Raw genomic sequence first — 53201 nt, 5'->3', positions numbered from 1 at the left:
AGGGCACATGTTAAGAATCTAAAAATGGAATTAAATAATAAATTTTGTCTTAAAAATATAAGATTTCAAATTTCTAGAATATTGAATGCACAATTTCCAACAAAATATTTCTATCTTTGGCTTCTTAACTTGTGCCTTGAGAGCACAAGATAACATTCCCCTTAGATAATTTATCCCTTAAAACAATAGATAAATTTAAATCAGTCTCAATAAAAAATTGACTAAATCAATCTCAATAAATTTAAGAAATAATACACACAGTGCATTTTTGAATTTAAGTTCTCTAATTACAACAATATTACTTTGTTATTTACTCCAAAAAAAAAAATTAACACGGCAACATTCATAAAAACGTATGTATTCCCTAAAAAAAAACGTACGTATGTTAAATATTTTTTTTAGAAATGTATGTTAAAATATTATTAACACGGCAGCACTCTAACAAAATTTATTAAGTTCCTAAAAAAAACAAAAAATTATTAACGCTGCAGCTTTAAATGAAATGATTCGGTGCCACCAAGGACAAATGAATATTGAAGGATGAGCAACTTGCTATAAAGGTTGATTGGAAGTAATCTAAACCGTTAGACTTTTTTTCTAACAAATTTGTGGTTTAGATTCAACGGGTCCAAGTTGGACCCAAAGAGTTGGTGGTCCAAATTAAAAAGAACCTTTCTATGATGCATTTAACAATTGGACATCTATTGGCATATTTTGTCTTTAAATTAATTGCAAATATTTGTTTTTGAAAAGAAAAAAATCTACTATCATGTAAAAAGTATAATAATTAAATATAATTCATTAAACGCGTTGGTAAAATATATTTTTTTATATATTTTTACTACTCAAAATAATGAGTATTTAATATTTTTAATATAGAATGTAAAAGATTGGTACGATAGTCTTTTTTTATACTAACAAGTTAAGTTGTTCATTATTCAAAGTAGCGATAATACGGGCAGCATTTTGGTGCCATTAATGGCATCGTGTCATTAAATCTGGGTCATTAATGACACCAAGATAGATGTATTGTGTGGCTCAGATACAATGGCAATGTGTTTATGTGGCCCAGATTTAATGGCATGATGCCATTAATGGCATAAAAGTGCTACCCGTCATAATACAAGATGAAATATAATTGAAAGTTTGGCGACAATAGCATAAAACAATGTTGCTCTAGATAACAAGTACGCAACATTGTAGATTGCCTTCGAGTCAAACTCATCACAAGGTTTAGAAAAGAGAGAAGTAAATGTTTACAAGCCTTGAGAATTGCACCAAACTTTGACGTGTGTATGAGTTTACTTGAAATGTCTTCCACCACTAATTTGTTATCTAGTTCAATACTCCCTCCGGTCACTATTATAACAAAAAGTCAACTTTTTAAATTCAGTTAATAAATGATGTATTTGGTCAATAATATAAATTAAATACATCATTTAATGAATGAATCTAAAAAGTTGATTTTTGTTTATAATAGTGACGGAGGGAGTAGATGCAAGAGTGAGACCCAAATTCATAAGGCGCGGTAGTGTTTGTCTTAGGCCCCATAGTTCTTCTTTTTGAGGGTTTGATTTGCCTAATTTTCATATTGTGTTGCGCACATATGAAAGCCCCCTTTGTCATACCTTACACATATGTCGGTGCTAAAACAATTTTTATCTCTAAAAATCGTCGCCTCCACATTGCATTTTCCTTCACCCATCACTGAATATATCGTCAAAGTCAATGGGAAAATATTGACACAAGTTCGAGAGATTTATTAGTAGAGAATGTTCCTATTAAAGTTACTAGTATAGATTTTCTTAAGGCTGAATTTGCAAGATACTTGTCTTCATCATTTTGCAAGACATTTTTCTTCATCATTTTACATTCATAAAACAATTGACAAGCATTTTCAAGAAACAATTAATAGAGAAAGAGAACATTGGAGAAACTCTTGGAAAAATTAACTTAGCATTTCGTTGAATAAATGAAAAAAAATTACCAAGAAAACAATGAAATTTTTTACGTGTAATTGAAATGATTGCATAATTTGATCCTCTAATGTAAGAACACGTTCTTTAAATAAAATAATGAAATTCATAATCATTATCTTGGGAATAAAATACAAAACGAGTTAATAGATTTGCTAGCATAGATAAATCTAACAAAAGTTGTGATCTTATAATATTTTTCTATCATAATTGATTGTCCTGATGTAGGTCATCAAGATCAGGTGCTTATTATATTGTGATGTGTAAAAATTTATTCAACCCTGGTAAAAGTAGTGGAATATTTTTTAGAATTTTTAACGGTAGATGAAACAAATAGAAAATTTCTTTTTGATGCTATTACAAATGGATTGAATACTCTTAGTCTTTATATTAGTAACTTAAGAGAACAAGGTTATCATGATGGGTCTGATATAATAGGAAAACATCAAGGTGTTCAAAAAAAGATTTTTAGACATCAATCTTGGATCATTTTATATCATGTTGCCATAGTCTAAATTTGTTACTTTGTGATATAGCTAATTATTGTTCTAAAGCTACGCCATTTTTTTAACAGTGCAACATATTTATACAATATTTTCTTCTCCTCCTCCCCCTCCTCTAGACCATGGAAAATTTTACAAGATCGTATCCCTAGCCTAACATTGAAATCATTGTCACAAACTTGTCGGGGCTAGGGAAGTTAGATGAAGTTAATTGTGAACCTAAAATAAAAAGTGAAGTTGGATATTTGACAATTATGAGCTTGAAAATTTTGAATCGTTGTTAGACATGACTATTGGGTATGAATTATTGTTCGTAGTAATCTCACTTAGCAAACACTTTCAATCAAAGGATATGTGTATCGATGTTTCTATACAACAATTGAAAAGACTTGTTTATTTTTGGGTTAATTAAGTAAATGATCTATATAAATATTCAGAATTTTGTTTTCAATCCCCACAAAATAAAATCACTTTTTTTAGTTCCCGTGACATTTTCGTTTATCATTTTAGGGGCAAAAAGTGTTGACGAAGATTTTTGGCAGAGACTAAAAGTGCTGGTGAAAAATTTTACAAGGACTAAAAAGTGCAATTTTATTTTATAGTGACTAAAAATTAAATTCTGAATATTTATATGAACCATTTACTTAATTAACCATTTATTTTTTTTAACAAAATATAGGGAAGATGGATTTGAAAATGTTATAATTTCTGATATGTTTGTTGTGTGGGCGGGGAGAAGGACCACATTGTATGTTTTACGTGGATTATTGTTATATGAGCTAAGCTAACAACTCAGTTTGGGAGAAATCGAGCAAGACATGGTTGAAGTGCAATGTGGATGCCACGTTTCATGATCGTAACCATCTTACATCTTTTCCGTGTTGTGTTAGAGACTCCTGGGGGCAATTTATTCGGGCTCAAACGAAATGGCAACGAGCAAATATGACAGTTCTGGAGGGGGAGGCAGTAGCCTTACTCGTTGCTATTCACTTTGCTGATGTGAACAGATGAGATCGGGTTGTCTTCGAGTCTGATTCTGCTACTCTAGTGCAAAGCTCTATCGTCTCTGGGACATGGTGATTCAGAATTCTATGCGATTGTTTCTAGTATTATTTATTAGTTATCTTTACATTTCAACTTCGAGGTGAAGTTTATTAGGAGACAAGCGAACATGGTTGCTCATACTTTAGCTAGGGCGGCCTGTTCTTGGGCTAGTCACCGTATTTTTAATTCTTATCCTTCTTGTATTGAACATTGGTTGATTAATGATAATAGTTAACTTTGTTTTGGTAAAAAAAAATGAGTTTTAACATTGTAAACCCTAATTAATGTAGTATGTCCTATTTAAATAAGAGTTGTAACATTGTAAACTCTAATCCTTTTATACCGATGATAAAATGGAACTACATTTACTTTGTAGCCGGAGACATATGCATAATTGGCCAAACTTTGTTACCAAAATTTACGCTTCTTTGCTTGCATTATAGTGTTTCTTTTATGTTTTGTTACTATTTTGAAAATAAAAAGACATACTATAGATGAAGATAATAATATTTACAATTACATATAATTATTAAAATAAATAAAGTAAAAAATGTTAAATAATTTTCAAAGATCAGTAAATATAATATTGAAAACATTTGCTTTGTTACGAAAAAAAACGTTTTTTATTATCCTTTCGTTTCTCCCCTTTCATTTATTTGTCCTTAATTACATAAACCTAGAACAAGAAGCCCGTCTAGCTCAGTTGGTAGAGCGCAAGGCTCTTAACCTTGTGGTCGTGGGTTCGAGCCCCACGGTGGGCGCTTTTTAATTTATTTTTCACATTTTATTTTTCACATTTTATCTTTCTCATGGATCTAAATAAAAGTCATGGATCTAAATAAAAGGCCCTAGATCAATTTTTTTGTCAAAAGCCCAATATATCTTATACAAACATCATTTCGCAGGGATTATTCAAACCCCCCCATATATTTTTTATATTAAAGTTTTTATTATATTCTTATGTTGGTTGCCTGACTTGAAATCAAGAGTAATTGTGTTTCTATATGTCCTTATTTAAAATGAAACTCAACTCTTTTTAGAAGAAGAAAAAAAAAAAAGAGATTTCATTTTACACATCATTCAATCTCTTGTGGTTTATGCATAACATTGTTTAATTTTCTTAAAAAAATTAGACTAGAATAGACACATATGAAGGGTAAGAACGAATCATTAACTTCACTAGCATCTCACATATGAAAAAGTAACACATGTTGGTAGAGGTCAATGATACGAATTTGATGGATTCCACTTGTGTACCATTAAAGTATCAATTGTATATACCATTAACCAATTAAAGTGTGTCACGTACCAATGTTACTTTATAAACGTTTTATTTGATGTATTTTTTTAAGGGTGTGCCACGTGGCACATTCTAATTATACAATGGTAAGTGTCCCGAATTTGAGTGTGAAATGCTGAGTTATTTGCAGAATTTTGCTCTCCACCCAGCACATTTTGCTCGCACCCTGCAGCCCTTCCAAATTTACCCTTGCGCAAGTTAACTAACGCAAGTGTAATACTATGCGTTGGTTAAGTAACGTGGCGTGAATTAAGATGCGCAAATGTAAAACTATGCGTTAGTTAACTAACGCATAGTCATGTATAGTATAAAACACTACGTGAGTTAACTCACGCAATGTATTACACTTGCGCGAGTTAACTCACGCACTACTGATATATCAGTACAGCATTAAATGATGTACTGATGTGCATTGAATGCAGTTTGGGTCCAAACCTTAATATGCTCGTAATTGAACCTACTTACGCCAGTTTAACAATATTATGGGATAATACGACACAATCGATCAAAATTACACTAAAACATCGTTTTTTTCACAATCACATAATCAAACATAACGATCCAAACGGTCCTAATTACACAAATTCGCCGGTAATGACCCGTAATCATTTAAACACACTTAATGACACGTAAACGATCCAAATTACACAAATTTGTCCATAAATTTATAAAATTACATAATCTCACATAAACGGTCAAACATTACACTATTAAACTTAAATAATGATTACACTTCAACAGATCGGACAAAAAGATATAAAGTATTATTCTCAACCATTACCCTAAACATGAAATCAACGTCGCTATCATCTTTGAGAAGTTGTGGATAATACACGGTCTTCCTGAAGTCCTCTTCCTTATCCTCCCCCAAGTCCAGGCCTGACACATTTACTATCACATCACGTGTTCTATGATTTGAACCAATATGGATAAAGAAGTACGGCCTTTTTATAACGGATTTATCTATAGAAACACCAAATCCGGCCTTTACCCCTTGTCCGCGAACCCAAGTAAGTAACTCTTCTCGCTCTCTCCATCTTGCATTTGTTGTAAAAAATGAGGCGGTGTCACGAGCTTCACAAATAACACCGGTAGGTACCGTTTTAGGTTCTTCAATTTTACCAATTCGAGCTTGAATTGGAATTTGGACTTTAAATGGTTTCAAATTAAAGTTTGGTTTGACATCGTCGGAACCTACGCCGGAACCTTCATCGGAACCTTCTTTTTTGGCCGGTTTCGGTTCAACGAACCATCTCCATATATATCTATTGAATAAAAAAATTTACAAAGGAAGAATAAATAAATTATTTGCGGAACAAGCTAACCAAGAACAAAAGTGGCGCCAAAAATTCAAAAAACATTACTGCACAGTGGCGTGACTTAAGTCACGCATGGCTTTAACACTTGCGACAGTTAAGTCGCGCAGCCAAGTTAACTTGCGTACCTAGCCCTAGTGCCTACGAAAACCAGACGAACCAAGCTCAAAAACCAGCAAAATGAGATGAGTTTAGATGGTACAATACCTGATATTTGATGCTTGATGAGCGTAGAAACTTGCTTCCTGACGATTTGCAATGATTTGGGATGATGATTTTGACCTAAAAAATCGCACTTTTTGGGTTTTTGAAGGTGGAGGGAAAGAAAATGGTGGTTGGAGTTCGGACTGATGGGTTTTGTTCAAAAACAGGAACATTGCGTGAGTTAACTTGCGCAGCATGAGTTAACTTGTGTTGCATGAGTTAACTTGCGTGGCGTGATTTAACTTGCGCAAGGGTAAATTTGGCATGGCTGCAGGGGGCGAGCAAAATGTGTTGGGTGGAGAGCAAAATTCTTATTTGCACACCATAAAACGGACCAGGTGAGCCTAATGAATCATGGCTGGATTGCCCAAATGAATAATTTTTTTTATTGATGGTTGCTCTCTTCACCCCTCAAATGTGCAAATTGTTCAGGAGATAACCTTCAAACGTAAAAGCCAAATTCTCACTGGTCATCAATAGTATAAACCTGTAAGATCTGCATGAAGGTGCCCACCAATACATAATCTGTTCAATTCAATCGTGTGAATAATAATATATTAATTCTTGTGTCGTATTGAGCTATATACAAAAATATTTGGTTAGATATGTTGTTACCTTTGGCTCCAACAAGCTTCATTTGGTGGCCAAAAGATTTTTCTGTCTTTCATTCCCTCTAAATAAGTATTATTTTGATTTGTGTCACTATTTGCTTTAGTGCTAACTGAGTAAATAATTAGAAGTGGCCAAACGCATTAAGCTAGAACTCTTTCCGCTTTCATTGCTTACAGACATACATAAAACCTTTTTAGGCAGTTATTTTTGGTGAGCAACTTTTTAAATTAGGCATTTTAAACACTTGTATTTAAAAAATTGTTACATGCAAAAAAGCAAAATGAGACCGAGAAGAAAAGTTCCTCTTTTTTGCCAAATTAAAAACTATATAGTTCCCATCTCGAATATTTCTTTCAATACTTTGAATATCTGTATTTTCCTATTTATAATGGCTGCCTTAATATTTTACAATTAAAGACCTAAAAAAGGCAAAATGGTCATGTTTCATGTGATTACATTACACAACATGCACCTTCGATGAACTCTACTTTCGTTTTTTTAACAAAATAAAAGTTTAAGTAAGTTAAATCTCGAACTCAACAAGGTTAGGATATGTCTTGAGATTTAGAGAGAGCTGACATAAGTCCTTACAAGCAACCGACTCATCATCAACTCATCATCTATTGGTCCCTACTTTCGTTTTATGTATTATTACTTGCCAATTTTATTTTTCTTTGATTATTTACATTATTACTTGCCAATTTGATTTTTCTTTGATCATTTACATGAAAGTTGAGAGTAAAAAAAGAACATAAAATTTGCATGGAAACCGGATGTCACACATCAACTGGTTTGAAGTCAGCAAGTTTTTGTAATTTTGCTTTGGTGCGGCATGCATATATAGAAACCATCTATAAATTAAGTTCCACTAAACATAAATAATTATAGAAATTAAACAAATTAGAGGGATGAATGAGGAAAACTACAAAAGGAGAACTGATCTATCATGAGTTAAATAATTGAGCACGTTTGCTATGTCTTCTAACAACTCTATTTTGTTTGTTGTCATTTTCAGGGATAGTCAAACTAAATTATTTGTTGAGCTCTAATCATGATTATGGAATTGTCATTCATGAGTTTATTCCATAATTTTGTTTAAAATTTCATTTAGTTTTCTTTTTCATAAAGAAATGTTTTAGTTTTAATATTTTTATTACTTACAAATATTATTGTTGAACTAAATATTTTATTATTGTTTTAATTAAATGTTCTTCTTAATATTACACAAGATTTAAAATTTAACCTTCTCATGAGTCTAGTGTGCACCTCAGTAGAAACACACAGGTAACTTTATCTTTGATTTACGGCCCTAAATATTACTACAACAACGTAAACTTTTTACGAAAATCCACGATTCACATAGTAAGTAGTAAGGAACCATTGTTTCAAATCCAAAAATTAAATTAAAATTAGACAAATAGAAAATGAACTATTAATTAGTGCCATACATAGTGATTTGGTGGGTCTTTTTGAGGGGTGTTGTATGTTTCCTAGGAGAGAGAATATGAGGAGTGGTTTCATGTTGATCTGGCATTCGGTGGTGTGGTCCATCTAGTCTGCTCATAATGATCCGATGTTCTCTGGAAGGACACTGAATGTAGAGCAATTGGTTGATAAAATCCAATTTACCTCTTGGCACTGGTTTTTTGGGAGTCACTCTGGTCATCCTTGTTCCCATTATGAGTGGGTGGTAGAACCATCGATCTGTTGGGACCGATAGGTTTTTGGGAGGTTTTTGATTGGGTGCCTTTGAGCAGGGGTTCTGGTTTTGTTTGTTCCTTGTACTTGCTCTTGGGGTAGTTGGCTTGGTTCATCTCCTCAGGGAGTGGGCTCTGGTATTTGGACGGGGGTTTCTTGCTTGCCTTTTAGCGGGGTGGAGTGCTTCTCCTATGTCATTGTTGGTGTTGGTGTTTTTTTTTCCTTTGGTGTTGTTTCAATGTTGTTTTTTCTTTTCGATTTCGATCTGCGATTTTCTACGAATCCTAATCGTTTGTATCTGTGACTTGTTTTATTTTATATATTATATATTTTGTCATTAAAAAAAATAGTGCCATACATATCCATAATGCAAACCTATAATAATCTATGGCCACATGAAATGATATGTTTCTACATGAAATAAACTTGAACAGTGACGCTGCCAGGACCCTAAGGCAGGGGTTCAAAGTTCAAATTTGTTGAACTTTAATTTATAATTATAATATGTATATCAAAATAATTATAAGAACTCAATATACATTTATTGATAAGCAATACTGTTTTACAATAATCTTAATATCTAGTGTAGATTGTTGGAAAATATAACTTAATTAAGGGTATGATAGTAAAAAAAATAATCAATGTAGTAGATAATATGTACTAATGTATTATAACTATTAATTTTGATATGAATTTAAATTTATTTGATAAACATACCTTACAATTTTTCTCTATTATAAAATCTTCTTTTTTTTAGGGAAAAATCTTTTATCAATTATAATTTGTAAATACTATATAGAAAATGATACATCATAACTCATTGGTTGGTCCGGTGATGTTGGTATGAGACTTTAAAGTATGTTCATCATCAAAGTCTCATGTTCAATTCTCTCCCGTGCATCATCAAAGTCTCATGTTCGATTCTCCCTGGTGCAATTTAGGTAGGTTACGTTTGGTTCTTCAAAAAAATTAGACCCCTATTCTTAATTATATTCACATACTAGGAAAAAAAATCACAAAATATAGACTATCATTTAATTTCTTAGAGGAATTTATATATTTTTTCGAACATAAATCTAATTAAAACAACCTATAACCTATAAGAGAATATTTTGATTTTAAAACAGCATATATATAATACTATTAAACTACTCATAGGTGGTTTGACTTTATAACTAGTGTACACAACTCACTATTTGTCATTTGGGCGTGCGTGTTGCAAATTTAAATAGGATAATAGTGAGAGAAATTTAGGTTTGTGTGGTAAGGTGAAATGCAAGACAAATCTTTTAGAGTTTTAGAGTAGTGATATATGTACATCCATTTGGTACAACTTTGATTACAACTTTCATTTGCTCTCTTCTCATTAGTCCAAAACAATAGAGAGAGAAAAAGAAAGAGGGAGAATAAGAATATATATATATATATATATATATATATATATATATATATATAATGTGAGTATATGAGAAATAAAGTTGTCAAAAAGTTATAATAAAGTAGTTGTATAAATATCATTTCTCAATCTTTTATGAAGAGAGCAGGTGCAGGACCGAAATTTAAGGGGATTCAATAAATAAAGGATATAGAAAATTGGTGGGAATTAAAAAAATCGAGGGGATTCACTTGAATCCCCTGCCTCCGCCACTGAACTTGAAAACAAAAAAAATTAAACTACACCCCAAAATATTAGAAAACCCTAAATTCAATTTGCACTATTTCTGCAACTTGATAGACAAAAACATGCCATCAGATCAGTGACATCTCATCATTTCTTAAAAAATTCATTTTATTTTATTTACATTATTGTATATTGGAATGTCGAAATATTAGTTTCAATCATTTAGATTAATTTTCTGTTTGCATTATAAACATGGCATTGAACTTTATCATAATTATTTTCAAACTATATTTATTTTGATAATTACATTACACGATTTGATAAAAAAGGAGTATTACAAAATGTACAAAATACAGCCGCATTTTTTTTAAGATTTTTAAACTAGAAATACATCTTCAATAGTTATAAAAACTTTGAGTAATTTAGTTTAGAACCATGAAAAACACTTAAAAGAAATGCATGCACCTAAAATTTTTCCTTACAAATATACGTCTATGATTTTTTAAAGTCACGTGACATTTCCATTTAGACTCCACAATTTCACGTGAGATTCAACTACAGCCTCTTAACTCTTAAGGCAACACCCACCCACACCCAGCACTAAATGATAAAACCACGTTTTTCTTTTTCCCCTCTTTCCCATATATATAGACCCATTACCCTTCCTCTTCAATTCATCCCTTTCTGTGTTTCAATATATATCTCTCTCTCTCTCTCTCTCAAAAAAAAAATATCTCTCTAGCTATACTTCTTTCTCTCCTTCAAATAAAAACCAAACCACATTAAATTAAAATATCACTATACAAAATGGAAAACAACGTACCAATAATAACCAAGAGAGTATGGAGTATGATACGTGTTGCTTTGTTCATGTTAAGAAAAGGCATATCAAAGGGAAAACTAATGATGGACCTCAACATGATGGTCAAACGCCGTAGCAAGCTCGCCGGAAAAGCCATCACCAACCTCATGTTTCATCACCACCACGGTGGCTGCACCTCAAGCCGCCGTAACGACACACGCCTCTCTACCACAAGGGAGTATGAGTTCAGCTGCAGCAACACACCCAACTACAAATTTGCCCTAAACAACAAGCGTCATCACTTCTTCACGTGTACTCATGCGCCTCTCACACAAGACGACGACATTGTAACCGTCAATGCGGTTAAAGCTGTGTTGGAGAGCATGGTAAACAATAATGAAGTGATTGTGGAGGCTTCCCCGGCGCTCCCCGGGTTCGGACGGACTCCTAAGGCGCGGCAGTTGAGGGTGACTGACTCACCCTACCCGCTACACGACACTGACACTGACGCCGAGGTGGATAAGGCTGCTGATGCATTCATAAGGAGGTTCTACTCTCAACTGAGGAAGCAGGATTGAGTCTTGTTTCTTAACATTTCTTTAATGTTAATTATGATTTTGAACGTAAAGTTTGTAACCAATTTTGGATAATCTTATGTCTTTGTGGATGTAAGTGAGGATGCTTGTTATTTATGTTGAGGACTTGATTTTTGTATGTTGGCTTCTATTGCTTATATATGAAAAATAAAAATAAAATATTATTGCAAGTGTGATTAATTTGATCCCGGTCTTTTTCTGCACTTAATTTCCATTTAATTTTTTGTAACAAAGATATAATGACGAAGCTAATATAAATTTTCATCTATATAGCCATTTCATGTAAAAAAGCAAACAATATAGCCATTTCTATTTCTTATTATCGCAATTTTACAGAATATTAATACTACAAACTTAAGTGTATATGTTGGATAATAGTTCTCAGTAAAAAAAAATGTTGGATAATAGTACTCTAGAAAGCATGAAAATAAAATAGATGGGGGTTTGTGTTATCTTCCATTATATAATTGAGATGAGATAATTTCCAAGCATGAAGTTATAGCGACGGATCTATAATATTCTTTAGTAGTTTGAAAATAGATAATATTATGGGGAAATAAAATTAGAGTGAAGATTCAAATCATTCTAAAAGTTAAACCAACGTTGCATTGAGCCTAGTGAAATCAATCGGACTCGAATTTTTGAGTAATGGCTTGCGATTTTGTTGTTGTTGAAATAGTGGATAAGAGGGCTGGGGAGATCTGACCTAAATGTTAGAGAAGGCAAAATGAGCCAACTGGATCAATTTTCGCCTTTGGTGCCATGAACCACACTAAAAAGAAACAGGCATGCTAACTTCGTAGGTGAGTTGAAACTACCACATAGAGCCATCTAATAACGCGGTTGTTCAATAAGTCACTCAAATTGCTCAACTGATTGGGTTGTAATTCTTGATGAATACTTGTTGAGTAAAACTCCATCGGGTTGTAACCTCTCAATGATTATTTTTCACAAAATGTGCGCAATTTGAGGGTTTTTTACCATCCAATTATGCAAACACACTCACAAGGAAAACTTGAGAGTGTTTTTCACAACAACAAAACAAAAACTCAAGTATTGAGAACAACAAAATTGAATCAGCTTTAAACAAGGTCCACAAAAAAGAGGCATAAAGCATATGGACTACATTAAGGTTAGGCTTTTATGGAGTAATGAGGGAGCATGGTTTTTTGTTTTGAATTCTTTTAGCATTCAACTGATGAAACTTCAACTCCATGCATGCTTTTTCAGCAATTCTAGACTAGGCTATTCAGATTTTGAAAAATTAAGTGCATTTTAGGGTTCACTTTTGTGAAAGACAAAAAATACTTTGTTGAAGTATACGAGTGATAAAGGTGAATTGGTGAGGGACATATAAAAGTTTTACTTCTTCCACTAAGGAGATTATAAGTTTATTTACTTCTTCCACTAATAAATAACAATAACTAATATTAGTCATAAAAATATTCTATACACTTAATTTTTAGCATGTTTGAATAATATTTTCGATTGAAATTAATTTGGAGAGAATACATGATTCGTAATTTTTTTTTTTTAACATTATATGATGCTCAGAATGAGTTCCCTTTAGATATGTTTTTAGCTGACCTTATAAGAAAAAAGAAACTGAATAACACATAAAAACTCATCATCTTTTTCTCTTTTTTTGTGTGTTTTCATATAATTAAAAAATAAATAGAAAATTAGGTGTGTGAATACTGAATACTATAGTATAGTGTATATATTAGTTATTGATTGGCACACTTCACCTAAGCCTCACGCTTTTTGAGTTGTTGTTGCCAGCTTTCATATAGTGAATAAACTAACTTCTTCTAGTAAGCTAGTTAAAATGGTAAGCTTGCTGGCTAGCTAGTTTTGAATTAAATAATGTTACATATTCGGGCTATAGAAATAACAGCTCTGAGACCCAGCTCACTTTCACAATTTTTATTAATTGAATTTGTTTTTTACAGAACAATGTTTTAATTTATATACTTTTTGTAAGAGCAAAAGGAAATAATTAGATTAATTAAGAATACAAGCACTCAACTCAAATTAACTATACTATATTACTCCCTAAATATATACAAAGGTTTAGGGTCTTGCTAACTTGTGTGCCCTAAGGGCACAAAGATAAAAAACTAAATGTCGAAATTTAATCTTGAAAATTGTGTATTCATAACTTTAAAAGCTTAAAAATTTATATTTTCAATGCAATATATATTTTTTTATTTTATTTTAAGATCCTTATCTTGTGTTCCTAGGACACAAGTTAACATTTCTCAAAAAGTTATTGCCCCTATTTAATAGGATCTTATTCAAAAAAAAAAAAATTAACTATACTTCCTTCGGTGTAAATTATAAGAAAAATAAAAAATATCAAAACCAAGTAGATTTTTATTTATTTTTGAAATTTTCGAATATTTTTCAAATGAAACTAGCACCTTCATGCATGTGAAATGATAAATAGAGAGAAATTAAAAACACTCATTAAATAAGAAATCACTCACTTGGTATGGACAATGCGTAATATTTGCAAGGTTCCGGGGTTCAAACCCCGGCGACCACCCAAAAAAAAATAAGAATAAAAAAATGTTAAGCAATAACCTAACACACCTTAAAATTTTTAATTTTCTTTTTGTAAATGAAACAAACAAATTAAAGTCTCCTAATTAGACTATATTTTGTTAGGGGAAGATTTAGACTAATTTGTTTATAAAATCTTACAGTCTTAAACTTAATAATTGAATAAAAAATAAAAATGGCTGGCGCCCTATGGAATGTGTGAATTTCAATGGAAGAAATAGTATAGTAGTAGGAATATATATATATATATATATATATATATATATATATATATATATATATATAGGGATAGGATCAAATGACACCAAGGTGTCAAACTAAATTTGACACCAAATCCTAACCATCAATCCATTTTAATCCGACGTCTCCCATCAAGTCATTAAATGCTCACATGCTTTATCAAATGATCCAAATTTTAATTTTAGAAATAATTTATTCTTTATTTTCTTGGTTAATTACTTACCATTTTCGTTATATTTTACACCAATAGGTAGATGATTGCCATTTGATTTCTCTCTACTATTGTTTTTAGAGATTCTATTTACTAATATTTGTTCGATCATCTTTGTATCCTATTTTATTTACTAATATTTGTTCGATCATCTTTGTATCCTATTTTTATTGGCTACTCTTTCATTTGTTGGATGGTATTATTCTTGAGTTCATGCTGCTGATATTCTTGTATCGAGTGTTCTAGCATTTGTGTTTTGCCTTCATTTAGTAGAATATGTTCTTTTTAATTTTTTGGTGACATTGTTCATTCATTATCCCTGCAGCTCTTTATAAATCAATTTTCTTTGGGTTCTTCTAAGAAAAATAAAAATAAAAACGATGATATTGATAAGCCTAAAAAAAACAAGGATGACAGTGAATAGTGTAAAGAAACCATTAATAATATACCATTAGAGAATTTTTGGTAAAAATTAATCAAGAGAAGAAAGAATAAATTGTTTCTAAAATTAAAATTTGGATCATTTGATCAAGCGTGTGAGCATTTAATGAATTGATGAGAGACGTTGGATTAAAGTTGGATTAATGGTTATGATTTGGTGTCAAATTTAATTTGACACCTTGGTGTCATTTGATCCTATCCCATATATATATATATATATATATATATATATATATATATATATATATATATATCAACAAAAAATAGATACTATAGAAGGAAAGAAAGCGAAAGAAGTAAAAATTGTAATAGGTAATTTAATGATGAAGGAAAAGCAGACATATAAATAGAAAAAGTAAAACATAAAGAAGAGCAATTAAGGAGACAAAATGTGTAATCCAATATTACTCCTAATCAAAGTAAAAACAAATATTATGCTTGTATAGGGTAACTATGCCAATTTTGTTACTTTCCCATTAATTTGTGTCATCCCGTGTAGGCGTGGAAATTTTCTTCCTTGGCAACCAACTTAATTATGCAGGAGAAAAGTGGTATCTTTATAAAACTTAAAAAAGTCATTGAATGGCAAAAACAAAAGCAAAAGCAAAAAAGAGAGAAAGGAAGCCAAAGTTAAGAAAGGTAGCAATATTTTTTGGAGAGGGGCCAGCTATGGTTTCACTTTGACAAGTTAGTGGAAATTATTATATGAAGACAATGTAGTGGTGGGTCTTCTCCTTAAAGCTCATTTAACTTTAAACCAAATCCGGGTCACCAATCACACACAATCAAAAGCCTTAGGTTCAATTCTGTATGTATTTTGGCACAAATACATGCATATATACTACAATAATTTGTCACCAATTGTTGTCACTATACATTTGAAGAGCGTCATTCATTCATTTTTATATAGACACGGCAAGCAAGATAATTTGATCATAGTTAATTCGATCATGAGGTGAAGTCTAATTAAGTATTATTTCAATCTTTAATTCTTGCGAGAGTCTTAACTAATATGTTATCGGTCGAAGTTCATTGTTTGATTAGAAAAACAAAAATTAAAGGTGCGCAAAACAAATGCAAGAGAAAGTAGGAAAAAATGCAAAAATTAAGATTGTATTTAGTTAAAGGGGACCATATAGGAGGACACGAGATAAATAATTTTAAATTAGAATTGTTTAGTTCGGTTGTTTAAGGAGATGAGAGAAAAAGAGGCAAGCAAAATTCCTCCTAGTTTTTTTTTTTTTTTTTGATAAAGAGGGGAGATAATTGTATTTTATATTTGAACTTTTTTTAGGGGATATTTGAACTTAAATAATTTTCTATTTAATATGATATTAAATACTAATGGTAACAAAATATAATTATATTTTCCATCCATTAATTAAAATTATTCTTATCCATTCAACAAACCTAATACAACTAATTTTAAAATTTATCCTATCATCTTCTCTCATTTCTCCTCCATTAAGTAGTTGAATCAAGCAGGCAATAAGAGAATGCTAAATAAATTATATAATCAAAGATTCAATCAAGAAGAATGAATGATAATATATTTTTATGTGCAAGGGAAAAGAAAGAAAGCTTTATTATGAGGATTTATGAACAAAACATATCTGCAAAGTATATTGGAATATACTATTAATCCCTAATTAGAAGATTCAATCATTTTTTTAGTACATTTGTCGAAGGAAAAACAAAAATCCCTTTTAGTACCAAAGTGTGTACGTTAAGGTTCGTCCCTCTCTGGAAGATTCGATCAACCGTACTCTACAATTTGTTAGGTATACACTAATTAAATACTTTATTTTTATAATCTCATATCATCTCAATTAATAATGGAAGATAACACAAACCATCCATTTCATTTCTATTCCTTTATGTTTTCCAGAGTACTATAACCCCTCATAGTTTTAAATCAGAAATGGCTTCATGAAAATTATTATACGCAGATCAAAGTATTTTTATTTTTAATCAGCATAATATATATTTTTAGCGTGTGTGTGCTTTGCTATTGATCTCTTATTAGAACAAAAAACAAGTATTCTGTAGAATTACTAGGGTGACAAAGATCAAATACGCTGATTTCTTATGATGAAAAATACATAAAATTAAAATGGCTATATAAATGAAAATCCATATTAGCTTCATTTAGTATATAACCTTGTCTCAAAAAAAATAAAACGGAAATTAAGTGATAAGTATCATAGAAATCAGCTGAAGAGAAAGACAGCGATCAAATTAATTACACTTCTTATAACATTTTTATTTTTCATATATAAACAATACAAAAATTAAGTCCTCAACATAAATTGCTTCAAAAAAAGTCCTCAACATAAATAACAAGCATCGTCTCTTACATCCACAAAGACATAAGGTTATCCAAAATTGGTTACAAACTTTACGTTCAAAATCATAATTAATATTAAAGAAATGTTAAGAAACAAGACTCAATCCTGCTTCCTCAATTGCGAGTAGAACCTCCTTATGAATGCATCAGCAGCCTTGTCCACCTCGGCGTCAGTGTCAGTGTCAGTGTCGTGTAGGGGAAATGGTGAGTCAGTCACCCTCAACTGCCTTGTCTTGGGAGTCCGTCCAAATCCGGGGAGGGCCGGGGAAGCCTCCACAATCACTTCATTATTGTTTACCATGCTCTCCAACACAGCTTTAACCGCATTAACGGTCACAATGTCGTCGTCTTGTGTGTGAGGCGCGTGAGTACACGTGAAGAAGTGATGACGCTTGTTGTTTAGGGCAAATTTGTAGTTGGGTGTGTTGCTGCAACTGAACTCATACTCCCTTGTGGTAGAGAGGCGTGTGTCGTTACGGCGGCTTGAGGTGGAGCCACCGTGGTGGTGATGAAACATGAGGTTGGTGATGGCTTTTCCGGCGAGCTTGCTACGGCGTTTGACCATCATGTTGAGGTCCATCATTAGTTTTCCCTTTGATATGCCTTTTCTTAACATGAACAAGGCCACACGTATCATGCTCCAAACTCTCTTGGTTATTATTGGTACGTTGTTTTCCATTTTGTATGGTGGTTTTAATTTAATTTGGTTTGGTTTTTATTTGAATGAGAAAAAGAGGTGTAGGTAGAGAGATTTTTTTTTGGAGAGAGAGAGAAAGAGAGATATATTGAAACACAAAGAAAGGGATGAATTGAAGAGGAAGGGTAATGGGTGTATATATATATATATATATATATATATATATATATATATATATATATATATGTGAATGTAATGGGGAAAAGAGGGAGAAAGAAAAACGTGGTTTTTTTTTTTTTTTGTGTGATTGAATCAACCTACCCTAGAACTTTTGAATAACCCGTGGTGTGGGTACATAGATATTTATCATTTAGTGCTACTTTAGTTTTAGCTTTTCATTTTTATTTTATTTAATTTAACTGAGTATGATTGGTGGGGGGTGTTGCCTTAGGAGTTAAGAGGTAAGACTTTGAAGTTGAATCTCATGTGAGATTTTTTAGTTTAAATGGAAATGTCACGTGACTTTGAAAAACTGTGTATGTTGGAACATGTGTGGAAATTGAGTTAAAAAGACTAAACACAAATTCCCATGTTGGGTAGAACTAGTGTTGTGTGAATTGAAAAAAGTGGAAGTCCCACATCGGATGGAACACACACATTAGTAGTGTTTATATAGTGGGGGTGTACCTCTAATTAATGGGGGTACATAAGCACTAGAGAAAAAATATATATTGATATATATTTTATTATTTGGAAATGATAAATTAAATAATTAATTTAATCATTATTAGAAAGTGCTTTCTTAGTCCCCAAGTTTTGCTAAAATATTTTGGTACATAATATAATATATTTTTGTACTAAATTTAATATATTTTAGTACTCAATTAAGATATTTTTGTACTAGATCTAATATGTGAATTACTTAATCGCAAAGTAATATGTTACTTGTTCCCAAAGTTTCTCATATTACTTGTTCCCAAAGTTTCTCACTTATTAGTTGTGAATTTTCTCTATAAATAGAGAGCTCACACAGTGCATTCCAGACACAAAAGAGTTTCATTGAGTTGTCGGGAACTCTTTCTCTCTTCTCCCTTTTTTGACTTGTGTTGACGAGTCTTTCATCTCTTCTCCCTCCTTCGACTTGTTTAACAAGTCCTTCTCCTTTTTCTACTCCTTTCTGTCCCTTCGGAATTAAGAGTGTTCTTAAGACCATAGTCCCTTTTCGGTTTAATGTCCCTTCGGAATTAAGAATGGTCTTAAGTTCATAGTCCCTTCGGTAATATACGTCCCTTCGGAATAAAGAGTACTATTAAGATCATAGTCCCTTTCGTAATAATAATGTCCCGTCGGAATTATGAATGATCTTAACAGTATATAAATTATTTAAATATTTTTCTATTTGAGGAGAAATGGTGGTATCACCATATTTGAGTGGTCGTAGTACCATATTGAAAGTTTGGAGAACTTAAAGGTTAGAATGGTGGAAACACCATAATTGAGTGGTCTTAGCACCATAATAGAATGGTAATAATACCATATTAAAGTGGTTTCAGTATTAAAGAGTGGTCTTAGTACCATATTTGAAGGTGTAATTCTCGAACGGTTTTCTACGGTGCAGTAGTTAACCGCACAGTTGTAGCTGGGCTTGTTTTATCCTGGAGGCGGCGTGGTTGATAGTCTACCTTGCACAATTTTGGGTAGTGCCACGAAACGTCTTAAAGAGAGCGACCTGGTCGTGACTCAACCTAGTAACAACTTCGGTAGATAATAGAATTTGGAAATCCAAATACAACAGTTTGGAAATCCAAAAACAACAATTTTAAGACGTTTCGATATGCTATGTCTACCGGAGAAGTTACTTATTGAGGTTAAGATTAAGGATAAATCAAGCTATAGATTTACATCTTTCGACTGAAACGATGAAGTGATTGTTGTTTCAATCAACAACAATAAAATTTTATTTGATGAAAACAATAATTTGTTACAAAACAAATTATTAGTTACAGAACCAAACAAGTTTTGATTGTTACAAAACATGAGAAAAAAACGTTTGGAGCTCATAATACGAGCGTCACGTATCTTTTGTTACAAAAAGAAGAAAAAAATAATTTAGTTCCATTTGTTACAAAAATAGTAACAAAGAATGGAAAATGATAAAGTTTTATTTTTATATAAAACTTAATGTCCCTTACGTGTTATTTTAAAACAATAACAAGAATTGCCATAAATTTAATGGCATACTGGATATCTAGACATGTTGGATGCTCTAAATATTGGAAAGAATCTGAATTTCAGATTTCTATTGAATAAGACTGAGTTGACTCAGACTTAAAGAGAAACTTGTGTACCATGCATTCTTGTGGAAAAAGATTGCACCTTGATGGTACGTTAAAAATTAAATTCTCCTTCTATTTTATTAGTTGTGTGATTTTAATATTTGACATATCAAAATTGATCATGAACAAGAGTTTAATTTTTGAGTAACTTGGACTTAATTCCAACGTTATATAATTAGACAATTTTATTTATTGCAGTCAAGATATATGAACCAAAAGTTCATATAAATCAGAATTTAGAGAATTGAATCTCTAAACATAATAAATTATGATATGTGTTAATTTGATGACACATAAATTAGAAATGATAAAATGATATTTTTATCATATTTATTGATGACTGTGAATTTTGGAAAATAAAATTGATGTGCTTGAATGTTCAATTTTTATAACGAAAATTGAAATTTATAGAGTACCCAAGTCTAAGAACAAAAATTCTAATTAAGAAATTTTTGAAGAAAAGACAATCCAACTTGTCTTATTTTTGAACTTGGGATTGTCCGGACTATATTTGGCTTCAGGACCCCAAGAGAGTTAAACTCACTAGTAGAGCCTATGAATGTGTATTCATTAGGTATGTTATAAATAACGAAGCATATAGGTTTTAGGACCTAAATGTTAAAGTGATCATAGAATTAAAAAGATGTTGATTTCTATGAAGTAAGTACCCCTGTAAATTAAAGAATAGTGGGGGCACTAGTGGGGGTAAACTAAATTCCCTTCTAAAGATTAAGAACTAGTGGGGGCACTATATCTAATCACATTCATGTAATTAGAAATAGTTATGAAAACATCATACGAGATGTTATAGAACCTCAAGGAGGTAAGAAAGCTAAAAATGCTAAAAGAGTATGAACTTGGTTTATACATTGGAAGAAGATCCATTAAGCCTTAAAAAGCTATATCCTTAATGGATGCTGAATTATGGCAAGAAGCAATAAACGATGAAATGGATTTTCTAGAGTCTAACAAAACATGACACTTGGTTGACTTGTCTCATAGTTGCAAAACCAATCGGTTGTATTTGGATTTTGGAAAAAGGAACTAAAACCTGATGGTACGGTTGATGAATACAAGGCTCTCCTTGTAGTCAAAGGTTTTAGACAAAGAGAAAAATATAGACTTCTTCGACATTCATTCACCAGTCACGAAAATCATATCCATAAGAGTACTAGTCCCTTTAGCCGCCGTTCATAACTCGATAGTACTCCAAATGGATGTGAAAGTTGCCTCTTTTTATGGTGAACTAGAAGAAGAAATCTATATAAAACAACCTGAAAGTTTTGCGATTCATGGACAAGAAAACAAGGTCTGTAAGTTAGATAATTATTTGTATGGTCTAAAATAAACTCTTAAGGAATGACATGAAAAATTTGACATTCTAATGTTATCGAATGAGTATAAAGTGAATGAAAGTGACAAATAATATTTGCACGATCATATGTCTCTATGAAGACAACTTGCTCATACTTGGTTTAAAGATTCATGTTATGAATTATGTGAAATCATTGTTTATCAACAACATTGATATGAAAGACCTAGACAAAGTTGAAGTAATTCTTGGTTTCAAGATTACTAGATCAGAAAAGAGAACTTTTTTGATAAATCTCACAAAGTTGAGAAGATCTTAAGAAAATGTTATTATTTGAATGTAAACTTGAAAGCATATATTATGATCCAAGTGTAAGAACACTTGAGATGAAGTTAAAAAAATAGAATATGCGAGCATCATTGGCAGTCCTTAGGTAAGCCAATGAATGTATTAGACCCGACATTGTCGATGTCGTAAAAATCTTGTGCAAGTTTACTAGTAGACAAAAGAAAAGCATTGTGATGCTATTGAAAGAGTCATGAGGTGCCTTAAAAGACTATGACTCTAAGATTACATTATGAGAAGTATCCTATTGTACTTGAATGGTACAAGATACAAATGAGAAGTATCATATTGTACATGAATGGTAAAAGATACAAAATAGAACATCCTTCAGATGAGTCTTAAAGCGACTAGTGACTGTACATTGAGCATCACTAGAGGAGTTGTTTGTTAAAACAAATGATATTGACTCAGTCCACTATGGAATTAATCTGGGATGAGAACACTAGAGAAAACTAGTGAAGAAGCAAGTTGATAAGATACTTGCTAGCTGAGAACCCTTAGTGGGTAAAACTGTTTCCAGAAGTGTTAATTTATTGTGATAGTCTGCAGCTATTACAAAATTGAGAATCGTTACTACAATGGCAAGAGACGATTATTAAGGCACAAACACATAAAGGATTAGAGAGCTAGCTACTCTCAAAAGGAACAGTTGAAGTAGATCGTGCACGTACTGATAAAGAATAGTCAATCCTTTGACGAAAGGAATTACTAGAAAGAAAGTCCTAAACACATCCAATAGGATGAGACTAATGCCCAAAGGTCACAAGTGATGGTAACCCGACCTACATGACTGGAGATCCCAAGAAATAGGTTCAATGGGTAATAACAAGTCACAAGTGATAGAACATGCTATGATAAAAGTAAGAAAGCATGATTCCTGCAGCGATAGAAGGATGAGATAATAGAAACTCTTAATGAGATCTATACTCTATTTGGAGTGGAGTACATAGCTACAGGAGTACTCTTGATAGACTCACCTATATGAATGTGGAACTAAGGGCCGGTTCCTATGGGATTCGGGGCAGAATACCTAGAGCGTTCGTTAAAACCGGGATACACGTGCAAGGCCATAAACGCACGGGCTTTTAGAATACACCTTATGAAAAGGTTTGTGTGTGGGTTCTATGTCTGAGATAGAGTTCAATGTTGTAAGCAACTCTGGTTAATCAGAATTTTACTCGCTATGCAAAGGTTCAAGTTGTAGGCGACACCTTTGTTTACTAGCAAATCTTATGGAGACGTTTTTGACGTTATTTATGAAACCATTTTTTAAATTCAAGTGGGGGATTGTTGGAACATGTGTGGAAATTGAGTTAAAAAGACTAAACACAAATTCCCATGTTGGGTAGAACTAGTGTTGTGTGAATTGAAAAAAGTGGAAGTCCCACATCGGATGGAACACACACATTAGTAGTGTTTATATAGTGGGGGTGTACCTCTAATTAATGGGGGTACATAAGCACTAGAGAAAAAATATATATTGATATATATTTTATTATTTGGAAATGATAAATTAAATAATTAATTTAATCATTATTAGAAAGTGCTTTCTTAGTCCCCAAGTTTTGCTAAAATATTTTGGTACATAATATAATATATTTTTGTACTAAATTTAATATATTTTAGTACTCAATTAAGATATTTTTGTACTAGATCTAATATGTGAATTACTTAATCGCAAAGTAATATGTTACTTGTTCCCAAAGTTTCTCATATTACTTGTTCCCAAAGTTTCTCACTTATTAGTTGTGAATTTTCTCTATAAATAGAGAGCTCACACAGTGCATTCCAGACACAAAAGAGTTTCATTGAGTTGTCGGGAACTCTTTCTCTCTTCTCCCTTTTTTGACTTGTGTTGACGAGTCTTTCATCTCTTCTCCCTCCTTCGACTTGTTTAACAAGTCCTTCTCCTTTTTCTACTCCTTTCTGTCCCTTCGGAATTAAGAGTGTTCTTAAGACCATAGTCCCTTTTCGGTTTAATGTCCCTTCGGAATTAAGAATGGTCTTAAGTTCATAGTCCCTTCGGTAATATACGTCCCTTCGGAATAAAGAGTACTATTAAGATCATAGTCCCTTTCGTAATAATAATGTCCCGTCGGAATTATGAATGATCTTAACAGTATATAAATTATTTAAATATTTTTCTATTTGAGGAGAAATGGTGGTATCACCATATTTGAGTGGTCGTAGTACCATATTGAAAGTTTGGAGAACTTAAAGGTTAGAATGGTGGAAACACCATAATTGAGTGGTCTTAGCACCATAATAGAATGGTAATAATACCATATTAAAGTGGTTTCAGTATTAAAGAGTGGTCTTAGTACCATATTTGAAGGTGTAATTCTCGAACGGTTTTCTACGGTGCAGTAGTTAACCGCACAGTTGTAGCTGGGCTTGTTTTATCCTGGAGGCGGCGTGGTTGATAGTCTACCTTGCACAATTTTGGGTAGTGCCACGAAACGTCTTAAAGAGAGCGACCTGGTCGTGACTCAACCTAGTAACAACTTCGGTAGATAATAGAATTTGGAAATCCAAATACAACAGTTTGGAAATCCAAAAACAACAGGTGTGTTGCTGCAACTGAACTCATACTCCCTTGTGGTAGAGAGGCGTGTGTCGTTACGGCGGCTTGAGGTGGAGCCACCGTGGTGGTGATGAAACATGAGGTTGGTGATGGCTTTTCCGGCGAGCTTGCTACGGCGTTTGACCATCATGTTGAGGTCCATCATTAGTTTTCCCTTTGATATGCCTTTTCTTAACATGAACAAGGCCACACGTATCATGCTCCAAACTCTCTTGGTTATTATTGGTACGTTGTTTTCCATTTTGTATGGTGGTTTTAATTTAATTTGGTTTGGTTTTTATTTGAATGAGAAAAAGAGGTGTAGGTAGAGAGATTTTTTTTTGGAGAGAGAGAGAAAGAGAGATATATTGAAACACAAAGAAAGGGATGAATTGAAGAGGAAGGGTAATGGGTGTATATATATATATATATATATATATATATATATATATATATATATATATATATATATATATATATATATGTGAATGTAATGGGGAAAAGAGGGAGAAAGAAAAACGTGGTTTTTTTTTTTTTTTGTGTGATTGAATCAACCTACCCTAGAACTTTTGAATAACCCGTGGTGTGGGTACATAGATATTTATCATTTAGTGCTACTTTAGTTTTAGCTTTTCATTTTTATTTTATTTAATTTAACTGAGTATGATTGGTGGGGGGTGTTGCCTTAGGAGTTAAGAGGTAAGACTTTGAAGTTGAATCTCATGTGAGATTTTTTAGTTTAAATGGAAATGTCACGTGACTTTGAAAAACTGTGTATGTTGATTTTATAAATGTGTATTTTCTTAGGTTCTTTTCGTATTATTTTTAACTAAATTATTCATGATTTTCTTAATTCTATAAATTTTTCAGTTTGTTATTGCTACATAAGTACTCACTAATATAAACTGCAAAAAAAAAAAAAAAAAAAAATCATCATAAGATTACACACTTTGAATTTGAAAGGCTCTCTATGTACCCTTTGAATTGCTCACACGTTCTCCCAAAATTCCCTTTAAGTAACTACCAAGGGTTAGGTTCCAATATACATCAGCCTTATACAAGAACAAAATACTTGTTCTCATATGCGTTCACTTTGAATTCTTTATATCCAAACATTCTCATAGTTCAACATTTGATTTTCATCAACCTTGGGTCGAAGAAATTGTATTTCTTGTGACATTTCTTAAACCCAACAAGTGTTAATTTTCTTTCACTTTGTTTCTGTTGCAAGATAAGGTTTATTTAGAATTCGAATGTGAATGTTGTGTTTAGAACTTTTGTTGTTGTTGATCAAGTAGTGAAATGTGGAATTGAAATGCTATAATTAGAAATGTGAATGTTGTTTTTTAGTTCTATGTGTTTGATGAAATGCTTTATTGATTAATTCATCATTTTCTGTTGGTAGCTTTGGATACGGTGGACGATGTTGGTAAGAGATTAGGCAGGGAGACATTGCACAATTTCATGTGTAGAGTGTGCGACAAATAATCACTCAGCTGAAGCCTCTCCACCACATAACATAACTCACCACAACCACGACCAGAGGACGCTAATAACGGAATTGGTGGTGGTCCTTCTCATATGTCACTCATGCTAAATTTTTGTAAGCACATTGCAGTTAACATATAGGTCAGAGTAGTATGTATAAATATAATCATATTTATGTTTTCTTTACAAATAATATTAATTTTATGTTTTGTTTTTCAAAGGAAATTTTTTAAGGGGATTTTCTATCACGTGCAAATCTACACATGTTAAGAAGTTTAAAATAGAAATTTTGTATTGAAACTTATACATTTGATATTTTTTTTTGAAGGAAAGAAACTTATATCATTTCATTACTTAAAATGTGTTCAATACAATCTGGTATTTCTACCAAAATTTGGAAACTAGCTGAGGATGTGGCCGCCTTAGCTAATCTATGGGCTGCCTCATTTGCTTGTCTCCTCACAAACTCAACACTAGAGTTGACATAGTACTGTTCAAAGATAGTTTTACAATTGTGAATAATCATCCCAAATTCTGTAACATCCTGATGTGCAGATGAAAAACTATCCACCACTTTTTTAGCATCAAGCTCAAAATCGATAGGTCCTAATTGTAAGTGATGAACCCATTCTAAAGCTGATAATAGTCCAAAAGCTTCGCCGACGTGTACCTCACAGACTGGAGCAAACCATTCAGTTTTTGCCAAAACAAAAGTGCCTGTATCATCCCTGATACAAACTCCTATTCCCACTCTATTAGAAAGTTGGGAGAAAGAAGCATCAATATTGCACTTAAATCTTCCTTCAGCTGGTTTGATCCATTTCACAGTTCCTTCTTGTCGTAGATGTGAACAAGATGTATTACAAATCCTACGTGCATCTTGCCAATCATGAAGCATAACTTTTGCTCTCTCGACAACATAAACTGGAGCATCAATTACCTCATTCCACACTCTATTGTTTCTTTGTTTCCATATACTCCACAACACACAACAAAATAAATCTGCATCATCCTTAGATAAATCCTGTAATGCTTTGAAGATAATATTCTTGCTATCCAGATCTTGTTGTAGCAAAATAGAAATAGATGAAAAGAAAGGAAGCATACTCCAAACATTTAAGCTGCTTGGACATTGAAAAAATAAATGAAGTGTATCCTCATTGCTCACCGTACACAGTGTACAATTCATAGGGCATGTGACTCCTTTATCTTTTAGACGTACACGAGTTGGTAAGCAATTCCTACAAATTCTCCAAATAAAATTTTTTACCTTTGGAGGAATCTTGAGCTTCCAAATTAGATTCCAAGAGCCTTGTACCTTGAAATGGCTAAATTGCATTTTTGGTCCCTTAACTATTTAGGTACGTAGTATCGCTTTGGTCCCTTAATTAAAATTTGATTTATTTTGGTCCCTTAACTTCTCTCCGTTGCACATTTTGGTCCTTCCCTTTAGTTTTAATTCAAAAACGTTAGGTTTTCTTCATTTTCTTCTGGAATTCTTGTTGTTGAAGGTTGATGGAGATGATATATATGAACATGAAAAAGAGGAGAAGAAGATGAAGAAAACCTAACGTTTTTGAATTAAAACAAACGGAAATGACCAAAATGTGTAACGGAGAGAAGTTAAGGGACCAAAATAAATCAAATTTTAATTAAGGGACCAAAGGATACTACCTAAATAGTTAAGGGACCAAAAATGCAATTTAGCCTATTAAATATAACACTTTTGAATAAATAATTGTTGTTTTTTTAAAAAAAATTACTACTATTTGTCGTTGTTTTAACATGTGTGTAATGTTACACATGTTAGTTTTATGATAATAAACAAATCCGAATACAAAATGTTGTCGATTTGGGCTAAGACAAGAAAACTAATATTGTTTTAGCAGTAAACTCCCAAAAGCGCTAAAGAAACACAATAAGATCCTAAAAACCAAAAAAACTCCAAAAGGATACCAACTATGCCAATACCAGCCACCACACCGCTGCTAGCCATCACCAAACCTTGTTGATACCAACTATGGTTAAGTTAACAAGAACACATGCACGACATCGACAAAATGGTGGCATATAGGGACACAAGAAGCTTTCATTTTTCCATTGGTGAGATGATCATCGTATTGTATGATGTTTCATGTCTGTTACATTTGCCTATCGGTGGTAAGCTTCTGGACCATTCACAGACAAATGTCTAAAGACGAAGGTGTTGAGTTGTTGAATTATTTGTTTGGATTAGACATAGACGAAGCTTAGGTCGAATACAACAAATTAAAAAGTGTTCATGTAACCATCATTTTCCTACGACAAGTCTTCTACCAACATCATACAAGATAATTTTAGTTTGATAATCAACCAGGGATGAGGGCTATTAGATATCAATAGAGGACTAAATGCATCAGAGGTTACCTCGTTTTCTTTGTTGGATGCTATATATTTACCTTGATTTTATTTATCTTAATTTTTTGTGATTATATATCTATTTCAAAATGGAACTTCATATTTCTTTTGACAAATTCACTAAGGATATTAACTCGGCCAACAAACTCTAAACATATATAAAAAATAAAGTCCTCAACAAAATTATCATGCATCCATGATCCTCTCTCCTAAGCTTCCACAAAGATATGAAGCTAGTACTATCCAAAACTGCGTACCAAGATTCCATCCTCTTACTTCAACTGCAAGTAAAACCTCTTTATAAAAGCTTCGGCGGCCTTGTCCACCTCGGCATCCGTGTCAGTGTCAAGGTCATGCAACCGGAATGATGGCGAGTCAGTAACCATCGAGTGCCTTGTCTTAGGAGTCTGTCCCAAACCGGGGAACGCCGGGGAAGCCTCCACTATCACCTCATTATTGTTTATCATGTTCTCCAACACAACCTTAACCGCATTAACGGTTACAATGTCGTTGTCTTGTGTGAGAGGCGCGTGAGCGCGCGTCAAGATGTGGTTGTTGCGGTGGCGTTTGTTGTTAAAGGAAAATTTGTATTTAGGTGTGTTGCTGCAGCTGAACTCATACTCCCTTGTGGTAGAGATGCGTGTGTCATTACGGCGGCTTGAGGTGGAGCCACCATGGTGGTGATGGAACATGAGGTTAGTGATGGCTTTTCCGGCGAGCTTGCCGCGGCGTTTGACCATCATGTTGAGGTCCATCATTAGTTTTCCCTTTGATATGCCTTTTCTTAACATGAACAAGGCCACACGAATCATGCTCCATACTCTCTTAGTTATTATTGGTACGTTGTTTTCCATTTTGTATGGTGGTTTTAATTTAATTTGGTTTGGTTTTTATTTGAAGGAGAAAAAGGGGTATAGCTAGAGAGATTTTTTTCTTGGAGAGAGAGAGAGAGAGATATTCAAAACACAAAGAAAGGGATGAGTTGAAGAGGAAGGGTAATGGGTGTTATATATATGTGAATGTAATGGGGAAAGTGGGGAGAAAGAAAAACGTGCTGTTTTTTTATTCTTCTTTTTTTCCTTCTTTTTTTCTTTTTGTGTTTTTTTTTTCTCTTTTTGTGTTTGAATCAACCAACCCTAGAACTTGAATAACTCGTGGGTGCATAGATATTTATTTATTTATTTATTATTTAGTGCTACTTTATTTCAATGGTTCAAATTATTTAGTGCTACTTTATTTTTATCTTTTAATTATTTTTATGTTTTATAGAGCCGATTGTGATTGGTCGGAGGAGTTGCCTTAAGAGTTAAGAGGTAAGACTTTGAAGTTGAATTCAAAGGAAATCTCATGGAACATATGTGCCAAAATGAAAATCATGGATAACACGCGCATTTTGCCTAAAACAGTGGAATAGGTTAATGATGAGATTTTTAAGTCAGTTCATCTTGTCCAATTTATATGTGATATTCCTTGGATCTTAAAATAAAAATGTTTTGACAATTTGTAATTAATTTAGTATAAGAATGAAATATTAAGGAAGGAATATAAGAATGAATTATTGTGAGTTGTCTTTACAAAATTGTCATTAATAAATGATATTAGAAAAATAAATTAAAGAGTTAAAATAAGAGAGTAATAAATAGTTAAGAGTATAATAATAAAAAAAATCATATTAATATTTTATTAGTATTGTAAAACGACTTATAATTTAAGATAATTTTTTTTCTATCCAAAAACAACTTATTATAATTATTAGAATAATTAATACATAGTCATTTTTGGAATTTAGTGAGTTAGTTTACTAATAGTTTGCATTACAAGTGAAGTGTATACAACTAGTTGTAATGCTTCTTTTCATCAAGTAATGAGAAACTAGATTACAACAAACTCTTCTCTTCTCTCTAATCTCTTTTTCCATTCTATTCATTCCATTCGTATGATTGCATTCCATTCGTATGATTGCTTGCAAAGTAAGAAAACTATGATACGTTAATAATAATTTGGGACGAAGGGAGTATTTTGGCAAACAAAATTTGATGTATCTAATTCAAAATTTGGATAAGTTACATTAACTTTTGATGACCCAGCTATCTCTTATAAATAGGATCGAAAGAGTCTAAATGAAATGAAACACTTATTAATGAACTATCAACAAAGTACTCTTACACACTGCGAACGTTGCCTTCGAGAAGGGGTTGATTGACCAATAACTATCATAAGTTTCGATTTCCATGGAATACATTGGGGGTTAGGGGAAGAGCCATTCCTATGAAAATGGAGGCCCGACTCTTAAATAAAAATAGGCTCCTAATAAAATAAAAACACATTTTTTTAATAATAATAATAATAAGAAAAAAAAAGTTATATTGTGTTTTTATTTGTAAATATATAATTCAATATGATGAGGAGAGTTGGGATGAATTGAAAGAAAAAGAGAGTCTCGAGGACATATGGGCCTCAAATCCGTACTAAAAAAAATTAATTAAAGAAGAAAAACAGAGAGAAAAAATTAATTAGAGAAGAAAAAAGGAATAAAAACTAATTAAAGAAGAAAAAAAGACTTGTGTGAGTGTTGAACCAATGACCACTTAGTTCGGATTGTGTGTGGTGTACGGGGATTTGAGAGGTGGATGATCACTTGTTTTGTAAATGTAACTTTGTTGCGGAAATTTGGTATTCGATTTTTAAATGGATCGAAACGTGAGTCATTCTACCTGAAAATGTGGTTTCCCTCCTATATTATTTCTCTTCTTCTTTATTGAAACAACAATGCAAAGGCTTAACATTTATCTGGAATGCAACATTGTGGAAGATTTGGGAAGCACGAAATATGGTTATTTTCTCTTCAAAGATTGCGGGGGTGGAGAAGATTGTAAAAGGTAGGAAAGTAACATCTTTGTTTAAATACTTAAGTTGGAGTTTGTTTTTTTTGCGGGGACAGTACCCTTGTACTTTGCCGAAGTTGGAGGTTAAATATTGTACTTCTCTCCTTTCTAATAAATTTGGTTTTTTTTTAAAAAAAAATGGGCAGTTAGGGTTTGCATACCAATAAGAATCATTCCTGACATATTCGCCATCAAGCATCTCACAATAATTAGCAATGCTCCTTTTATAAATATAAATAATTATTAGTATGCTTTGTACTCCTTCTCGCAATGCTTGTTTTGTACGCATGTTAATTTTTATGTTAGTTTTTCTCTTTGTTAAGACTTGAATCCTGAATCTCTAACTCTTTTACCCATATACCTCAAACTAGTAGCTAGTTGAACTACCCAACCATCCAATAATTATTAATAAATAATAAAATCAAATATATATATATATATATATATATATATATATATATATATATATATTTCCTATAAATCAATCAAAGACCAATGACTTTTTAAGTGACAAAAAAAACGGATCAACAACTATTTCATGAATCATGTACAGCATCAAATATCAAATTAAATATTTGAGAGCATCTGATTTACCATATATGTAGACTCAGTATATCCCCTAAAAAAATGTAGACTCAATATATAGAACCATTAATATAACTTTTTTTTTAAGGAAGAACCATTATATAACTTATTTTTGCACCAAAAAATAATTACATAACTTTTATATATATGAGATGAGATTTGCTAGAAGACATCAGTTAGTTTTTATGAAGGTGTCTTTTAACTACACACCTTAAGGTGTATAACAACTTTTTAGTTATAACTTGCTAAAAGACACGTTCATAAAAATTAGTAGGTGTCTTTTAGCAAATGCCTCCAGATGTATTATTATTCCAAATGCATGACATTATTATTATTTTTTGAAAGATAAAATTTATTAACAACCAAGTCTCTGCACAAGATGAACAGAGACCGGTAAAACAGAATCAAACATAACAAAGGACGTCGTATATAGGTGGAACACCTAAAAGAAAAATCATACACCTCGCACATCAAAAGCACTAATAAAGACATCGCCCAACTGAGGCTACCACCAGAGCCAATGTCAACTCCCAAATCAGTGCCAAACCCCCACACAACTTCAACAACCAAAACTTGAGCTCAAACATCAAACTCCATCGTGAATGACCACATAACCTAAATACAAACCTATCGACCACTACTCACGCCAAAAGTCCTCCATAAAACGAACAAAACCGACCAACACCCTTATAAACAACACCAGTGGCGGAGCCAGACCAAAAAGTTTGGGATGGCCGCCAAAATGATGAATGAGACTCTTCAATAACATGTAACAATGAGAAGTAATTGAGAAAATAATCTCAAATGGAGATGATAATGAATTTTTATTAGAAAAATCAATTTCAGCAACAGTGATGAGTAATTAAGACACTTCTCATTATGTTACTGATGTACTAAGCCTCTTCATAGTGCTGAACAATAAAATCAATGCTCTGATGAACAAACTATGAGAAAAGAAAATATACGAATCCTAAAAAATTTACAAAATGTTATTCTCATTGATTTTTATCGAGAAGCCTTCTCTTTAATTGAATCAATAATATTATTTTTTTTATCAATTATCACATAATCAAACAACCATAGTTTCTCCCTCTTGTATGTATAGACCTGCATTTTTGTCATATTCCTTCAATCAACATAGTTTCAACCTCAAATAATAATTCAATCAGAAGAAAACAGGTTTGGTTATTTCAAAAGGGTTTGATTAGGTTATGGAGAAATTGAAGGTGAAACCAAATCAAAAACTCACTCAAATTCATCAACAAACAACGATAACAGCTAAGAACCAACACAGTATGATTCAAAAACTTAAGGGAAAAAGGAAAATCTAACGAGGAGATTGAAAATATAACTTATAGTTAGGGTTTATGGCTCTGTAGTAACAGACAGAGAGGGAGAGATGGATACGTAGAGAAGATGAGTGAAGTGCGTGAGAGTTGCAAGTGAGAGCGTCGACGGAGAGATTGAAGATGGAGGGAGTTGCGAGCAGCGATGGGGGCGGAGAGAAGAAGATGTACGCGTTTCAGAAAGAAAAACAACATGAGAGTGGGATAGTTGTTGAATGGCATGACATGGAAGTAATATTAAAATTAGCTCAGGGGTATTATAGTCTTTTCACAGAATAAATGGGTAGGCCATGGCCAGTCCCAGTCCACACGTGGCTCCGCCACTGAACAACACCTAACCTTCTCTTCACCACAATTGTGCCTGATTAAACACCTAAAAATGCCTTATTCCAATACTCATTCGAATTCCACCACCAATCAACCCCTGATTCGTCAGAGAAGACACCATAACACACCTAAAAAATTGAGTCTAAAATTTGACTCTCAATCTCAAAGCAAAAGTGATAGGGCCATATTAGACTCTAAAAACAAAACACTAAGGCACCATAACATGGCCTTATGATTTTTATTTATTAATTACTCTTCTAAATTTACAAATTATGTAATAACCAAAGGTTTACTTCGATTTTTTTCCTTTCAGCTTTCCTGTATTTTATTACTCAATTTCAGCTTCCTGTTAAGCAACGATGTAATAAACAAAAACAAGCAAGTTTCTTGCTTTTGTTGATACATAATATTGGATTTTGTTCAGTTTGACAGTTTGGTAGGTGTTTCAAAGTCACGGCAGTCAATTATGCATTTACTTTGGTTTTCATGTGCATGAGTTATGTGGAAAGAAAAGAACGGCATGATTTTTAATAACAAAGAAAGTTTTAATAATCACCTTCTGGACAAAATTAAGCTGCCTTCTAACTAGTGGTTGAAGGCCAAATTTACTCATATTTCTTTTAATTACTATAGTTGGTGGCTTAATCCTTTTGTTTTGCTTGGGCATTGGGCAATTTTATTTCCTGGTCTTGTTAAGTTTGTTACTTTGGTGAGACTTTGATATTCTATACTGGTACGTCTTGTGCTAGATATGATACTTCCAGTGTTAATATATTCATTTTGACTTGTTAAAAAAAATTAATATTGGAGAAAAAAATTAAACATATAATTATCATATATCAGTACACCAAGTTAAATTTTATTCCATAACATATGATTGGTAAGATCTACAGTACATTTCATGAAGTTATAAAATAAAAACTGCACAGACCAAAAAAACTAAGCAGCCTTGAGAAGTAAAAGGGTCAATAAAACCCTAAAAAAACCTTAGGCAACTAGCTTGTATCACAAGGTCTATGAAAAAGAAAAACTTGCTTTATAGTAACATTATAATTACTATAGTATAAAGATCTCAAAAAAGTACGTTTTTTAGGAGAAGACTTTTCTTAAAATAGATAGATAGTTAATTGGCTATTTTGATATTGTTGATCTCTCTTGTAAGTGCTGGAATACAACTTGTACTACGAGCAAGCCCTCCTCCTCCTCCTTTCTTGTCCCTTGGACTAATTGACTTAGCCCTAATTTTCCCATCCATGTTACTCTTTTTCAACATTTCTTTCATAGCTTGTGCTTGAAACAAAACTGGAAAAGCCCTACCATATTTGTTAAACTTAACACATGCATTCATATGTGTGTTTAAAGCTTCTTCTAATTTTTTCCCACCATTTTTCTCCAACTCTTCTTTCACCGCCTCCGAACACAAACCGCACACAAATTTCCCTTCGAACTTGTTACGAACACGATCTATGTACTCGGGTGTGCACTCTTCAGACATGCCACAACACTCACACTTTGCATCTTCAACTTCGGATATCGATGGTAGTTTTAAATTATCGATTGCTTCTTTCGCCATCAACTCGAAGGAAATGTCGGAGACCGTTCTTTGAAGGTGGTCGGAAGTTGAAAGTTTCGTTGGTTTGTTTGGTGTGTTGTTGTTGTTCCTTGAGAATGAACTTGACAACAAACATTCTCCATGAGGTGCCATAACCATGATAAGAAATATATTGAACTTGATTGAAGCAAAATATGGTTTATGAGGAAGTTTTGTGTTGGATGAGGTTATTTGAGAAGAGAGTTATAACTTGAAATTTTTCAAGGAAAGGATAACCCTATTTATAATACTTTGGCATATAACATTGGAAGCAAGTATATGGATCTTAGAAACTCAAATGTCATCTTCCAAGTCGTGAACTAACTAGATTTTTCGGGAAAGATTTAATGAGAAAACGATGACTAGTGAAACTTTTAGAAATTGAAAGATTGTGCTTTTTTTTAATTACATAATTGTTTTACTTCTAATGTGAACTTTCATGGTTGGAATAGTTTTGTCTCGAAGAAAAAAAGTAAAAAAACACGTGCAACCAATGGTTCATCTACGTGCATGATTTCTTTCCATGGCTGATAATGGTGTAATTATAATAACGAGATGTGCCACTTTTCCTACTCTAAATATATTTTCTTTATATTTTTTTAATGTTTTCCCCTTGTTCTAGTAGATGATCATACCTACATATATTATACATACATATAGCTCGTAATTTACTACATAAAATATGTAAACTAAAATCAATGATAGGTCATGGTGTTAAACATTTGAGGTTTGGTTCGGTTAGAGTTATATAACTTTTAGGTCATGGTGAATTATAACATTTGAGTATGATTTCTTCAAATGATCTATGCAATTTTTTTAAGGTTTAATATGTCTATTAGGAAGCTTGCCCTGGCATGCATAATGACCTATGTAATACCTTATACCTGTTGAAGATCTAACTTAATAGTTATATTTCTATATTCTTGCCATCCAAAAAAAAAAAAAAAAAAGTTTAGCAAGGTAATTATATAGTTCAACAAGCTTAAACTATTGAAGAATTTGATAAACGTACGTGGTTTTGACAAAACATGAAAAATCAATCACTCCTACATTGGGTAAGAATAAGAATTTGAATGACAGGGTTGACGAGACTAAACTAATTGAGATCACTCTTTGATCTCAAATATTTCACAAAATTCACTGTGCCTGGTATATACTGCTACCTTTTCTTTTCAATTACCAACAAGAGTTTTAACACTTCAGTGATTAATTCAAATCCTAATATTATTCATGATATTAAAATTCTTGCAATTCTTTTGAGAAATGAGGATCATAATGGCCTAGAGAAAAACTCTATCTCAACAGAGTTGGACAATTTTTGTCAAAAAAATAACCAGAGTTGGACAATGCTTTTGAAGAGGATAATTTCGAGTTTACTTTAGTTTTGTCTAAATCTCAAATGTATAATAATATGAGAAAAATAGAAGACTCAACTTAAGATTTAATTGAGTTTGTATTATTATGTCCCTGTCATTTATTTTCTTAATTTCTTTTTTTCATCTTTAAAAATTACGGTTGTTAAGAATAATGATAATTAGTAGTTTACGTGATTAGTTAGTCAGTAAATTAGTTAGTTTGGTTAGTTTGTTTGAGTAATTGTTAAGTGTCAAATATGATCTATAAATAGAGCCATTGTACTCCATTTTATCTATATTTTATCAAAATAACTATAAATTTATATTCATTTAAATACTAGTTATTTATATTCATTTAAATATGTGAAAAATATTAGTCATAAAATACTTTTGATGGTCTGTAAAATTTGAACTTTAATCAAACATGATTTTTAAAATCCTTGGTAGGATTTTTATTTTTTTTAGTAGAAAAACCTTGGTCTGATTAATTAATCAATAACTCTAATTTTGTTTGGGATTAACATAGATACCCAAACAATAGCTCATCATTAGATGCCCAAGATTATTTTTCTCAAATGTGAATACCTAATAGGTACCGAATCTTAAACATGACAGATCTTCCATTATGGATGGTCTTAGAGAGTTACTTTTACTCCGCTGATTATTTAAAAGTCATATCTCTCCAAAGTCACCAATTTAAAAAAGAATATCGGTTTGTCTCACGTCCGGATCCTTAAATCCGGATGAGAACTATTTCTAGGAATAGGAATTATGGGATTGGAAAAAACCTCCATGGCTTAAGCCTCTACTACCGTCTTAAAGTTGAGGAATTGGTTGACACAATGAATCTTGTAAGTTTGATAAAATCAGAGCCAAAATTTTATTTTAAAACTCTTTTCCTTTTCTTTTTTTTTTTTTGGTTCAAATTTTAAAGTTATTTTCTTTACATATGATTGTTAAAAATTTCAAGAAAAAAAATTATTTTGAAAAAGTCCCATTTTAAATAGAATTATGATGAGCCCTCTTTATATTCATTCATTTAATGAAAAAATTTCTTTTTCCACTAATAAAAAAGCTCCTCATTTTTGCAATCGATTTTAGGTGGTCCAATACCAACTGACCACAGCGTATAGGTACTCACATGCATGGTGAAATGTATATACTTTGCCTATGCTTTCTTCTTTCTTTTTTTTAGAATAGAAGTGGCCAGAACCCATCCTCCACTTTCTTCTTTTGTGGTGAAATTATTTACACGCAAAAGAAGGGAATGAACTAGCTAAGTATAAAGCTTTCCTCCACATACTTGTACTTTCAGTTCACGAGGAGCTTAATGAATCATGAAAAAAGAGGAAGGAAAGTTGTTGAAGGTAGTTGTAATGAATATGTGAATGATGATTAAGCCGTTATCTATTTGTTCATATGACGAAGACAAGCATCTATCCACAAGCACATAATAATATTTTGATAAGCTAAACAATTTATTGATAATGTGCTTTAATTACAAGTTGTCCTAAAGATTAGAAGGAAACAATACAAGCCATATGTTCCCACATTTGAAAAAAGCAGTGGAATCATAACGTGAGCACTTATTACTTCCTATTTCGACATCACTATCCAATATTGAGCATTCAAACAAAAAAAGCAGTGGGATAGGAATAGGTACCTCAATGGCTGATTTTGTTCCTATTTACACTGATTTTTTTCACCATAAGTGCCTGTTTGGTATAGAATTTACAACACAAACGCATGGCTAGCATGATTTCCGAAGCAAAACTGTCGTGATTTTATTAAGCTAGCATTTGAAGCTTTTGTGCCAACGTGATGAGTTGCCGAGGTTTTCCATAAAACATGGATTGACAAACGCAAAAGCAAACAGGCTATAAGTGATGCTCAGATTATTGTCGTTGAACAATGAGGCATATCATCTTCAACCATGATAGAAATTGTGTATATACCTTCAAAAAGACGTGGAAAATCCCATTTAAGAGATCTTGGCACAATCACGTTCATGATTTCAAAGTTAAGTTAAACATGTACTTTCTATAATGGTAATTTGCACGTAGCCGAAGAGTATAGAAAGAAATCATCTCGAGGTCACCACGAGTCGTGACATATTTGCATACATAGTGAATTGGGATATAACGATGATAAGCCAATTTTAATCCCCAAAAATTTGTGTCAAATCATCGATAAAAATTTATCCCACACCCAATGTGCAAATTATTTCTAGCGCAAAATATTAGCTGGAGAATGAAGGAATAAAAGCAACATAGGCTAACACAAATAGTCATAGCATATGTAAATCCAAGTCTTCAGAGCAAATCCAGTGAAAGTACAAAAGCAAAAAAACAATACAGCATAAATGTCTTGGAGTAAGTCTTCATCTTAGCACACTGATACCTATACTCTGAACATAATGTCAAACAAAGGACCAGTTCACAAACATAAAGCAAATACAATGAGCATTCTGTTCATCATTCAGCACCTTCCAAGCAACAGCTCTCTCGTATGAGACAGGTCGTCCCATGCTTGAGAGACAAATACCACCTTGCAGACATGCAAAACCCTATCATAAGAGAATGAGGCGAAATTAATATAGAGCATTATAAAGCTTGAAATGATGGTCTGCTTTAAGCATACCGCCAATTCAGAAGGAAACTAGATTTAAAAAAAAAAAAAAAAATGGTGCATTTTAATAAAAAGAAAAGTTGTAGACCTGTTGAATAATCTGGGGGAACTCCGAAAAGAGAGTTTTTCGACCATTATCATCAAATATTTTCTCCAGACTTATATCTTGTAATGCAACTAGCGTAGTCTCCAGCATGTCGAGCCCTGCCTGGTTTGAGAAAGTGAACACTGGCATTGCCTGCATAATTCAAAGAAGGTAGAAGATTATAATAAACAACTAGAGTATTTCATTGATATTTCAACTCATATGGTTTGAACAAGAATAATAAGGCTTTCAAAACTGACAGGTAAAGCTCCTAAGGATCTATAGTTAAGGGCTTGAGGCAAAATACAATAAAACCTAAGCAAACTTCAGAGAAAATAATATTCAAATTCAGCCTTTTCAGGCTTTATAGCTCTTTTTGACATCCCCAATTTTATAGTTCAACTAATTTTTTAATATATTTTTGCATTAGACAAATGATTTGCACTGCACACAGGAGATACATGAGATAAAATACACGCCCTATGAAATAGAAATCAATTTGAAGCATACCTTTAGAGTGCAACATAATACAGCATCAGAGTGGTGCCACAAGGACTTGAGTACAGATTCTTTTCCTTCAGTATTAGATTTAAGTAGCTCCACGCCTAAGTAGCATCTACAAAACAAAGATAGTCAAAAAACAGCACTGTGATCAAAGTACCACTTTCTGCCTATTAAATTTGAGCATTAAATACAATACTTTTTTAGAGTTGTTCAGCAATAAAGTTTACAAGTAAGAAGGAACAAGCCCACTAGCAAAACACAGAATTAATGAAAAGCAACCGTTAATGTAGTGCATGCTAAGATATTGAATATAAAATGGAAGCATCTCATTTAATCTTTGTCAAAAAGTATTTGATAAGAAGTTAAAAGATCAGAGATTTGCAAGACCGTCAACTAGTTAGAAATTTTCAACTACAAAACTACACCAGGACTTGGGGTTATGCTATGCATCTATTTACAGAACTCAGCTTAGCTGCTAGCAAGACTATTTTGGTAATTTTCAATTATTCAAAAGGTTGGAAGGTCAGAGGATAAAGACAGTATGGAAAAAAGAATATCCCACTCTATGTATACAACTCACCAAACTTATCATTGACAGAACTGCAGTCTCTTTAGTGAATGGGATAGTATATTAAGTTTAGTTGTCATCTCATCCTTATTAAATCTTGAAAAATAAAGGTTTCCGTATGTAACAAGGTTATTCAGGACAAGCCCACTTGTATCATATTAAAATATATTTCATCAGCCTCAGCAAGACACGTACCTATAACTGTTGCAGATCCAATGAGCAAGGGTTTGTGCCTCAGGGGTACCTAGCGGTGACCTCAGCCCAGCATGTGAACTCAGATTAGAAGGAGAAAGTGCTAACGCTACCCTTTGGACTGATGATATAATACTGCGAACATATTGGCGTGCCATGCATGCTACATTCTCTTGCATATGACTTTCATATGCAAATTCAAATGCTATTGTCATCACAGATCTCACACAGCCAGAATTTCCAGCATTATCACTTGATGCTCGGTTTCCAGTAGGGCCAATGTCAAGGGCAGATGCAAGATCAAGAGTGCGATTAGGACTGGACGATTCCTATAAAATATATCATTGCTATAATTAAGAAAATTCTAGAAGAAAGGTGAATACAAACAAACGAACTAGTTTGGCAATATATGAAACTAACTTTTCCAGATTCAAGAGGGATGATACGAAATCCAGAGGGTAGAAGTGGGGCATCATCAGCAAATGAAGCATCAATTGGAGCAAATATAAGTTCTGCACAGGTGCCAATAGCATTCTCATCCATTCCACTGCAAAGCTACCAAAACAACATAAAGTGAGTTATATGTAAGAATATCACAACCAAATATGTCTTAGGAATCATCACATTAAAACAGAAGGCTTCCCCATTCCAATGGAAGCGGGAGTTCAAAAGTTACCGAGTAAAACTAGCTAGATATATTGACATTGGCGATGTTTTGATTTCAGACACAGGTAAATTCTCTTATTCATTCCTAATTTTGAAGTATTATAATAATGTAAAATGATTTAAGTCCTTAATTAGTTCAAACCATATAGACAGCACAATTACAGGGTGAATAAATATCAACCTTAAGATCTCTAGAAAATGTGATGTAACTATGCAAGTGTTAGGAGTACAAATCCATATGACAAGGAAACCAGGTAAGCAACGTCCATAAGAGAGTTAAGCATGGACCAAACAATATGAGGAAGAAAAATAACTTACTTGCAACAGAAACAATTCTCTGGCCATCATTTCTTCAGGAGAATGGGCAACTCCGTCCAACTTAATAACTTCCAAAAACTAGCATAATTAAGCCAAAAGTTAGTACATACGGAATTATAAAATTAATAGTAGTTATAATGCATAATTAGCACCAATATATCACCTCCTCATGCTCAATAGTGTGTGCTAGCGGGAGTATCACTTGACCCCCGTAATTTCCTACGCGAGATCCTGTTAAGCTACAAGGGCCAACTTTAATGGCAGCAGCTGTGTAAGCATCCATATTATGGTCTGCCCATTCTGATCTATGTTCACGCAGGAACCTTAGGAGAATGGCTGGAGGCACATTCTGGACAAAAAGAAATGAAATGTGTCAATATAGAACTTAACATGAACCATTGGATATGTGCAATGCAACTCATACAATTTTGTGTAACTTAACAATTCCTCTGGCCCATACTTTTCATAGGGGTACAGCAGGACAAGCAAAGGAAAGAAATAATATGGATGCAACAAATAGGCATGTTAAAGGGCGATGAAACAAGTCCCTATAAGTACCCCTCTGAGCCATGTTTTGCCTAGGCATTTGGAAGTCTTTATTAACGATCATTTAAATTATATGATTACTTTTCAATAGAACACATGCCTAACTACTATGCAAAGAAAAGGCCAGACAGTAAACGTTATGCAATGGATGCTTAACATAGTAATAATCATGAGCTTGATTGACCTGAGTAATTGTCTAAAAAAAAGTTTTCAGAAACATATTGTAATTTATCATTATTAAGAAATTTATTGAAATTGCTAAGCATCCTGACCTGTAATAGCATTGATGCCTTGGCACATAACACAGCATTACTGACAGAAGGAAATCCATTGCCAAAGGAAAGATTCAGACCCATTAACTTGTCAGGTGATGAATTCACTAGAATAGTGACATCATCAACACCGTCATTGCCCATCATTGTCCATCCTTCATCAGTAAATCCATTGAGTGCCTCATTGAAACCCCTGCAAAGAAGATGTCAGATTCCACATTTATTTGTGAAGTGTAAGAATAAAAATCATGCCCCCTTGGCAAAAGATACTAACCGGCTCAATCTCTGGCTAAGTGCCCGCAGAGCTGCTGGTCGTCTTCCCCACCCAGTGACATTGGGCTGAGAAACTTCATGCGAAATCTGCCTTAGATGACGTAAAGCCTGTATGAAAAAGAGAGAGAATTAATTATGCCATAGTCCTTTCAACCACACTAGTCAATATTATTGTTACTATTAAGTTGACAACATCTTTCCTAATCTAGACTTAAATAGGAACAGCAGAACAAACGCATATATGCCGGTGTACCATCAGTAAAAGAAATACAACAACCATACCGCCATAGTAGTCTTCTGAGCCAGCACCATCGGTGATTCATATAGTGGACGCAGTACTTCTGGAACGCTCCATGGCTATCAATAGTAGCAAGATGCTTAAGTTAATATCAAGTTAAAAAATATTATTATCATTATTAGAACCAAGTTGAATAAATGTACCTCCAAGTCCATATGATCAACAATGTGGATGATGGAACCACCTCCTTCACAAGGTCTTATCAGGTACCCACTAGGCAGCATGTCTGCTCTAACAAAATGTGGCACAGGAGGCATGCTTGGACCATTTTGAGTATTTTTAAGAGACCTCTCACAGATCTAAGGCACACATAAACAATGATTTAGACATATGTGTTGCAGGACTAGAAAATATAACAGTAGGACTGGGTCATTGCACAAGGAATGTGAATTATTAACTACAATATCTAATCAATTACAAATTTAGGCTAAGAATTTTAGAGCCACTTGCCACTAGGCTGCCATCTTCTACAACAGAAGTGTAGCGTAACAACCAGAAGTCGCGAGCAGGTGCCAATGTGGTTGGTGCATAAAGCTGGTCATCAAAAGCAACAATAAGCATACAAGTTATTGAGTGTCAATCATCAATATACAGAATCTTCATCCATGCATTATAAATTGTTTTTTACCTGCATATAAAGCAGCTCAATAGTTCCACCGCTAGCAGTGGGCAGCACATTGACAATATCAACAGCTCGGCAATCACGAAACCACAAAGGACGATCTTTTAGGATTTCCGCAACCTGGAAAGTGTATGTTTGACCACATGATTCGTAAACTCAAGTAAGATATTCAATAATAGAGATTGCAAATCTGGACCACTTACCCTAGTGGGTTCTAGTCCCACTAGACCACAAGCTCTTGCTGCGACACCAGTGCAACCATGAGAAATAGCGACGATTCCAATGGAATCCGGACCAGGCTGTCCATATCAGCAAAATTAACAACAGGAACGTATTTTTAAAAAATTAAATTACTCAAACATAAATGCTAATGAGGATTACCAGAATTAAAGAAGATTATTGGAACATTGGATGATAAGTTATCCCAAGATGACAATTTTACAGTTTTTTTACCAGTTTGTTTTATTAAATAATGTAACTAATAACTAATGGGTCAACCAATGAAATAATTCTTGAGATACCTTCATTCCAGGCATTTGGACCCACTCAACAGCGGTTCCAGTAGCCTTTGAAAGAAATTCTGCTAAAGTTTCTTCTGCAATGGACAAAAGCCTGAAAAAGGTAAAAGAAAAAGAGAAGCCAGGATTCCATTAGCCATATATACACAAACAAGTTATCACAAACCAAATGTCAGAACGTGACCAAGTATCCATCAATCACACTCACCCTGCAGGACTTGCATCCCTTGGGGGATGTTGACTAGTCATATTGTGCTGACCACTAGTCACCACTGACTCACAACTCGTATCTTTGGTTGCCTGCGTATGCAAAGAAAGTGAGGGTAGAAGAACAATTAAGCACAAGACAGAGATTTAAATTTCACAAATATCACTTACATTTACAGTAGTCTCATTAGGCTCACATTTCTAAAAAACCGTAAAAGAATCTAAATACACATCCAAATGGGAGAAACCATGTTTTTGTTCGAAAAAACACGTCCAGACAATATTCAAACTGTATTTTTCCGAATGTGTACTTTCAAAGTGCTTTTGGGGAGGGAAAAGTTCTCTGTAGCACCAACACTTCTAATTGAAGGCGTGTCCTGTGTCCGACACATGTTAGTGTCCAACACGACACAGACGTGTGATTACATTCAGTTATGAAATTTTCTCATATAGCATGTCAGCGTTATGTCCATGTCAGTTCTACATAGGAAAAGTTCCTCCCTAATAGAAAAAACTAAACAGACTATCAAGAATCTCAAAAAACAAGAACATAAACTTACATTTTGGGTGTTTTGACGAAAATAGCCATTCTCATACACGAGGTGAGACACCTGCTTCTGCAACCTATCATTTTCCTCCATCAACAGCTTATTCATGGCTGTCAACTTCCTATTCACACCTTGCAACCTGAAAGACTCTTTTCTCTGCTTCTCTCTACATCTAAATTCACAACAAAAACAAAACACAACCTCAACATAACACCAAAACTTACTCACAAACATAATAAAAAAAAACTAACAATTCGCAAACAAAATAATGCAGTTAAAACACATAACCAAAGGAAAAAAATACCATTTTTATAAATTTATTTATATTATTAAGTTGTCTTAAATGTATGTTTGGTTCCACTTTTAAATAAGCCACAATTGATTCAAGAGGTGTAAAATGTAGAATTGATTCGGCCACCAAAATTGGTTCTAACTTGAAGCTAGAAAACTGAGCTTTTGATTTTAAAATTAATTTTTACACTCAAATTAATTTTTCAAATCACTTCAGATTCAGTTCACTTTTAGCCATAATCAATTTTACATAATCAATTCACTCATAATCAAATTTTGCCAGCCCGAACCAAATTGTGTGACAAAAATTGATTTTCTAAAATTGATTTGTTGAATGGTAAAGTAGTTTATATTTGGATATATCTATCTAAAAGTAAGTTAAACAATAAAATCCATTGTAAAAATTAGTTTAGACTCAAAAACTACAAATCCTAACTTCAAGTTAAAACTAACTAACTTAAAAGATAAAGATAAAATGAATTCTACTCGAGACCAACCAAACATGTGAAAATCAATTCTAGCTTCTTCATAACCAAACATAGACTAAAAAGGTTGAATTAAACAACTTTACCTTCTATTCTGAAACCAAACTTTGATTTGCCTTGGTTCAATATTAGAAAGAATAGGACATTCCCTAATAAGTTGTTGTCTTCGAATTGAACTTGGTTTAGGACATTCATGATAAAGCCTTTCAAGAGCTTCAACCTGCTCAGGTGTATAACGTACATACTTTCCATTATCCATTAAGTGCTTATTACCATCCTTGCATGCCATAGTAGCTGTACCACCTTATTTTCCTTCTAACCAAATCCAAACGCAAAACACAAATCAAAAGCGCTTAATCTAGTTAATTGTTTGAGGAGGAAGAAGAGTTAGAGTTTTTTGAATCTGAGAAACGGTGTCGTTGGATCGATCTTCATTGAATTGAAGAAACCCTAAGTTACTGTGTTGTGTAGGTGAAGTTGAGAAATATTTTAAGGAAGAAAATGAAATGAAAGTGCGGAACAGAGAAAAGTAGAAGAAAAAGAGAAGATATTGGTTGGACCAAAATAGCCTTATCTATCGGCGCGGTTTCCCATATTTACTTGCCTGGATTTAGATTATATTCTCATCTTTGTCGTTTTCTCTGCTTGTTATAATTGCTTTCTTTAATGTGAACTAAATATATCTCCAAGCAATGAATTAAGATCTTCTCCATTTGTTAAAAGTAAATAGATACTCCCTCGGTCTCTAAATAATTGTCGTTTAAGGTTTATGCACGATTATTAAGGAAATGATTAATTGTGTTGATTTTGATGGTAAAATTGGTATCATTTACTAAAACACCCTTATTAATTGTAGTTAGTGGAGTAGTTAAGTTGGATGAAATTCAATAAATAAGGGTATAATAATGGAAAAAAAATAATAAATGTTGCATTGGTATTCTAAAGTGACAATTATTTTGAGAAAAAGAAAAAATAGTAAAAATACAATTATTGTGAGACGAATGGAGTAATGTAATTTGATGAATGAAAGATACAAAATGTAGTGAATCCTACCACTTAGTGGATCACACTACTATTAATTATTTTCAAACTTTTTTGTGTCTTTATCTTTACAAATTGAAGAAATAGAGAAACTAATAAATGGAGATGATCTTGACTCGCACGCAACTGTATATATTAATCTTATCTATTGGATAAGATTATAAATAGTGACGAAGTTCTCCATTAAGAAACTTAACGATGTTGTATTCTCATGATTGGATATAAACTTGGGACTTTTAAGACATGGAAGTCTTCGAACTTTTCAAAGACACTAGTGGGGCTCGAATCCAAAACCTTAAGATTTGAAGTGATTTTTGTTTAAGTTTTGGTCTCATAGGGTAAGAGCATACCTCAAGACACAAAAAAACACTTACAAAAATATATACAGATCATGGTCGAATTTTCAACGTGCTTGGAGAGCCTATTGATAATTTAGGTCCTGTAGATACTGGCACAACATCTCCTATTCATAGATCTGCGCCTGCCTTTATACAGTTAGATACAAAATTATCCATTTTTGAAACAGGAATTAAAGTAGTAGATCTTTTAGCTCCTTATCGCCGTGGCGGAAAAATAGTACTTTTCGGTGGAGCAGGGGTAGGTAAAACAGTACTGATTATGGAATTGATCAATAACATTGCCAAAGCTCATGGAGGTGTATCTGTATTAGGCGGAGTAGGTGAGCGTACTCTTGAGGGAAATGATCTTTATATGGAAATGAAAGAATCCGGAGTAATTAATGAAAAAAATATTGCGGAATCAAAAGTAGCTCTAGTCTACGGGCAAATGAATGAACCGCTCGGAGCTCGTATGAGAGTTGGTTTAACTGCCCTAACTATGGCAGAATATTTTCGAGATGTCAATGAACAGGACGTCCTTCTATTTATTGACAATATCTTCCGTTTTGTCCAAGCCGGATCCGAAGTATCTGCCCTATTGGGCCGAATGCCTTCCGCTGTGGGTTATCAACCCACCCTGGGTACTGAAATGGGTACTTTACAAGAACGAATTACTTCTACCAAAGAAGGGTCTATAACTTCTATTCAAGCAGTTTATGTACCTGCAGACAATTTGACCGATACTGCTCCTACCACGACATTTGCACATTTGGATGCTACTACTGTACTATCAAGAGGATTAGCTTCCAAAGGTATCTATCCAGCAATCGATCCTTTAGATTCAACGTCAACCATGCTCCAACCTCGGATCGTTGGTGAAGAACATTATGAAACTGCGCAAAGGGTTAAACAAACGTTACAACGTTACAAAGATATATATATATATATATATATATATATATATATATATATATATATATATATATATATATATATATATATATATATATATATATATATATATATATATATAGACACACACATACACACACATACCTCGATAGCGGAAGTTGAATCCATAATCTAGCATATTAGTCAACTTTTTTTTCCTAGTGATTCAAACTTTTATTAGTTGTGTTTAGGGTTTTGGTAGCAAAGTAAGTTAATTTGAGTAAATGAATTTTAGTTGAATGTGAGTTGGAGCTGTAACAAAAAAAGTACTCCATCCGGTCATATTTATAAGCAAAAAAACACTTTTTAGGTTTCATTGAATACACAATGTGTCTATATTATTGACCAAATACATTAAATATTGAATAAATTTAAAAGTGTTTTTTTCCTTATAAATGTGATCAGGGGGAGTACCAAATGTGAGTTGGAAAAGTACTAATTCATGTTAAGAACTTTTTTGCATGAAAATTTAAGAATTACTCTTTTTAGCAACAAAATTATCTAAGAACAGTACTTTTTGAAAAGTACCAACACGAGATGCATACATCCACTCCTAAAAATAACTTTATATTTGCAGTGATTGAGCATTTCTCTGATAGACACAAAAACAACTTTAAATATTTTTTAGCATTGAATTGAAGGAATATATTAATAACATCGACATTGGAGACTAATTCACAAGCAAGCTTAATCCTTATTTAAAGTGTGGCTTAAGTGTGTTGAGGAAGTGAAACTGCGCTTGGTTATGTCACTACTTGTCTAGTTTAAGTTGTCTCATGAGCAAGAGTAGTTGCTTTGTAGGTTGAGGCTTTTGGTGGTGTTTTTACATTTCACAAACTGTTTGCTTGTACTCTTTGTACTTTGTGTGTGTTTATATCAATAATATTCTCTTTGTTTCTTAAAATGTAAGTTAACCAATAAATTTGAAACTTTTTTTTTTCTTTTTTTTTTTTTAATAAATTTGAAACTAAAATTAGGGTAAAAAATTGAAATACTTTAATGTATTCAAAGTTAATTTGGTGCTTTTGTTTATCACTCCTCTAAAAATGAATCCAAGTATGCAGTCAAGGAAGTGTACTTGGTCTTTTTGTAACTGAAAAGTTTCTCCTCAAAGTTTATCCTTTCTTGATAAAAATTCTATTAAACTTTAACTTTATTTGAGCTAAGATTAATTTAATTACCACATATTTGTACATATATCAATTTGTTTAGGCAAAAATAGGGTTACTTCGTTTCTTTGAAAATGAGAGAAGTGATATAATTTGGAATTTGAAATAAAATAAAGGCTTAAATATGTTTTTAGTCTCTAATATTGAAGTTTAAGCTAGACTATGATCAACCATATTAACTTACCGTACAAATGAAAATTTGTAGTCAACTTGAGATGCAAAGAGTATGTGACAATGCGAGATAATGGGTTCTACATTTCTTTTAGCACTATAAGAAATGAGAAGAAGGTTATGATTGTCCAAATGTTTAAAGTTAAGAGATGTGCCTTAAAAAAATATTATTTTTAATTGATAATTGAAAATTCATTAATAGAATTTTCAATCCATATTCATGCTATACCATTTACTAATTAAAGTCAAATATATTGATTTGATTTTGGACAAAAAAATGATTAGGTTGTTACCAATACTACCTACCTAGTACTACATGTTGATTATTTTTTCACCAAAAAAGTAAAACATGATCCTTATAAGCATATATGAATTTTCAATCCATATTCATGATATATCATATACTAATTTAAGCAAAAATATATTGATTTGTTTTTGGACAAAAAAATGATTAGGTTGTTACTACCTAGTACTACATATTGATATATTTTTCACCAAAAAAACAAAACATTATCCTATGCATTGAAAGCTTTTCGTGACAACATTGCCATAAGCAAAATATGGAGCAATATAAGGGAAGGATAGAGATAAAGAAAGAAAGAGAGGATGGGAAAAAGAAGAGTAAAATATGGGAAATGGGAGGGGCGTTGAAGGAAGATAATGCGCGGAACAGAGTCTTAAAATGCACAAAAGTCTTTCGTTTGCGTGCCTCGATCTAGGACATAATCATCATTCTTTTGCATGCGTTTCTCCAATTTTAAACATTAGTTACATGAACTGTTGTGTGCAAAAGAAGACAACTTTATTTCCTGGGCAAAAAAGAAGACATATTCTTTTATCAATAGAAATTTTTAATTAAAAATGGATATCTTAAATATTTTTTTTTAATAAAAGATGGATAAGAATGATACTCTTTCCGTCCCATAATAAGTGACTCATTTGCAAAAAATAAATATTATCTAAAAAAGATGACTCATTTCACTTTTCAATACAAACTTTTTTCCAAATATAACTCTAATTAATATTATCATCACTCTCGATTCAATATATTCCACTTGCATTTATGACAATGGATAATACATCAAAACTTAACAAAAGCACTTAAATCAATTTTTCTCTCTCCTTCATTTATACATTTTTCTTAATAGTATGAAATGAACAAATGACTCAGTTAATCTGAAACGAAGGGAGTATATACGTATTAGGATGACCAACATTTTTTGTTCATTTGAGGCAAGATGACAAAAATAAGTATTTATAAAGAGTAGTTTTTATCTTTTAGTCAAATAATATAATGACTGAAACTTACATATTTTAATCGTGGAGAAGTGGGGAGTTTGAGATTCAAACCCCGACATAATATTGTTTTAGCAGCTATCAACTGAATTGTACATATAGGCCATATAGGACAATCACGGGTTAAAATAGTAACAAGTATAGAAATTATGTTGAAAAATGGTGTATTATTCAACTTTTTAAAGTTAAAAAAAATGGGTATGTCTAATACAAGTTTTTTTTTTTTTGATCAAATGTCTAATACAAGTTATTCTTAACTAGCTAGTGACATTTGTAATACTTATAAGCATGATTCTTATAATATACTCAACGTAATAGTCAATTTGATGCAAGAATTGAGTAGCTTGTAAACCTCATATTTTAAATGAGATTCTCTAATATGAAACTTTTTTTAAGGGAAAAATATGAAACTCTTGAGGGTTGATGTGGCACTATGGCTCGTTTTCCATGATCATTAATTTTCACTTTTCTATTTCTCTTTTCAAAAGAAAGATATGAGAGCTACTTTTACCTCCCATGATTTCTTATATAAAAAAAAAAAAAAAAAACGTATGTCGTATGGAAGCACATTTATAGATGAAAAACTGGTGTTTTCCAGACTTATCCGAATCGAAGGAAAAAAAATGCATTTTCTTTTCCTAATTACTCATCCAAAATACAGGTAGAGAGATAGAAAAAGAAGCTCGTAAAAAGTTTTAGGGGACAACCGTTTAATATGTTTAAGTATATATGATGTCAGTGTAAAAAAATCACACATTCATATAACGATGTGTTGCCAAATTAATTAATGAGATACGATAAAACATGCATTTTTAATTCATTAAATGATGTGATGATTTGTCATTGGATGTGTGTAATTTTTTTTATATCGACAATGTATATAAATTAAAGACCATGTTGAACATTACTTTTCTCATTTGTTTCCCACACCACACGTCCTTTTTTTTTTATGAAAATATTATTTGCTTGGATTATATAATCCAAAACATGTTTTAAACTATAAATCTGAATCCTTCTTATATATAATTCGAAATCAGAAAACTTTTCTCATTTCAACATGTTTATCTTTTGCTCTAAAACTTCTCACTCACACCCAAAATTAGAAAATCCAACATTGGCCGACCCTTGAAGGTTTTTACTCAAGAAATATGGACAATGTTGAGTATCGTCTTCCTTCTACTCAACCACATCGACATAAGAAATGTGGACAATGTTAGGTATTGTCTTCTTTCGACTAAGATGGGCATGTTTGGTCCATCCAAATGAAGCTCTAAAATGACGGCAATGTGAGAACCATGTTCTCGTTATTTGATTAGTATAGTTCAAGAAAATTTGATTTGATTTGACCCAAGACTTACGAAGAAATCAGAGCTTGCATTGATAGATCTTATGAAGAATTTTGTTTGGCTGATCCATTTGTGTTTAATTATGTTGTTGCAGTTATTATTGTTGTTGTTTTATGTTGTTGAAATTGTCGTTGTTAAATTACGCTGTTGAAATTATTGTGCTTCAATGGTGTTTTTTTTTTCTATATTCTAAACATGTTTGAATTATATAATTTAAATTAGGCAAAATAGAAAATTTAGAGGGCGCGCTTGATATGAGCATGGTGGGAAAATAAATTATGTAATTAGAAAGAAATAAAAAGAAAGACCCAAGTCCATTAAGCTAGAACCAATGTGGGCTATTGGAGTCTGCCACCAGAAAGATCCAATAAACTCAATAGATCATACTAAAATTAAATAATTGAGTAATTTTATCCTAAATGATAGATCATAAAGTATAAGTTTAAGTTATTGTAGTGAATTCTACGTTTGATGTATTGTGACTTGCAAAAAAATATCACTTATTCTTAAAGCTTATTAGGTTAAGCAACACCTAAACCTAAAAAATTTCCTCTAATTGTACTGCATTAATTATTAAAACTAGACCATTGACCCGTGCTTTCGCACGGGTATACCACATAGAAGTTAATCGAATCAATGAAAATAATGTAACCATACATAGCCGATAGAAGTTTTATATCATACATAACAAAATGAAATGGTAGTTAACAAAATTGAATAAAATTGAATACTTGTTAACAAAATTGCACATAGCCCTGCACTGCTCGATCTTAAGTCACATCATAAAGAAAAATGGAGAGCATAAAAAAAAATTGTCATTACCGTAAAGAATGGAAACAGAAAATTTAACAAAAAATATACTGCATCAATTTTTTTCGTGATGCAATATTTGTTGTTAAATTTTCTGTGCATATTGATGCAAAGCTTTTCCATATAGCGTGGCAAATGTGTTTAATATATTTGTTTGTGGTTATTTTTTCTTATTGGAGCATATTTGATATATAGCATATATAGCATAGTTGATTAACTTCTCCGTTTATTAAGTTTTTCGTGACCAATTGATATAAGTACGTCATAAATGATTTTAATAGGTAGTAATTGGTAGAGTAATTAGTGCATAATGCATAAAAGCAATTTTTATAGGAAAATATGCAAGTTAAAAGTTTTCAATTGTCATTGACTACGTTTTCAAGCCATTAACTACGCTCTTAATTGCCATTAACAG

At 32.5% G+C, this 53201-nt stretch overlaps 6 protein-coding genes and 1 non-coding gene across 8 annotated transcripts; 2 read left to right on the top strand and 5 right to left on the bottom strand.

Moving 5' to 3' along the window:
- Positions 1-4211: 4211 nt before the first annotated feature.
- On the top strand, positions 4212-4284 carry TRNAK-CUU (transfer RNA lysine (anticodon CUU)). The gene has a single exon. It is a non-coding gene; the product is annotated as a tRNA-Lys (tRNA).
- Positions 4285-10951: 6667 nt separating this feature from the next.
- Positions 10952-11857, top strand: LOC146896843 (uncharacterized). Its single transcript, XM_085735796.1, has one exon. The coding sequence runs from the start codon at positions 11082-11084 to the stop codon at positions 11652-11654; it is 573 nt and encodes a 190-aa protein (XP_085591922.1). The 5' UTR covers positions 10952-11081; the 3' UTR covers positions 11655-11857.
- Positions 11858-17344: 5487 nt separating this feature from the next.
- LOC146896842 (uncharacterized) lies at positions 17345-18288 on the bottom strand. The gene has a single exon (XM_085735366.1). It carries the CDS (start codon positions 18153-18155, stop codon positions 17577-17579), a length of 579 nt encoding a protein of 192 aa, XP_085591492.1. The 5' UTR covers positions 18156-18288; the 3' UTR covers positions 17345-17576.
- A 7349-nt stretch (positions 18289-25637) lies between these two features.
- LOC146896841 (uncharacterized) lies at positions 25638-27262 on the bottom strand. The gene is made up of 2 exons (XM_085736348.1): positions 26546-27262; positions 25638-25721 (listed from the first exon to the last, which is right to left on the bottom strand). The coding sequence occupies exons 1-2, from the start codon at positions 27260-27262 to the stop codon at positions 25638-25640; spliced, it is 801 nt and encodes a 266-aa protein (XP_085592474.1).
- A 966-nt stretch (positions 27263-28228) lies between these two features.
- Positions 28229-29540, bottom strand: LOC146896840 (uncharacterized). The gene has a single exon (XM_085735762.1). The coding sequence runs from the start codon at positions 29406-29408 to the stop codon at positions 28827-28829; it is 582 nt and encodes a 193-aa protein (XP_085591888.1). The 5' UTR covers positions 29409-29540; the 3' UTR covers positions 28229-28826.
- A 4996-nt stretch (positions 29541-34536) lies between these two features.
- LOC146896839 (uncharacterized) lies at positions 34537-35501 on the bottom strand. The gene has a single exon (XM_085736259.1). It carries the CDS (start codon positions 35406-35408, stop codon positions 34821-34823), a length of 588 nt encoding a protein of 195 aa, XP_085592385.1. The 5' UTR covers positions 35409-35501; the 3' UTR covers positions 34537-34820.
- A 3412-nt stretch (positions 35502-38913) lies between these two features.
- On the bottom strand, positions 38914-46176 carry LOC146896838 (homeobox-leucine zipper protein ATHB-15-like). Of its 2 annotated transcripts, XM_085735584.1 has the most exons (18): positions 45751-46176; positions 44901-45060; positions 44342-44433; positions 44137-44227; positions 43819-43914; positions 43622-43735; positions 43444-43527; positions 43137-43292; positions 42978-43052; positions 42697-42803; positions 42423-42615; positions 41768-41953; positions 41605-41682; positions 41041-41175; positions 40624-40949; positions 39867-39972; positions 39360-39509; positions 38914-39209 (listed from the first exon to the last, which is right to left on the bottom strand). In XM_085735584.1, the coding sequence occupies exons 1-18, from the start codon at positions 45951-45953 to the stop codon at positions 39063-39065; spliced, it is 2499 nt and encodes an 832-aa protein (XP_085591710.1). In that variant the 5' UTR covers positions 45954-46176; the 3' UTR covers positions 38914-39062. The 2 variants fall into 2 exon arrangements, with proteins under 2 accessions (XP_085591710.1, XP_085591711.1); XM_085735585.1 differs by lacking the exons at positions 43444-43527; positions 43622-43735; positions 43819-43914; positions 44137-44227; positions 44342-44433.
- Between the last annotated feature and the right edge of the window lie 7025 nt (positions 46177-53201).

This window comes from Medicago sativa, chromosome 8 (assembly GCF_051527215.1).
Source record: "Medicago sativa cultivar Bolivia chromosome 8, Bolivia_mono, whole genome shotgun sequence".
Lineage (NCBI taxonomy): Eukaryota > Viridiplantae > Streptophyta > Magnoliopsida > Fabales > Fabaceae > Medicago > Medicago sativa.
Note: the sequence above shows the minus strand (reverse complement) of the source record. Positions and strands in the feature narration are given on the sequence as shown.

Excerpts from the sequence above, each read along its gene's own strand:
- LOC146896839 (XM_085736259.1), bottom strand. The coding sequence starts at position 35,408 with ATGGTTATGGCACCTCATGGAGAATGTTTGTTGTCAAGTTCATTCTCA.
- LOC146896843 (XM_085735796.1), top strand. The coding sequence starts at position 11,082 with ATGGAAAACAACGTACCAATAATAACCAAGAGAGTATGGAGTATGATA.
- LOC146896841 (XM_085736348.1), bottom strand. The coding sequence starts at position 27,262 with ATGCTTCCTTTCTTTTCATCTATTTCTATTTTGCTACAACAAGATCTG. Across the intron at positions 25,722-26,545 it reads CAGCTAGTTTCCAAATTTTG|GCTGATGTATATTGGAACCT; the intron begins GTAGAAATACCA and ends TTCTTGTATAAG.
- LOC146896838 (XM_085735584.1), bottom strand. The coding sequence starts at position 45,953 with ATGGCATGCAAGGATGGTAATAAGCACTTAATGGATAATGGAAAGTAT. Across the intron at positions 43,293-43,443 it reads TAGAAGATGGCAGCCTAGTG|ATCTGTGAGAGGTCTCTTAA; the intron begins GCAAGTGGCTCT and ends TGTGTGCCTTAG. Across the intron at positions 41,176-41,604 it reads GAGAATTGTTTCTGTTGCAA|CTTTGCAGTGGAATGGATGA; the intron begins GTAAGTTATTTT and ends TTGTTTTGGTAG.
- LOC146896842 (XM_085735366.1), bottom strand. The coding sequence starts at position 18,155 with ATGGAAAACAACGTACCAATAATAACCAAGAGAGTTTGGAGCATGATA.
- LOC146896840 (XM_085735762.1), bottom strand. The coding sequence starts at position 29,408 with ATGGAAAACAACGTACCAATAATAACTAAGAGAGTATGGAGCATGATT.